Genomic DNA, 72089 nt, shown 5'->3' with positions numbered 1-72089 from the left:
GTGAGATCTTGGGGTATCCACTTTCCATCCAAGTAATTTACAATATCAGCAAACCAGGATGACTGAGTTATAACTGAGAAGATGTGTTCATCAGGAAATTCTTTCTTTATTTCTGTAAGCTCCAAAGGGGGTTTCTCTAATCTAGACAAATGATCAGCTACTTAATTTTTTGTTCCTTTTTTATCTTTAATTTCAAGGTCAAATTCCTGCAAAAGTAAAATCCATCTTAATAGTCTAGGCTGACCATCTTTCTTTGCAAAGAGGTATTTTAAAGTTGCATGGTCAGTTAAAACAATAACCTTGGCTCCTATTAAATAAGAACGAAACTTATCAAATGCAAATACTACTTCTAATAGTTCTTTGTCTATTGTTGCATATTTATGCTGAACCTTATTCAAAGTCCTACTAGCATAATAAGTAGGATGAAAAATCTTATCCTTTCTCTGGCCTAAAACAACACTTAGTGCTTTATCACTAGCATCACACATAATCTCAAAAGGTCATTCCAATAAGGGGAGACAACTATAGGAGCGGTTGATAATCTATTCTTGAGTGTTTCAAAAGCCTTTAAACCATCACTTGAAAATTCAAACTAACATCTTTTATTAGAAGGTTAGTCAGAGGTTTTGAGATTTCTGAAAAGTCTTTAAAGAACTATCTGTAAAAACCTGTATGTCCTAGAAAAATTCTAATACCTTTACCAATTATGAGAGGGGGAAATCCTGCTATAATATTAATTTTAGCCTTATCAACTTTTATCCCTTTAGCAGTGATTTTATGTCCTAAAATAATTCCTTCTATAACCATAAAATGACATTTCTCCCAATTAAGGATCAAGTTTGTCTCCATCTTCAAATGATTTTCCAAAAAGTGTAAAGTCATCCATAAAAATCTCTCGGAATTTTTTGGTCATGTCTAAAAAAATTGCTGACATACACCGCTGAAATGTGCCAGGTGCATTACACAAACTAAATGGCATTCTCTTATAGGAATATGTTCCATGAAGGCATGTGAAAGTGTCTTATCTTGATCTTCAAGTGTAATTGGTATTTGGTTATAACCAGAATATCCATCAAGAAAATAGTAAAAATCATATCCTGCTACCCTTTCTAACATTTGATCAATAAATGGTAAATGAAAATGATCTTTTCTGGTGGCATCATTAAGATGTGTGTAATCAATATAAACTCTCCATCCTGTGACCATTCTAGTAGGTATAATCTCATTATTTTTATTTTTTATAACTGTCATACCTCCCCTTTTTGGTACTACCTGAACAGGACTTACCCATGGACTATCAAAAATAGGAAAGATAATACCTGCCACCAGAAGTTTTATTATCTCCTTTTTTTACCACTTCTTACATCGCAGAATTTAATCTTCTATGTGGCTGGACTATTAGTTTGTAGCTATCCTCCATAAGAATTTTGTGTGTACAAATAGCCAGATTAATTCCTTTGATATCTGCCACCATCCATCCTATGGCTCCTTTGTGTGCTCATAGTACGTCAATCAATTTATGTTCCTGTATAGCAGTCAAAGAAGATGAAATAATCACTGGAAATAATTCAGGATCAAGATAGGCATATTTTAAATGGGAAGGGAGTACTTTGAGTTCAATTTTTTGTTGAACTCCTTCTGATTGCATTTCCTGATCCTTATAATTGTTTTCTCACTTCTAATGGATGGATCATCATCTTGTCGTGCATCAGAATTAAGCAAACATCTTTCCATGAAATCTAGAGTTAATTTTTCATCTTGAAATTCTTCTGCAAGATCTTCAATCATCTCAATTGAAAAGCATAAAGATAAAATCTCATCTTCTGGAAATCTTAACATTTTTGCATACAAAAAATAACCCTTTCTTCATCTACTCTCAAAATCAGTTGTCCTTGATAGACAACTATGATTGCTCTGCCCGTTGCAAGAAATGGTCTACCCAGAATTATTGGTTCATCAGGACATTCCTACATTTCAAGTACTATAAATCTACAGGAAAAATAAATTTATCTACTTTCTCAAGGACATTCTTAATTATTCCTTTAGGTTTTTTAGTACTATGATCTGCAAACTGAAGAGAAATACTTGTGTTATTTATTTCGCCAAGATTCAATTTTCTAAAAATAGAAAATGGCATTAAATTTATTGAAGCTCTAGAATCACACAGTGCTTTTTCAAAATATACTCCTCCCAAAGTTCATGGAATTGTGAAACTACCTAGATCAGTGAGCTTTTTTGGTAGCTTATTTTGAAGTACACTACCATAGAAGATTCTTACAGTTTTTTTTGCTTGACAAAATTTTCTTTAAAAACTTGGCGTATGAAGGCATCTGCAAAAGAGCATTAGTGAACGAAATATTTATATGAATTTTCTTTAAAATATCCAAAAATTTGGTAAATTGCTTGTCAAGCTTTTCTCTTTTCATATCTTGAGGATAAGGGATTGTCACATGGGTAGAAGTCATTTCTATACTATTTATCTCTTCAATTATTTTTTTTCTTTTAATGGTCTTGTGAGTATTTCAACATCTTTATCTTTACTTACCTGTTGCTTTGACATATCTTTTTCTTGAATATCTGCATAAGGTTCATCAATATTCTTATCTAACCGTAAAACGATGGCTTTAAGATGCTCTTTCGAATTTTTCTCTGTATTGCTTGGTAAGGAGTCTTGAATTTTTTCTGACACAAGAGTTACCAACTGACTTAGTTGAATTTCTAGATTTTTAAAAGTTGTCTTTTGACTCTCAAATTTTTCATCAGTATCTTTGATGTGTTTATACAATAAGTCATCGATATTTGGATGGGTTTGTTGATATGATTTGAAATTTGGTGTTCCCCAATTTCGGTTCTGAAATCTAGGTGGACCTTGTATTGATTGTTTTTTAAAGCTTTGAGGATTTTCAGCACCACTAGGATTGCTCCATTAAAATCCTGGATGTTTCTGTGCCAAGGGGCAACTAAAAGAGTATGGCTTATATCCGAGGACATTATCATGTTCATCCTTCTAATTTGTTACTTGACATTCATGGTTGAGATAATTTCCTCCACACATGTCACACGTCTCGACTTGAACTGACTAATGCGCATTCACCTGAAAAGATTCAAACTTTTGTGTCAAAGAAGCAATTTATTGTGTTAGTGTATTTAAAGCATCTTCTTGATTTATCGTAGCAGCCTTTTTAATGATTATGCGATCAGATGGCCATTGAATAGCATTTTCTGAGATTTCATTCATCATTTGCAGTGCTTTCTCTATGGTTTTACCTATGATGGAACCTCCTGCAGCTGCATCTATTATATTTCTAGAAGAAGGCTTTAGTCCATGATAAAAAATATATATATAATTCCATATGTTTAGGTATGCCATGATATGGACATTTTCTTAACATTGCTTTTAATCTTTCCCAAGCCTGATAAACTGATTCAGTTTTAGTCTACAAGAAATTAGAAATCTCTTGTCTTAACTTTGTGATTTTAGCTGGAAAAAAATATTTGGTTAAAAATTTTTGAATCATCTGATCCCATGTGGTAATAAACCCTTGAGGTAAGCTTCGCAACCAACTTTTGGCATCTCGTTTTAAAGAAAAAGGAAATAGACTTAACTTAATTGCATCAGGAGAGACTCCATTGTATTTAGCAATTTCAACTAATTATAAAAAATCAATCAAATGACTATGTGGATCTTTACTTGGATCACTAGAAAAAGTACATGATTGTTGAATTGTTTGAATTAATCCAGTCCTAGTTTTAAAATTTTTGGTTGCTATTGGGGGTTTTCGGACACTAGATTCACAGTTAAAGAGGTCTGGTCTAGCGTAATCCCTCAAAATTCTATTTGTAGGTCTAGGCACCACTTCATCAAACTGATCATCTAGAGCATATGGTAGAATTTCTGGTGGATTAATTTCATCATCCGATCGTTGTTCCAACCTGCTAAAGTTTTGAGAAGTTGATGTTTGTTTCTTCCTATGACAATGAATTGTTCTTTCAATTTCAGGATTATAACTGGCTAAATTTTTTATAGAGGAGCAGGTCATAAACTTCCTGAATCTTATAAAGTAAAGAAATAAGTTCAATAAATATGAATAAAGTAAGAGGAAAAAAAGATCAGCAACAATAATAATAAATAGAAAAGTAAGCTCTCAAAGTAGTATCAAAACACTTAATCTGAAGTAGATGTATGCCAATCCTCGTCAACGGCGCCAAAAATTTGATGAGACCAATATGTATAGGATTTTATTGCTCGTACTCTATCAAATTCTAGTTTAGTTTAAGATATCGCCCCACAGAGACTGAAAAATCTATGCTACAAACTTGTATTATTTTGACTACTATTTGAGAATCAAATTAATGAAAAGCGAGTAATTTCTTAAGTTTGAAAACAAAGTAGATAAAGAAATTGTGCTTAAAAGATTATCTTAGAGAAGAAGTTGGGGTTGTTGAATTCACTTGGTATGTTTATTATAATAAAATCATTATTTTAGTAATTTCTACAAAACTGTAGATTAGACTTGATTTATGTGTTTATGAGGAATAAAGACCCCTTGCGAATAATCTTTAAATCAAGAAACTTGAGACAATCTCTCCACGAGGATACAGATTGAAAGAAATAAGATAAAGACCTCTCAAATCAACAATCTTATTTGAGTCAAACCCTCCTCAAGGATACGAATAGAGACAAATAAGATAGAGATTATTTAAATCTAAGAAATAGTTTGAAATAATCCTTCCGTGAGGATAAAGATCAAAAGAAATAATTTCAAAGATTTGAAAAAACAAGTGACTAAAAATTATTATTACTTATATTTTATAAAATACTTATAGTATATTTAGTTTTATTCGTTGTGAGAAGCACAACTTAATATAACTATAACTATAATATAAAATATCAAGTAACGCTAATTTCTAGTACAAGTATTTCAACACGGAGTATTTAGTTTTTAAATAAAATCAAGTCTTGAAATAATTAAAATAAGATTTATATTATAATATTATACCAAATTTCTTCAATTCTCCCAACACAAAGAGATCACTTCATTATGTAATTAGAAAAATTAAAACTTAAATTTAAGAAACTAGATATATGTAATACCCCATACTTCTACTTATCTTGAAATCATCCCAAGTATATTCGAAACTTAAAGATGAATCCACTTTTATACACATGGAATTTTTAATATTTTCACTTTTTTCATGTGGGGAATTGAATTAGCTTTCCAACAATACAAATTTCGTCCAAATCCGGCATCGGGATAGAAAGTTATGGCCGTTTTACAGAAAACAGTCAAAACTGCCTAGGTGCGACGATGAGGGCCTACGGACCGTCGAGATAGCGATGGACCATCGATCTAGCGACGGACCATCGATCTAGCGATGGACCGTCGCCCAAACCATTACAGTAGAGGCAGTGAGACTACCTTCTGCCTAAGGGTGACGGCTCAAGCCGACGGACCGTCGAGCTAGCGATAGACCGTTGCCCAAGTCGTCGCAGCAGAGGCAGTGAACTCCTATTCTACCCAGGTACGATGGTCAGGACCAACGAACCATCGATTCACTGACGAACCATCGCACCCGTCGTCGCATAATTCGTTCAGCAATTTTAAGTTGTTTTTAAAAGGGCTTTTGGTCATTTAGCACCCATTTTAACCCCTAATAATATCAGACCAAAAGATCTAAGTTCATTATCCATCTACAATATCAAATTAGGGTTTTCTCTCAAAGATAATCCCCAAGAACAAGATCCAAATCATTCTTCAAGAAACTAAGAGATTCCAAGTTCTTCAAGTCCAAGAACTTCAAGAAACTCACAACCCAGGTATGTCATGTGTTGATTGATGGGTCCCTTTCACCCATGAAGCTCAAGAATCTCTTTAAAAAATCCAAGATTTGTGTATGTATGAATGTTCATGATTTAAATTAAATTGAAATTCATGTTCATGATGTTGTGGGGTTTTGATTCATGTTTTAAATTACATATTCCAATGATTGACCCTAGTATTTGATGATTTGCATAATAATCATGATAAACCCTTCAAACTTGAAAAATTATTCATGCAACTATGACAATTAGATGCATTGATGATGGTATAACCAAAGTATGCTCCTCGTGTGTTTGATTAAATGGCTATGTGAAGAAAAAGTGCCACACTAGTATGATAATATGAAATTCCCAATCATGTACAAGTTTATGCATGTCAAATGTTTGATGAAATGCCTTATTCAGTGAATTATGGATACAGGTGTAGCCCTTGTGGTGCTTTAGAACTTCTACTTCATGAAATATCCAACTTATTATATTGTGGATTGTGATGCCGGTCATGTAAACAAAGTCATGCTTTGTCAGTTTCATGCTATCAAACCCTGAGGGTACTTGTACCCGACAATTTAGTTGTGTTCCTAGAGCCAGTGTCATGTTTTCAAGATACTCACAGTCAAGCCATGTTCATAGAAATTCAGTCAGTCATGTGACTCAGGAAAACTCAGTAATATCAGTAGTATTCTGTCAGTCAACGGAACTCAGTTAATTCAGTTTAGTCCAGTTTAGTTAATCATTTTCAGTGTCTATTCAGATGGGAGTAGGAATTAGCACTAAGTGAACCCAAGGATGGGAACACACACTATCAGATGAGGGTGTGATTCTTAAAAGTCATCCTTGTGTTCCAGAACTATGTAGCCAGCATAGGTTGAGACATCAACACTGTTAGATGATGGTTGATGAGGTGTATAAGCACTGTCAGATGAAGGGCCCACTATTCTCTTTTGGGGATACTTTTAGATCAGGGTTACCCACAGCTTGTCCTTACCAGGGGTGCGGTATTAACACCCTTCTAATTAGAGTTACAGATTGGACCCCACCTCAGCTATATTGCTTTATTTGGGGCATATCGATTAGATGACTACTTCCCACAGTTTCAGTTATAGAATCAGGGTTATTAGATACAGTCATTTAGTCTCAGTAATAGAACTCAAATAGTTCTATAAAATTTAGAACTGTCAGATATAGTCAACTCAGAATATCACGGAACTCAGCTAGTTCCATCAGAACCTAGATTGTCAGATACGGCATCTCCATATTAGTTATTTTAGTTATATAGTTATCAGTATCTCATGTTATTAGTACTCAGACTCAGTAATCATGTTATCATAAACTTAGTTACAGTTACTATGCATTCATGCATGTATTATCATGTTCATGTTATCCAGTCAGTTAGTATAGTTCATGCATGTGAACCCTTGCATTCAACCTACCTCATATGCATACCAGTACATTCAAATGTACTGACATATTTGTGCTATGGTGTTTTATATATAGGTTCAGAAGCACGAGCTCCATAGCATCAGTAGCATTTCAGTCTCAGTAGTCGGAGTTAGCAGTGAGTCCTCATCCTTCGAGGACATGACCATTACTTCATTATCTTATTAATTAATTTATTTCAGTAGTTGGAGTTAGTTCGGGACATGTCCCATCAACTTCTTGTTCAGTCAGTTCAATTAGTTAGAGGCTTTTCAGACTAGCTTGTTCAGATAGTTATTTCAATTGTTTTGGGTATTTCATACCCTCTCCAGATGTTATGTTTTATCAGTTATGTTATAGTTTTGAACCTTGTAGACTTTCAACCTTTATTTCCATATTTATACAGTATATTATATAGTGTCCAGGTACAGATATCAGTCATGGGTTAGCTTGTGGTCCTTCAGGGTTATGAGCACCGTATAGTGTTCTGGGTATCAGATTTGGGGAGCTACAAACTTGGTATTCAAAGCCTAAGGTTCAATAGAGTCCTAGGAAGTCTGAAAGCCACATCTAGTAAAATTCTTGTACATGGATGTGTTGTGCGCCATATTTATGTGCAGGAGGCTATAAGATGTTTTAGGAATAGTTTCCCTTCTTTCAGTATTCATGTCATGCCAGTGAGTATAATCTCTAGTAAATCTCTTAGTCGGGTCTAATTCATTTCTCTCTTTCTTCTATAGAACATGCCTCCCAAAAGAAGAAATGGGAATCAGCCTGCCTCTCAGCCCGAAGAACCTTTGGGCGAACATGTATTTCATGAAAAGTTCAGAGCTGCATTCACTACTCTTGCTCAGTCAGTTTCTGCTCAAAATGAATGACTAGCTGTCGTTTCAGCCAACTCAGTGGCCAATTCAACTGCAGCCAGAATTAAGGATTTTGCCCGAATGAATCCTCCATCCTTTCTTGAGTCTAAGTCAGATGAGGACCCTCAGGAATTCATCGATCAGGTTCAGAAGGTTACAGACATCATAGAGGTTGCTTTTAGAAAGAGTGAAGAACTAGATACATATCAATTGCAGGATATTGCTCACACTTGGTTTAAATAGTAGAAGTCAGAATAGCTAGATGATGCAAGGCCTATTAAGTGGAAGGAGTTTGTCATCACATTCTTAGATAGGTTCTTTCCCCTAGAGCTGAGAGAAGCTAAGGTGTTGGAATTTATCAACCTCAGAAAGGGCAACATGACCGTAAAAATATATTCTCTTAAGTTTACTCAATTAGTCAGATATGTTCCTCATGTGGTTGCAGATAGTGTGACCAAGAAAAGTAAGTTTGTTTCTAGGGTGAATAGTTCTGTGGTCAACGAGTGTAGGTCTACGATGTTGAATATTGACATGACTTTAGCCATACTTATGACTCATTCTCAATGGATAGAGAAGCAAAAGATTAAGATGAGAGAGAAGCATAATAAGATAGCAAAGACAGGTAGTTTCAACCTTACTCAGCCCAAATTAGAAGGAGGAAACCATTCTCAGTTTCGTCCTAAGTCATCAATTATATCTTCTTCTTCAACTAGGGCTCCAGCTCTTAAGTTCAGGGATGGTAATAGAGATAGAGCACCAGCATCTAAGTCTCAGGGCAGTGTCAGCAATGCCCGACTAATCCCCTTTGTCAGACTTGTGGTAGGAACTATAAGGGTGCTTGCAGAGATGGTAGCGATATCTATTTCAGGTGTGGCAAGCCAGGCCACAGAGTCAGAGATTGTTCCCAGTCAGGCTATCAGGGTCAGTATAACCATTCCCCAGCTCAGTCCGATTGGCCAAATCAATAGGGTGTCACCTCTAGTGCTACTAGTGAGCAATGCCCAAATCGACTTTATGATCACCAGTCCCTACAAGATCAAGAAAATTCTCCTGATGTGGTTAATGGTACATTATAGATCTTTCATGTGCATGTTTACGCTTTACTAGATCCAGGAGCTTTTTTGTCTTTTGTTACTCCCTAAATAGCAGGTGATTTCAGAACCAGTCCTGAAATTCTAGAAGATCCCTTTTTAGTTTCTACCCCAGTGGGTAAAACCATCATAGCCCGGCTGGTATACAGGAACTGCCCGGTTATGATATTTTAGAAAGTCACTTCAGCAGACTTAGTTGAATTAGAGATGACTGATTTTGATGTCATTCTCGACATGGATTGGCTTCATTCTTGCTATGCCACAGTCGAATGCAGAAAAAGAATAGTCCAGTTCCAGTTTTTGAATGAACTTGTCCTAGAGAAGAGGGGTAGTACTTCAGCTTTTAGAGGTCAGCTTATTTCCTACCTTCGGGCACGAAAAATAATATCTAAGGGATGTGTCTATCATCTTGTTTGAGTTAAGGACACTAGTTCTGAAACTCCTAGTCTTGATTTAGTCCCAGTCGTAAATAAATATTCAGATATCTTTCCCAAAGATCTTCCAGTAATTCCTCCCAAAAAGGAAATAGACTTCGGCATTTATCTTTTTCCAGATACTTAGCCTATATCTATTCTGCCATACAGAATGGCACCAGCAGAACTCAGAGAATTGAAGGAGCTGTTGAAGGATCTCTTAGATAAGGGATTCATCAGGCCAGTGTGTCCCCGTGAGGTGCACCATTCTTATTCGTGTGCAAGAAATATGGTTCTCTCAGAATGTGTATAGACTACCATCAGCTCAATAAAGTTATGGTCAAGAACAAGTATCCTCTTCCCAGAATCGATGACTTCTTCAACCAACTTTAGGGTGCCAATTATTTCTCTAAGATAGACCTTAGATCAGGCTACTATCAGCTCAGAGTCAGAGAATGTGACATTCCAAAAATAGCTTTCCGTACTCGATATGGTCACTTTGAATTCTTAGTTTTGTCCTTTGGTCTTACCAATGCCCCAGCAGCTTTCATAGACTTAATGAACCGTGTGTTCAAGCAGTACTTGGACATATTCGTCATAGTCTTTATAGATGATATTCTATTTTATTCCTGCTGTGAGCGTGATCATGCAGACCATCTCAGAATCGTACTTCAGACTCCCAGAGATCATCAGTTGTTCGCCAAATTTTTTAAGTGCAAATTTTTCCTAAGGTTAGTAGTATTCCTTGGTCATACCATTTTTGGTGATGACATTAGAGTAGATCCTCAAAAGACCAAAGCAATAAGTAACTGGCCCAGACCTATCTCTCAATCAAATATCAGGAGTTTCTTGGGTTTGGCTAGCTATTACAGATAGTTTGTTGAGTAACTTTCTTCTATTGCATCCCCTATGTCTAGATTGACTCAGAAGAAAGTCAAGTTTCAGTGGTCAGATCCTTATGAGAAGAGTTTCAAGAGTTTAAGCCTCGACTCACCTCAGTTCCAGTCTTAGCTCTTCCAAATGGTTTAGATGGTTTTGTAGTGTATTGTGATGCATCCAGAGTAGGTTTGGGTTATGTTCTCATACATCCTGGTAAGGCCATAGCCTATGCCTTCAGATAGCTTAAACCCCATGAGAAGAATTATCCTACTCATGATCTTGAGTTAGCAGCCATAGTTTTTGCCTTAAAGATTTGGAGGAATTATCTCTACGAAGTTTATGTAGACATATTCACAAATCATAAGAGCCTTCACTATGTATTTTCTCAAAAAGATCTCAATCTTCATCAGAGAAGGTGGTTAGAGCTCTTGAAATATTATGATGTGAATGTCCTTTATCATTCGAGTAAGGCCAATGTAGTGGACGACGCTATCAGTAGACTGTTTATGGGTAGTTTTTCTCATGTTGAGGATAGTAAGAAAAAGTTAGCTCAAGAAATCCATCAGCTTTCCAGACTAGGCGTTTGCTTAGTCGATTCAGTGGAGGGTGACATATGGGTTCTAAGTAGTTCAGAATCATCTCTAGTTTTCGAGGTAAAAGAAAAGTAAGATAGAGATCCCAGCCTTTTCAAGTTAAAAGAGTTAGTCAAGGATAAAAAAGTAGAGGTTTTCTCCCAAGGAGGAGATGTTGTATTGCATTGTCAGGGTTGTCTGTGTGTTCCAGGTGTAGATGACTTAAGGTAGTGAATTCTTTTAGAAGTGCATGGTGCACAGTACTTTATTTATCCAGGGGCCACAAAGATGTACCACGACTTATGGGAAATCTATTGGTGGCGTGGGATGAAGAGAGATATTGCAGAGTTTGTGGCTAAGTGCTCTATATATCAGCAGGTTAAGATAGAGCATTAGAAGCCTACTAGGTCCATGCAGAAGTTCAGTATTCCTACTTAGAAGTGGGAAGAAGTAAACATTCACTTCCTGGTGGATTTGCCTCATACTTGTCACCAGTATGACTCAGTTTGGGTCATTGTAGATAGGATGACCAAATCAGCTCACTTCCTTCCGATCCATACCTCTTATTTAGCCGAGAATTATGCCAAACTCTACATTAGAGAGTTGGTCATATTGCACGGAGCTTCGTTATCCATTATCTCAGATAGAGGTACCCAGTTCACCTCTCATTTCTGGAAAGTGTTCCAAAGGGTCTGGGTACCCAATTTTATCTCAGTACCGCCTTTCATTCTCAGATAGATGGTCAAGCAGAAAGGACCATTCATACATTAGTAGATATGCTAAGGGCGTGTCCAATCGATTTCAAGGGTAGTTGGGATGACCACTTGCCTTTGATTGAGTTTGCATACAACAACAGCTATCATTCCAGTATTCGAATAGCTCCATTCAAAGCTTCCTATGGTAGGAGATGCAGATCTCTAATCGGTTGGTTCGAATTTAGTGAGGTCTCAGTTATAGGGCTTGACTTAGTATTGGATGCCTTAGAAAAAGTCCAATTGATCAGAGAAAGACTCCGGGCTGCTCAGAGCTGACAGAAGTCTTATGCAGATATGCATAGAAAATATCTCGAGTTTGAGATTGGTGACTATGTTTATCTAAATATCTCTCTCATAAAGGGAGAAAAGAGATTCAGCAAGAAGGGAAAGCTCAGTCCCCGATATGTCGATCCCTTCAAAATTCTCAGTCGCTTTGGCAAAGTAGCCTATAAGCTTGAATTGCCTTCAGATTTAGCCTCAGTTCATCCAGTCTTCCATATCTCTTTGGTCAAGAAGTGCATTGGTGACCCAGCAGTTGTAGTCCCTATTCAGATCATAGATGTTTAGAACAACCTCTCTTATGAAGAGATTCCAGTCGAAATTCTTGACTATCAGACTCGCAGACTGAGGAACAAAGAAGTTCCTTTAGTCAAAGTTCTTTGGCAAAATCAGTCCGTTGAGGGAGCTACTTGGGAAGCAGAAGCAGACATGCGGATCAAGTATCCTCACCTTTTCTTCGCAAACTCAAATCTAGCTCAAGGTAACTGTTCTCTTTAAGATTATTCAGTTTTATGTTCAGATTTCAGTTACAAACTTGGTATACAGTTCATGCTCAAAATTGTATTATAAACTTGGTGTTAAATATCATTGCATATTCAGTCAGGCATTAACGCACCAGTTCAATCATATAATCATGCATCAGATATGCATTTTCATTGTGAGAAACTTAGTTCGTCAAAACACTCAGTCATGCATTCATGAATCAGTTACACATGCATCAGATATGCATGTTCGATATGATATATTCAGTTATTAGTCATGTCAGTCATAAGATTATGTTCCAGTTGTTCATGTACGGTATGTACGTCAGTTTATCTTCTCCTCTCACACTTAGTCTCATTCGAGGACGAATGTTCTCAAGGGGGAGATATTGTAACACCCCATACTTCTACTTAGCTTGAAATCGTCCCAAGTATGTTAGAAACTTACTATGAAAGATGAATCCACTTTTATACAGGGGGGATTTATAAGAGTTTCACTTTTTTCATATAGGAATTTGAATTAGCTTTCCAACAATACCAAATTCATCCAAATCTAGTATCGGAGTAGAAAGTTATGGTCGTTTTACAAAAAGTAGTCAAAAGTGCCCAGATGTGATGATGAGGGACGATAGACCATCGAGCTAACGATGGACCGTTGCTCAAATTGTTGCAGCAGAGGTAGTGAGACCATTTTCTTCCTAAAGGCGATGGCTCAGGCCGACGGATCGTCGAGCTAGCGACGGACCATCGCCCAAGCCATCGTAGCAGAGGTAGTAAACCCCTATTCTGCCTAAGAGCGACGGTCAGGATCGACACACCATCGACCCAGCAACGGACCGTCGCACCCACCGTTGTATAGTTTGTTCAGCTATTTTAAGTCATTTTTAAAAGGTCTTTTCGATGTTTTACCACCCGTTTTAACCCCTAATAATATCAGACCAAGGCTCCTAAGTTTATTATCCATCTACAATATCAAATTAAGGTTTTCTCTCAAAGATAATCCCAAAGAACAAGATCCAAACCATTCTTCAAGAAACTAAGAGATTCCAAGTTCTTCAAGTCCAAGAACTTCAAGAAACTTACAACCCTAGTATGTCATGTGTTAATTCATGGGTCTCTTTTACCCATGAAGCACAAGAATATCTTTTCAAAAATCCAAGATTTGTGTATGTATGAATGTTCATGATTTAAATTGAATTGAAATTCATGTTCATGATACTGTGGGGTTTTGATTCATGTTTTAAATTACATATTCCAATGATTGACCCTAGTATGTGATGATTTGCATAATAATCATGATAAACTCTTCCAACTTGTAAAATTATTCATGCAACCATGATAATTAGATGCATTGATGATGGTATAACCAAAGTATGCTCCTCGTGTGTTTGATTAAATGCCTAAGTGAAGGAAAAGTGCCATACTAGTATGATAATATGAAATACCCAATCATGTACAAGTTTATGCATGTCAAATGTTTGATGAAATGTCTTAGTCAGTGAATTATGGATACATGTGTAGCCCTTGTGGTTCTTTACAACTTCTACTTCATAAAATCTCCAACTTATTGTATTATGGATTGTGATGTTGGTCATATATTCAAGAAAGCCATGTTTTGTCAGTTTCATGCTATCGAATCCTGGGCGTACTTGTACTCGATAATTTAGCTGTGTGCCTAGAGCTAGTGTCATGTTTTCAAGATACTCTCAGTAGAACCATGTTCATAGAAATTCAGTTAGTCATGTGACTCAGGAAACTTAGTAATCTTAATAGTACTCTGTTAGTCAACGGAACTCAGTTAATTCAGTTTAGTCCAGTTCAGTTAATCATGTTCAGTGTTTATTTAGATGGGAGTAGGAATTATCACTGAGTGAACCTAAGTATAGGAACACACACTGTCAAATAAGGGTGTGATTCTTAGAAGTCATCCTTGCATTCTAAAACTATGTAGCCAGCATAGTTGAGACATTAACACTGTCAGATGAGGGTTGATAAGGTAGATAAGCACTGTTAGATGAGGGCCCCATCATTTTCTTTTGGGGACACTTTCAGATGAGGGTTACCCACAGCTTGTCCTTACCAGTGGTGCGATATTGACATCATTCTAATTGGGGTTATAGATTGGACCCCACCTTAGCTATATTGCTTTATTTGGGACAGTCGGTTAGATGACTACTTTCCATAGTTTCAGTTACAGAATTAGGATTGTCAGATACAGTCATTCAATCTCAGTAATAGAACTTAGATAGTTCTACAGAATTTAGAACTGTCAGATACAGTCAACTCAGAACAGCACAAAACTCAGCTAGTTTTATTAGAACCTAGACTATCAGATATAGTCACTCTATATTAGTTATTTTAGTTATACAGTTATCAGTATCTCATGTTATCAGTACTCAGACTCAGTAATCATGTTATCACAAACTTAGTTACAGTTACTATGTATTCATGCATGTATTCTCACATTCATGTTATCCAGTAAGTTAGTATAGTTCATGCATGTGAACCCTTGCATTCAGCCTACCTCACATCCTTACCAGTACATTCAAACGTATTGACGCATTTATGCTATGGTATTTTATACCATAAGTTCAGAAGCACAAGCTCTAGAGTATCAGCAGCATTCTAGTCTCAGCAGTCAAAGTTAGCAGTGAGTCCTCATCCTTCGAGGACATGACCATTACTTTGTTATCTCATTAATTAACTTATTTCAGTAGTTGGAGTTAGTTGGGGACATGTCCCATCAACTCCTTGTTTAGACAGTTTAGTCAGTTAGAGGCTTTTCAGACTATCATGTTCAAATAGTTATTTCAGTTGTTTTGGGTATTTCACACCCCCTCCAGATGTTATATTTTATCAGTTATGTTACAGTTTTTAACTTTATGGCCTTTCAGCCTTTATTTTCACATTTATACAGTATATTATATAGTGTCCATATACAGATATTAGTCATGGGTTAGCTTGTGGTCCTTCGGGGTCATGATCACCGTATAGTGTTTCGGGTACCAAATTCGGGGCGTTACAATATATGAAAAAAACTTGAAGAAATATTTATCACAAGAGACCAATACTTTGTTTTTGCTAATAGTTGGATGCCTAATAATCAAAGAAATGCCTCTTTTTATAGGAAATCATAATATTGAACCAATGAATGCATTCTTTGAATAGGTGGTTGTGACGGTCAACTTATAACTCTTCTCAAAATGTTCACTTGTTTCATTCTTTCACTTGACGGGTGTGAGAAGCTTTTGAAGTGGTGGTTGTGACGGTCAACTTATAACTTCTTCTCAAAACCTTCACTTGTTTCATTCTTTCACTTGATGGGTGTGAGAAGCTTTTGAGATTACACCCGTGAAATTCTTTTATTTCTTCTTTTGTATTCTTCTTGTACTCTTTTTCCTGTAGAATTCATCAGAAAATATGCGAGGATTGAATATAATTATTCATATTTTATTTTAAAATATAATTTTTATATACTACATTATATGAACAATTTATATCTATCATCTCCATTTACACTCACATACTTAATATTTTCTTGGATGTCTTCTTCTTTCTCATCATCTCTTTTGTCATCTGTATATTTTATTCCTTGTTGCTGGAGAGAATTATGTTTTAATTCATTAATTGATCTCACACCTTGCTTATTTTTTGATGAACCTTCATTCTCTATTTTCACTTGCTTATCAATTACCTTCTTATTTGTTTGCTTTTCCTCTTCACTTTCCTCATCCATTGTTTTATCACCATTACTTTGATTGTCTTCCTTCTATTCTATCTCCTGAGTTCTTTGGGTGTCATCACTTGGCTTCTTCTTTATACAAACATTAACTCTTTTAGAAAATCACTTAATAGGTCCACCTTCACCTTAACCTTTGCATAACTTGATCTTGTTTTATTGCTTGTGGCCATATTAACTTAAAGAGGTTTACCAACCGCAACAACAATTGAAAAGATATTTTTTTCAAAAAAAGATCGGTGGTAATGCAGGTAGTGATATCCATATGACTGTTGTTGATGTTTCCTCTTCAGGATTGAATAGTGGATCCCATTTAAGTGTCCTCATTAGATAGTTCCAGTTCCTATGAGCAATACAGAAAATAGGTTTTGATAGGAGTTTCACATAATTTTTTGTCCTTTATGAGAACATATTTGTTACATAATGGACTTATGTTGACATCTTCTTTCAATTAATATTGTTTAGGAATGTTTTTCCTAAGTTCTTGAATATCTGACCATCCATATAAAATTTTTTCAACAATTGCATATTCTAGATCATCATTTACTATTATTTGTGTTTTCTTCTCTTCCTCCTAGACAACTCTAGGTTCTCCTTGCAAATATGTTATGGGTTTAATAGGTAAAGATGTCCGCGTGGATACAGTGGGTTGAAGGGTTGCGACATAAGTCATCTCCCTACCACTATTTATTGTAGAAAGTGTGTTAGTGGGTTGAGCAACCTCGGTGGAGGCTCCCAACGACCAAAGTGGCCATTCCAATGTTCAAGATCGGTGAAAATAGGGTTTTGTTATGGGTACCCTTTCCTTCTACTACTTAGTAGATAGAAAATTTATCGTTTTAAACTTGATTTGACTAATAATTAAAGAAAAAATCTTGATAGAGCACCCACAATAAGAAATTTTGCTTTTAAAAATAGCTTAATTACTATATATTTTTGTTTGACTGTATTAATTTATTTTATTGTTCTTGAATTAATATTTCATATTAATTGTCGAGTAATCTGATTCTTATTTTGAGAGCAAAAAGTTCAAAAGTTATATAATGAGAACGATTCAACATATCTGTTATATCAAGTTATATATTTTTTTCAAAAGTCAATACTATATATTAATTAAAATGTACTTTAATATTAAGATTAATTGTGTATCATTTAAAAAGAGACATTTTATATTAACTAAAAAATATTTCAAATCATTTATTTAAGAAACTGCTCATGAATTAAGGTATAAAGAGAAATAAAGTAAGTTAAATAAACTTTAAGAAAGAATAAGCGGAGAGATTTTGTATATATTTGAAAAAGTGGTTTCGACATGGTAGTTTTTGCCATTTTTGATAAAACTAAAGGGATACTTGGTCATTGCATATTATATGACATGTGTTTTGCAATTAGAATAACTCAAAATTGCATGGTACTGACTACTATCCTACGAAACTGACATAACCATCCTTTCATTCCATTTAAATTATTGTTTATTATTTACTCTCCTGTTCAATTTATTAGTTGGTCAGTTAATTTCATTTATTAATTTAATCAATTGGCTACATACTATTCATTTTCTCCATTTTTTTATTTGTCACCTTTTGGTCTTTAAATCTAAATTAAATTAGATTGAATTAATTTAATATCTTAAATTAAATTATAAGTGTTTGAAAACTATATAGAAAAAATAGTATAAGTTACTATGTTTGTCATATTAATACGATGAAAAATAGCAACCATAAGATATTACTGTTCTAATATATAGAAATTCTATTGAGCTTTGCTTTTGTAATATGATCCTTCCATCGAACTTAATATGATTTTGTACTAAATAAGTAGTATTTAAAATAAAATTAATCTTAAACTTTATATGTAGAATGTACCAAAATGTTATTTAATTTTGTGATTTTCAAAAATGTCAAATAGGAGTTGCAATTAAAGAATGACCAAAAAGAAAAGGAAACATTCTTTTTATAATGAACTAAAAAGGAAAGTAATTTAAACAAATTAAAATAGATGGAGTAATAAACTTACCTTTTCAATTCTTGATATATCTGTTTTTCACAATTTATGGTATATACTTATATAACCAGTAAAGTAATATCCAATTTAGTTTCAAGGTTTTGCAAATAAAGTTGTATAGTATTTGATTAAGCATACCACTCCTAAGTTATTGGTTTTGTAATTAAAATTTTAAGCGTTAATTATTTGTTGGCTTGTGATCATTTTAATCACCTCAAACATATTACTCCTATAAGTTTATAGGTTTTGTAATTAAAACTTCGAAAAAGGTATAGATATACCTCTAAACTTTAATAAATGGTACATATATGTCCTTCGTTATTGGATACAAATATACCCCCCCCCCCCCCCGATAATGATTGGGTACATATATACCCCTCTCACTAATGGCATGCCACGTGGCATAATCCTACCCATTAATCAATTTTTATTTAACTTATCCCCAAATATCAAACCATCCTAATTTAACCCACTACTCGACTTATAACTTGACCCTATTTTAAGAAAAAATTCAAGAGACGCGTCCTGTTACTCAACGCAACAAACAAACACGTCTTTCCCACTCTCTCAGTTTCTCACTCTCTCACTAACGAAAACCTTATCAGAATTTGTGCAATTCATGCTTTACCTCACGGCATGATTGAGAATCAAATAGAGATTTATGTATGTTTCTTCTTCATCTATATTTGTCATTTAATGATTTTCTTGTATTGATTTGTTGTTGTTTAAATTCGAAGTTTTAAAGAATAATTTTTGGCTCCAATTTAAAGGGTTAGTTGTTCTTGCTCTTGTTGATTTTGTGGTTGTACGTTTATTTATCATTGATTTTAGGCTTTTGACTTTTGTTTTTCTAGGGTTTTAGTGATTATTTATTGTTGATTTTAGGGTTTCCTCAGGATTTGCTTTGTTATGGATTTTTAGGGATCTGTTTGTAGTGTCACCATCGTTATCTATTTCTTTATATTCTATTTGTGGAATTCCAAGTAATTACAAAATGCTTAAAGTATTGTTAGAAATTTGTTCCTATTATTAAACATATATTTTTATTGGGTTATTTTCTATGGTATGAGCACAACTTTTTAATGTTTATTATTTATCTTTTGTTTTAATGTCTTTAGTCATCCCTAAATTACCTATTGACTCTGTCAACAAGGTAATATCTCTCTCTCTCTCTCTCTCTCTCTCTATATATATATATATATATATATATATATATATATATATAGTTTATTATATAATTGTGGTGGTAGCATCAACTAATTTTATGAAACATTTGTTATCTTTCATCAACACATTACACATATATCGAGTAACTAAATTCACCAATATTTTAATAGGTAAAAAGTTATCAACTAACATTTTTACTTTGAATGGTATTTGAACGTGAAAATTCACGGTTCTTAATCTACTCTTTTTATCAATGTGTCACACACCCTTGGATGCCCATGTCAATAAGTTATTATTAAAATACAAGTTTAAATAGAAATGCATATTGTTAATCTTGCCAAATTCTTGGATGAAATTTGGGATCCACTTTGTATTCATCCTCATTTTCAATCATCTTTCACTATTATTTTGTAATTTTTAAAAATTTTATTAGGACCATCTTTTGTACTCTTGATTCTAAAAAAAGTGGTGTATATATATATATATATATATATATATATATATATAAAAGATAGATGTAAAAAATTGTGTTTTTTGTCTTTCATTGTTACTTGAGGAAAAATCAAGATTGGTACTAACAAAGTTTATAAAATATGAGTTTTTCACTAAATTTTTATTCTTGTTAGGTTATCAAGTCATCAAAATTTGTTCTCCTCTTATATGATAGGCAATTCACTGCAATTTGATACCAAAACATGTAAGAAGCAACTTCGTTATTGTTGATTATTTTCATCTATCATTTTTGTGATTTTGTGAGTCTCAACAATTTTGTGGTATATATATATATAAAAACTAGTGTGTCTCTATAGCATTGCAGCAAATTCTTGATTTATCTTAGTTTAGTTAAAAGAAAAAACTTTTTGTTGAATTCATTATTGGTTTTTTTGATTTTTTATTTTTCTTTCATCTTACTTAAGTCAATGAAAACTTTGTCAAATCTCTGGTTCTATGAGGAGCTTGTAAAGTTCTTGGCTTTATGGCTAAGAAGAGGCAGAAATGCTATTAGTTTCATGAATTTGCCAATGATAAAAAGTGATGTAAAGCCAAAACTAGAGAATGTTATGGAGAGGAAGAGAAGATTTCCTTACTGTATTTGCCTAATTTGAATTAGAATGTATTTTTGAGAGGCTTACACCAGATAGTCTATGCAGTATGCTTGCAATTTGTAATGCTTTGAAAGAAAAATGCACAAGTGATCATTTATGGGAGAAACATATGAAGCAAAGTAGTTCTGTTTTGGTTGTTTTGTTGTTGTTATATTTATAGTGGTTTGCTACTTAATAATGTAAGTTAAGCAGTCTGTTTTTACTATTTTGGGTCTGTTATATTTATAAAGATTTGTTGCTTAATAATGTAAGTTAGTAGGTCTAATTTTGGTCTGTTTTCAGCCTGCTTTGGCTATTTTAGATGTGTTATATTTATAATGGTTTGTTACTTAATAATATAAGCTAAATAGGTTTGTTTGATTTTGTTTTGGATATTTTACATTTATAATAATTTGTTACTTAATAATGTAAGTTAAGTAGATCTGCGTTTGGTCTATTTTTAATCTGTTTTGACTTTTTTGAATATGTTATATTTTTAATGGTTTGTAACTTTATAATGCAAGTTAAGTAGGTCTTTTTGGATTTGTTTTGACTATTTTGGAGTTGTTATATTTAGAATTGTATGTTAATAATGTAAATTAAGTGGGTCTATTTTTGCTGTTTTGGGTCTATAGTAATTTGTTACTTAATCATATTTTATTCTTTATAGATGATTAAAATGGTAAATGTTACCATATTCTTTAATTATGGTAGTGATTGGGTTAAGTATCCAAAAATACTTTATGAGAAGAGAAAGGTTCACTATTGGAATAGGTATGATTCTGATCTCCTATCTTTTGTTGACTTAGTGAATGAGTACACAAGTAGTGTTTTGTACGTATCGAACAAATTATTGTACTTGGACCTTGTGCTAAATATTTTAAAATACAAGAAGATGAAGGAATTAGGATATTGTTATCTTTTTTATCTGAGGGTTACCATTTCATTCACTTATTTGCTACTAATGTCTGTGAGTTAATTGGTTATGTACTTGACACTGCCTTGCATAGTAGTTTATTTTTATTTGTACTAATCGTTGGTGAAGCAGGAACAAATTGCAGTGATAATGAAATAGTGTTTAGTTGTTCAGAGTAGACACTGATGAATTAGAGAATTTACTTAGAAAAAAAGAACTATAACAGATAGTTTGCAAGATTATAAGGAGGCTGCCAAGGGTATGGCCTTCAAGGACATACCAAAAGCAATACAATTTTACAAATTCTATGCTTTGTCTAAGAAAGTAGAACTTATTTTGGTGAAAAATGATAGAAAAAGATTGAGATATAAATGTAGTACTGAAGCTTTTGCATTTAATTATTAATTTATGAGAATAACACCACGCCTATAGTGAGTGTCAAAACACTAATAGATTATGTTGAGCCCCATTTGATTGCATATGACAACAACGTGATTGACTACACAACCATAGCACATTATTTCAAGAAAAAGACTCAAAGTAACCCAAAATATAGTGTCAAGGATATGAAGGTTGACTTATATAGAGTGTTTGACTTAAATGTAAGTAAAGCAAAATGCAAGAGATAAAAATTGAAGATTCTGCAAAGAAGTTTTATAGATTCTTACAATACATTAGAGAGGTATGCAACTGAATTGAGGAGTTGTAATTCAAGATCCGATTTTGTGATTCAATTGTCTAAGGAGGCAGTAGAAAATGGTAGGAGAAAATTTCTTAAGATGAACATATGCTTCAAGGCATTGAAGATGGGGTTTAAGGTTGGTTTAAGGCCACTTATTAGATTAGATGGTACATTTCTTAAAGAAAAAGCTAAGGGACAATTAATAGTTGTTATTGGTCAGGATAATATGAATTGTTTCTATCCTATAGCATGGGTTGTGGTAGACAAGGAGACCAAAAGGACTTGGACTTGGTTCATGCAATATTTGCAGCATTCACTTGAACTTCAAAATGGTGAAGGAATAACATTTATATCAAACATGCAAAAGATAAATATTATTTTCTAATATCATTGATTTATTTAATTTATATATTGGTTATGATTTTACATAATATGTAATTTTCATGTGATGTTTAGGAACTAATTAATACAGAAAGAAATATGCTGTCTAAAGCACATCATAGATATTATTTAAGGCATATTGAGGCAAATTAGTATAGGAGATAGGGTAAAGGTGAGTTAAAAAAGATTTTATGGTGGGCTGCATGGTCCTCTTTTTTATAGAAGTTTGAAGATCAACTTGAAGAGATTAAATAGTTGGGGAAGAAAAGTTGGAAAAGATTTACTAAATAGGTATCCTCTCAAAATATGGTGCCGCACTTATCTAGATACAATGTGCAAAAATCAGGCAGTGGACAATAATTTCACAGAGTTCTTCATTGGATGGATACTTGAAGCAAGATATATGCCTATAATTGGAATGTTAGAAGAAATTAGGATCAAGGTAATGACAAGGTTGGCAGAAAATGAGGCCTTTGTGATGAAGTGAAAAGATGGTCAGTTTAGTTCCAAAAGTGAATATTATATAATGAGTTTTTAAAGATATCTCAAGTTTGTAGGGTGAGCAGCAATGGAGACAATGTCTATGAGGTCATAGAAGGTAAAGATAGACACATTGTCAATTTTATAGAAAAAAAGTGCACTTATAAGACATGGGACCTTACTGGAATTTCATGTCCATATATAATTAAGGCCATGGAGAGCAAAAAAAAAAAATGAAGCCTAATACTAAAATTAATAAAAATTACAACAAGGAGGCAACTTTGCAAGTTTACAAATACAAATTATAGCTTATTAGGGAGAACTCTTTTGAATGATTGACCATTCACAAGCCATGGAACCAGCAGAAATGGTCAAGTTTGTAGGCAGACCTAAGACTCAGGGGGATAGACAAAAATAAGAGTCACTTAAGAGGCAAGGAGAATTAAAATAATCAAGAAATATAAAGTAATGACATGAGCATTTGTGGACGGAGAAATCATAATTCAAGAGGTTGTGGAAAGGTAATTTAATTAGACTTTATATTTAACGCACTTTTATTTAATTAGACTTTATAATTATTATGTTTTTTGTTATGACGAAGCAGGGAAACCAAGTTGTTGCTACGTAGAAACAACCTGTTGAGGGAAGGAAGAGGTAACAAATTGATGAAGAGCAACCTGATGAAGAAGACAAACTTAATATCCCTCCACCCGCTTGAGGAAGATGATGAAGACCCTTTTCTAATGCCTAGAACAGAACCTAAAGAAGCTCGTCTATAAAGACTACAAAGATGACAAATATCACAACAACCAACTGAGAGTAGAGTTATAAGCTTCAGAGGTGATAGATATGGTGTTAGTAAACCAAATAACCTTCCAATATCACTAAATGGATTCACTTAGAAGGGGAAAAGTGCAGTTACAACCAATCGGTTACTGCACAAAGGGCTGAATATTAAGGACAAAAAGAGGATAGTCTATTTTAGGTCTAATTTTGTGACAGTTTTGGGTCTATCTCGATACTTTTTTGGTTGTTTTGGGCCTGTCTTAATGATATTTTTTGTTGCAAGGACATGTTATGGTTATGATTTTTGGGTTTGTCTTAATGACTATTTTGAACATGTTATGGTTATTAACACTGGACATGTTATGGTTATTAATGTTAACTATGGTACTGAATTATTTGTGTATCGATATGGCATTGTTAGGGACTGATGGTATTGATACATGTACTGATGGTTCTTATGGTTTTGTATATTTATTATAGTGTTGATACATATACTATTGTGTACTGATCGTTTTGTGTATTTGTTAAGGTGTTGTAATGCTCCTCCACGACATGGTTAGGCTATCCCTTTTTAATAAAGAATTGGGAATTCATATAACCAACTCCAACTTAATTAGGACTGAGGCATAGTTGGTTGTTCTTGTTTTAATTCTTAAGACATCAATAGAATTGATTGTTTTTGTTCTTGTTTTCATTTTAGTATGTCTCATTTAGTTATGCGTGCACAAAAAAATTACACAAGAAAAAAAATCCTTAAAATAATATAGTTTGCTAAGTTGGACTTTCAATTTCTAGTACTATTTGACTAATTTGTTACTGATATCTAACATGCTAAATTATAACTTTTTGATCCTTATGCAACCTGCTAATAGGTTGAATAATAATAAGTTACATTAATTTTATGCCTCTATGGCCTATAAATGGTGATTTAACAAGGTTGCTTTCGACAGTTAAGAAAATCAGTAAATGCTGGCAATTTAGCTTACTATTTTGACTTGAACTTTGATGCAATTTCTTATCTAGATCTAAATTTGACTAGTTCTTAGCATGACTCGTGTTTGTTATTAGTTACTGAACTATGAGTAACAGTTAAAATAAGTATTGTATTTAAACAAACAATACAATACAATATGTATTGGATATGGATATTAGAAACTACAAATATTATCACTTTTTGATGAATCTTTCTGATCTAAATACCACTGGAGCTATAGACTGAAATACCCTGGGTTTCTGGCCATTAGAAAATTTCCTAAATTTCTAATTTCTGGACAGGATACGACTAGGGAAAATGACTCATACAATGGAATACAATTAGTATGGGTTAATCATATGCTGACTAGTATTGGTTAATGGGTTGAATTTGGTTTATAGAATAGGTACGATTTGGATGGTATGATTTGTATCAATGGATGCATGTCATTTGGTTTGGATCTTTTCTTCACTTAATCTTAGACTTGGAAACTTAAGTTGGATCTGAGTACGAGTGGCTCACCATGAGCCATAAGCGAGGGTATGAGTCATACCATGGACTCGTATGGTGGGAAATGTTTAATCCTCTTTAGAATCTATTTTGCTAGGGGTACAGATCATGGGTACCTTTCATATACATGGATATGACATGGTTTGGGATAATTTAACCTTGGCCAGTGTTGGGTCTAAGGGAGATGACCTTGGGTACGAGTGGTGGGTACCGCTCTTATGAAGGGTACGACTGGTATGGATAGTCGTATCCCTCTGTCAGAATTTTGGTGTAGTTTAAGTGAAGGCAATTTGGATATTTCTCCACTTAACCTAATAAGGCCCCATGACTTTTAACTCAATTGAGAGGCTATTCGTCCTACTATCCTATTCTTTAATTGTTAGAAAACACTCTCTAATCCTCTCTAAAGTTCTTGGATAAAAGAAGCTAGGGTTTCATCTTAAGGATTAATTTGGGGCTTGTGTTGGTGATTTCTCTCGATCATCTTCTTGGTTTAAGGCATGTTCTGTTCCCTCATTATTAGTTCCAACTAAAGGCATGGTTTTATACAATGTTTTCATGGTTTGATTATTGTATGATTTTTGGTTTTCAAATATAATTTGGGGGTTTTAGTTATAAATGGTTGGTTATAGTTTTCCTATATTTTAATTATGATTTTATATGCTTTAATGGTGATTTTGGATAATTGGTTTCATGGGAATGGGTATTTGGTATTTGGCTTTGGTTTTGGAAATATTATGCCCCCAATGTGTTTGATAAAATGTGTATGATAATATTTTCACTGTATTGTTGGATTTTAATAGAACTTATGCATGGTTTAAACTTGATAATGGAACCCTAAATGGTTTGGAATAGTCAAAGTGGAATTGTTTTAGGTTTAACAATCATTCTTGTGGGGTATAATGGAATCCCCCAAGTAATCATAATAATGGAAAACTTGTGGGGTACCTGGGACTCCCACAAGTTAATTAGATAATGTGATCTATGGGTACATGGGAATCTCTTATCTCAAAAAGGTTTGGCTAAGGACAATACTTGCAAGTTATAGTCGGTATGACGATACCACTATGTATAGTCTCTGTTAATAACAATGGTTTGGATGGTTGGAAATGGTTTTAATTGTAGAATAAAAGCGGGGTGTGATAACTAACCATGAAGGTGAGAGTCTAATGGATGAACATTGGAAACTCATGTTTGTCGAAATGAGGGGTAGGTCATGGCGTCCTTATATGATACTATAAGGTACACGGGAATCCTCTAAGTACACTATACATATGTATCATAGAGGGTGAAGGGCACTTGGGAATCCCTTACTCTTATAGTATCTCCGGTTCATATGGCTACACGCATCGGGGCCCGTTCAGGGGGTTACACTGGACCCATATAGCCCATGGGTGGTTAAGGATGGTTAAGCTACACATACCCAGGTTAATGGTTGTACCATCCATATGCATAGAAACCATACATATATATATATGTATGTATGTATAATTTGTATGCATATGGATGGTTTACTTGGTTTTGTTAAATGACATTATTTTATCCTTATCCTTAGTTCATGCTAGTGTTCACCCGCTAACCCGTCGGGCGGCTGTATCCCTACGCGATGCAGAAATAGGTCGTTATACTCCTCCTACTTAGCGATCGGACTTCGGGTCAGCTATTGGATGGAAGTGATGAGCTTCCATCTTTCTGGAAGGCTTCATTTCATGGATGTTATCTCATACTTTGGTTTATTGATGGATATTGGTTTTGGCTATGGTTGGGGGCATGTCCCAACCGAATTTCGGTATTCTTTTGGTTAGAGGCTTTTGTGAAACTACAATAGGTTGGTTTAGGCAAGATCGGTATTGGTGTCAGCCTTCGTATTGGCATTGGTATTGGGGCTGATACCAGAGGACTAGATTTCTCACTATTCCATCCTCTTTTATTTTGGGATTATATAATTATTATGGAACTCATATAGTTATGGTTTGGATTATGGTTTGGTTGGTATTGGTTATCGGTTGGGTATCGAATGATTGAACTCGTTTGAGTGGTCATGGATATAGACCTATCCAGAGTCTTTGATTATGCAATAACACTATCTTGCAATATGTTCGGAATTTATCCGACTCAAGATATGCGTAGGTCGATTGGATTGGGTAACAAGGGTGGTCTTCAGTCCTGCTTGGACTTGGAATGCCTATTACAACAAGGCCCTAGTTCGGGTTGTGTCACAGACAAATTGCCGAAGTTCGTCGTTAGAACCACAAGCAAGAGTAACAGAGGCATGGCTATGATGAGTCCCAGGGACAACACAAGTAATCAAACAGTTGAGAGAATTTGAATGAGTAACGCTACTCCCAAGCTTATCTTATGCCTCAACTTGGTTGGGATGCCCTTTACATCAGAGGTAGAGAAACTCACCTTAGACTCCTTAGGGAGACTTACTACTGGTTAATTTCGAGCTACAAAGTAGATATTTGGCGAGTATATGAGATTTTGAGTTTTTCGATTACAAGCAACAACACTAGTAGAATGGCACTGTGTAGAAACTTTATTGGTACTCCTATCCTATGTTGCTCGGACTCTTTAAAAATGTCAACGAGTGTGTGTCAAATTCTCTAAAAATAGTGTATTTTTGGAAAATTTGACACGGGTGCAGCATCGAAAGTAAAGAGTCCACGCAACTCAACTTCTATCCAATTGATGAAACAATCTAACCAATCATAGAAGATTTTCCAACATCTTCATTTTCGAACATTGTTAAAAGAAGATCAAGAACAATGCAGTTCCTAGATGCCGCTAGTGATAAGTAACTCCAAACAAAGAGTTTGTTACCACATATAATCCATGTCAAGGAAAATTCCTTATCTATTCCACCAAAGATGGGCTCATTACCTTAACAAAAATATATGTGCAGTCTCAAAATCAATCACTTAAGAAGATAACACTTCATTGTAAAGCATGCATTCAAAGCACTGGAATATTAGAGCTTATAACTCTATCTTAATTATGAAAAAGTGGGCACAACAAAGAATAGCTACAATAATAAAGCTCAACTCACTATCAAGTTTGGACAACAAGTCACACAATCAGTAAGTTTACAAAAACTTTATTATTTTCTGAGACTATTTTTATACTGTAACAAACTGAGCAATAAATCAAATAAGCCCTTTTTAGTTTAAGAAGAATAAAGATTAAAATAGGAATTGTACTAGGAGGTGCGAAAATGAGAGCAAGTTACAAATCTCACTACTCTCGTCACATTAAAATTCATGTCATCACGCAAGGACTGAGAAGCTTAGTAACCAGTATGTATTAGGAAAAAAAAAAGACAAAGTTGAGCTCCACATGGTCATAAGTTCTCCTAGATAAAATTGATCTAATCGTATCATTTCATAGCCAAAGTAGCATATATTAAACATCATAAATTGAACATGCATATCCTTCAAATTACACCAACTACAAAAGCTCGACAAGGCAACAACACCATCAATAACAATAGAGAAGGCAACAACAAAAACATAATATTGAAACATTAAATAAAATAATATTTAAAAATTTCACATTTTCATTGTACTTTAAACAAGTACAATGAAGTTCTTGAAGTGAAATAACGCGCAATTTGAACACAAAAATAAGTACTCACTGAATTACTAATAGAATCACAATTAATGTCGGACATGTTTTAACCTAACTTATGGAATAAAAAAGGAAAACAAAAATTTTGAAGATGGAGAAAGCTTAGAAATTAAATGAGAAGGCTTTGAAGGTTTCAACTGAATAAAAATGGAGCTGAAATAGGACTTTTAAACAGCAAGAACACTTATAATTGAACCCAGACATGATTTTCTAGAACTTTGAATTCAAACAACAACAAACCAAGACAAGAAAACAATTGAAAGGTGTAGATGCAGAAGAAACACCCATAGATCTCAACTTAATTCTCTATAACGCCGCGAGGAATTAAAAGCACAAATTGAAGATACTTTTGCTAGGTTTCTTTGTGAAAGAGTAGGGGAGACACGTTTGTTTGCTGCGTTGAGTAACAAGACACGTCTCTTGAATTTTCTCTTGAAATTGGGTCAAGTTATGGGTCGGACAGTGGTTTAAATTAGGGTGGTTTGATATCTGGGGATAAATTAAATAAAAATTGATTAATGGGTAGGATTATGCCATATGGCACGTCGTTAGTGAGAGGGGTATATATGTACTCAATCATTAACGACGGGGATATATTTGTACTAAAAATATTACGAAGGGCATATATGTACCATTTATCAAAGTTTAAGGATATATCTATACCTTTTTCGTTAAAACTTTAAGCGTTAATTAGGTGTTGTCTTGTAGTTACTTTAATCACCTCAAACCCAAAATAAAAATCTTAATGTTCTATTTTTTATAGTTAATATATATATTTTACTCATTTATTCAATGGGTTCAATATTTTCTCGATTTATTTTTCTAAAACTATGAATCTACTGAATCTATGATTTTAATTAAAGAAACCTAATAATTGATGTTATTTTGATTTCTAAAAATTCACTAACATTCTTAAAATCAACTAAAAGATTGAAAATATTTTTTATACTACTTATCGTATTCCTAAATAATCAAGAATTTAAAATTTATTTAAACATCAATTAACAATGCACATATTTGTACAAAGAAAAATAATATATATTCATGATGTTGATGTTGGACCTGTGGTGGTGACACGAGTCATTTTCGCTAGCTGCAAATAAAAGAGAAAAAAAGGGGGAAAGAGAGAACTGGGGCTAGGCTCGCTTATAATATAAAGTTATTAGTAAAAGGAGGAAAGGGGAAAAAAGAGGATATTGAGGAATAAAAATGTGCGTCTTCCTAGTTTCGAACTCAGGTCCACCAAGCCCCGAGAGCCTTCACCAGCAAACATGAACCGTAGAACCTGCGTGTCTCTTGATTAGGAATTCCATTTAACCAGTTTTAAAGAATTAAGAGGACCTGACCTATTTGTATTTCATCCTGCCTGCTTCAACGCTGTAAAGAAGAGTTAAAGAGTGCTACTAGGGTTTAACGAATTGCGGAGGCAAAAATGGGAGGGAAAGGGAAGAAGAGAAGAGAGAAGAATTACAGAGCAGCTCATGGAGGCACTACTAAACTTCCTCCCCCACCCACCACTACTTCCATAGATGCTATTCCCACGAAGCTTCGTCAAATTATGGGGTTTTCAGGTACATATAATCTATGTTGCTCGGACTCTTCAAAAATATCAACGGTTGCGTGCCAGATCCGACATGAGTGCGGCATTGAAAGTGAAGAGTCCGAACAACTTAGCATGCAATGCATTGTCTCGTTAATTTCTTGAAATACTTGTATTTGGTGGAAAGTAATATATATTTCTCAGTTTTCCGTGTTTTTTCTGAAGTGGGTTTTTGTTGTTTTTGTATTTTAGGGGATGGGAAAGTTTCATTGAATAATGCAGACAGGAAGAAAGGAGATGGTGGTGGCAGTGCTAATGGGAAGGTAAAGTATGGATATGGAAACTTGGGTCGTCGTATTACTTATCTCCTTGAAGATCAATTTTATAGTTTAATCTACTAATTTGGGTCGTCGTTAACACGCTTTGAAAGCTCAGAACTGTTACGTGACCGGTTTTGTTAGATATATAATTAGCTGAGTATGCAGTCAATCTTTAAAACACCAAGTTCAATCAAGTCCAAGTTAAGTCTAGGTTGGATTCCTAGCAGCTTGTTTGACTCTCTTGCTCTCATAGTTATTCTATGTTCAAGACCTGTCTTCCTCTATAATTTAGAGAGTGTTAGACCGATTTTGCAGCCCCCCTAATGCAGGAAAAGTTGGGTTTCTGCTTAGCAATTACATGGGTCGGAATAGCATAATCTTATTTGCTTAGGTCCTTTTTGAGAAAAATAAAATCTTTATATATATCTGGAATAATTAACTGGTGGTCTTATATTTATTCAAGGTTCCAACTTTCCTATATGTCTGATTGGGGGGTTTTTCTCTTATAACATCCATTTTGGTTTCAATTCAATTTGTTACATTAATAGGATAATTAACTTTATCAAAACTAATTCAGTTTCAACTTGTCTAGATATAAATAAATACAAGTATACTTGAAGTGTCTCAAGGATTTTCTGTTAGTCTCCAGTTTAATCAAACCATGATACAATTTGTTGCACCTTGTCAATGCCAACGATCTTTTCACTTTACTTTGTTTCAATTATGGTCTTTGACTCTCTGTCTTTATAGATCTGCATATTTCCTCTCTTGTCTCGAGTAACTTTCATCTTTTCGTGAATCATTGGGCAAAGAAACTCTTGAGTTATCTCTCCTTCACTTCCGTTTGTTCTCCTAACAACTCCATTTTTTTTGTAATTTTTGTTCTCGTGTTTTCTCCCTTTTGTGTGAATGTGTTCTGTGTTTTATATTTGGTGTTCAAACTTTGGACTTATATGTGTCCCTGAACAGAAACTAAGTTCAGAAGATCAAGTTCAAGCTAAAAATGTGGGTCACAAGAGGAAAGATGGCATGCACAGTTTGAGTGGTGTTGGAGCAGCAGAAGGTAATGCACATCAGAAGAGAAATAAAAATAGAAAAAGGAAAGAAGTGAAGGATCTTCGGTTTGACACGACTGAGCTGGGCATTACTAGTTCAAAGAGAAAGGAGCGAAAGAAACAGTAAGAACTAATGCCTCAGTTAAAAAAATTATCTTTATTATATCAGAGGTGAGAGCTGAAGTAGAGGCAGAGCCGTTGTTTTCTGTCATCTTAAATATTGATGCTACATATCTTGTTTAGGAGAACAACTAAACAAACTATATTTCATGAGGGAAACGGGGAATCCATTTAACGCAGGTATTCCAGGGAGTCAAATCCGTGAAATTATAGTTATGGAGCTTTAAGTTCTTAGGAGTGCTCCTAGACAAGAAGCCATTAACTAATACAACAACAACAACAAACCCAGTGAATTCCCACCAAGTGGGGTCTGGGGAGGGTAAAATGTACGCGCAGTCCATACCGCTACTTCCTAAAAAGACCCCCGGCTCTAGATAAAGAATAGGTAACGAGGTCATAGTAATATCTGAAGTAGAATGGATGGCATAACCGAAATAAGAAATGAGAAATAATACAAATAGAGCTAAGAGAGCCATGATAATAAGACTAATGCGAAAGTAAAAAAAAAGTATATAAGAAATAAGAAAAGGCCACCCCCTCGTAATTGCATACACTAATGGCTCCTACCAGTCGGCACAGTCGTAGGCTTACTAAGAAAGCTACACCAGAGCTCCCTAACTACTAGCTACAACCCACACACGCATTAACCTTCTACCCTAATCCGCGACCTCCACACCTTCCTATCTAGAGTCATGTCTTCAGAAAGCTGTAACAGCCCCATGTCGTGCCTAATCACTTCTCTCCAGTATTTCTTTGGCCTACCTTTACTCCTCCTGAAACCATCCAAAGCTAGCCTCTCATACCTACGAACTGGGACATCCGTGCCCCTCCTAATCACATGCCCAAACCATCTCAGATCTCAGATCTGGTTGTGATAACACAATATTTTTTTTTTTTTTTTTTTCTGAAAACATGAGGCTTGTGCAATAACTGCACTAATAAGATCTCAAAGTTTTTGTAAAATCAAAAAAGAGAGGAGATTTTGGGGAATGAATTTCATTATTATTCCGCCAAGCATGTTTGATTCAAATGATGATTACAGGTTCAACAAAAGGTAAATAAAGGATACCTACTCCTAAATACATAATTACCGAAATTCTAGATGCATTCATATTTACAAGGCACGAAATCTTGTCATATTTACAACTTTCAAACATTAGCATTCTTAATGCTGCTCCTCAAATTGGTGTACATATTATGTGCTCTCTTGCTGCAAATATACTCAATTCTAGAGCTACAGAGTGATTTGTAAGAGCATCTTATATGTGACTAATAACGTTGACAAAGCATATTAACTGCACCCTCTTTAAATTTCTTTTATCAAATGAAGTGACAATCTACTTTTGCATCTTCTGTTCTTTCATTAAAAACTGGATTTGAAGCAAACTGTATTGGGCACGATGGTTTATCTCTCTCTCTCTCGGGAAACGTGTGACCTTTCATGCCCCTCCCACCGTTATGGTCGTCCGGCAGTTCCGGTCTCATTATGATAATTTTTCTTCTCTTTTCTCTCCTAAATTCCATTTTGCTGCTCCCTACTTTTGTTTCTTTCTTTTCTCAGTCTTTCCTTGTGATTTCTAAATCCATCAATCCTCTCTTATCTTGTCCTACTCTGTGTCTCTGTACCTTGTTTAACTTTACGACATTCATTTAACTTGCCTTCTCCACAACGACGAGAGGTTGATGTGGTGTAGTTTAACAGGGTACTATGGGTAGAGGTGTGGTACTTCTGGCAGGGAACCAAACTTTTGAAGTGCGGGAGGTAAGTGAATTCTAGTACGAAGTGGTGGAAAGGTGAAAAAAAATCTTTTCAGCAGGGTATCTTTTGACAGATTTAACATCTTGGGTGTACTGTGAGACTGTCTTCGGAAGAAAGAGGAGGTATCAGAATTTAGAAAAATAAAAGTCAGTCGTATTCCTATCATATTTATCAAAATTTCAATAGAAGGGGGAAATATATTAGAATGGAGGCATTAAGGGACATAGCCAGTCTATGGTCATCATTCCTGAAATTGGAGATGATATTGGTTGAACAGATTAAAGGAGAGACTAGTATTCACTTATTTTATCTGTCGGAACTTTGACTGTTTGACATACTCATTGGCAATTGATGCCTTCAAAAGTATTGGAAGATTTTATCCAACTTGGATTTTGAAACATCTTGTTGCAATCTCTCAAAATGAGGCCAACAGCCAAGTGTGGGAAGCCATTAACTAATAATGTATGTTATCCTATCAAAGAATGGCTAAGATCATTGTGCATTAAGGTGTTTAATTTTTTGAGGTTGGGTGGTGTTCTGTGACTAGTTTGACTCAAATCAAATTCAGTGTTAATTTAGCGACTAACCTTTGAGTACCATTACCTGTTTTCTTTAGTTTAATAGATTATTTGCTTGTTTCTCCTTTATTTCTGACGATTACTAAGAAGCAGCTGAGGTTTTTTTTGTCCATATCACTTTGTACTTTCCATAACACTTAACAATTAGTTGATCATTGTTCTACGGTCTGAGTTTGTGTGCATAATGTATTCCTTTCAATATCGATTGAGCACCATGAGGTGTCAGCTTCAATTCCCAACAGAGATTAGGTGATTTCTTCCCATCTGTTCTAGTCTTGGTAGACAGTATTACCTGATACCTATTGTTGGTGGGAGGTGGTAGATATCCCGTGGAATTAGTCGAGATGCGTGCAAGTTGGCCTGGACACCATGGTTATCGAAAGGAATGTATTCCTTTCATTATCATATCATATATAAACAATTTTGAAATTTGGGTACTGTTGTTTGTAAGCAAATGAAAAAGGATTCACCCAAATTAACCTTCATTTTTGCTGAAGCAAATGTAGTAAGTTTTTCACATATATACGCATTTTGTGATTACTTGTTTCGTTTATTATTAGCATAATACATATATGTGCCGTTTAACTTGGATTTAGGTTGCATTTGTGTCCTCCAACTTTAGGTGTGCACAAGTAGACACTTAAACTTGTCTCAGGAATTGCATTGTCTACAGCTTGTTTGCCTAATGGTTATCTGGATGTATGCAGGCGTTTGGCCGAAATGAAAAAGAAACACAAAAAGGCCAATACTGATGAAAACATGGATTTTCCTGGCCGTGAAGAAATCAAATTTGGTGAAGTCGTTGAAGCTCCACCTAAGCTTGTTGCAGTTCCAAAGGTACATCTGAATGGTTTTATATTGTATTATACACACTTGCATTGACATCTGAATTTTGCCTATGCTTGCTGTATTGACCTTGTATATACTGATATTCATATGGTAAAATGTACTTGTGTTCTCATTATGAAGGCATTCAAGAATAATGCACTTGATGCTTCAAAAGAAAGACTTCGATTGCAAGCAGTTGAGGCCTATAGGCAGCGGAAAGGATGGACATCAAGACTGGGGATTCAGATTTCCCCACCAGTCACAGAGTCTCCATTGGTATAGTAGTTACCCCAGTGACAGCTAGCTGGATGAGTTACAGACCTGATGCCCTGCAAAAGATCTACACTCTGCACCATATAATGTCCGAAGTAGAAGTGAGGAAATACCTGTCACAGGAAAAGTCAAAAGAAAAAAATAAGGGAGAAGTGGAGAGTATCGATTTAATTATACAGTATATGGGTCTTTCTTGTAGTTTATTAGCATCAATGTCGCCGGAGGAATGTACATGGATGTATTATAGATGCTAATTCACTTTATTCAGGTTAGCACTGCATTACCTATATTGTCAACCGGGCTGTGTTTATTTTCATCATCTTTTGTATCTTTATATGAGTTCCTTTTGCTGAATCCAAGCATGCGTGTTGGTTATTAAGGGCTAGTTTTGCTGCTCAGTAATCCTTTTTCAGATGCGTATTGCTTAGTGGTGAACAAGAAGTAAAAAATAGAAGTCCTTTAGTTTTAGTCTCTTCTCTGTATGTTGGTATGGAGAAGCCATTCTACATTGAAAACCCATTTTAATTTGGATATGACTCCATTCCTGGGTTTTCTGTCTTGGCTCATACAGCAGAGTTAGCTATGGTATTCTTCCCTGAGGTGGGGTTGATCCGTTGGAGCTAGGTGATGAGGGGTTGCAGGTAAGGATGTAAGATCATGAAACGCAAAAAAGAGAACAGAGTACAAAAGCAGCCAGAGTTAAATTTGTGTAAAATGAATGGGGGCCATAGGGGTCTTATTAGTTTCTGAGAAGACATAGTAGACGAGGTTTTGAAATAAATTTGTCAAAGATTGAAAGGAGGAATTAGTGTGGAAACCAAAGGGTTGGCCTTCATTGACTGTATTATGAAGCAGCCATGAATGCCTACGGAAGAATACTGGCTAAGTGCTCAAGTTTCCTCATTGACTGTATTTGCCTTGAAAGTATAGTTCAAATACTTTCGTGAGAGGATTTTATCGAGAATGTGAGAACAACAAATATTTTTGGTTTTAACCTTGCGATATAGAAGGAACATAAAAAGACCCTATAGAAATATTTCAAATTTAGAATGAATTCCCATGTCAAAACTGACATAAAATTGCAGTTGTGGCAGGTTAATGTTGTAGAGGCTGGGCGCTGACATAAAATTGCAATAGTGGCAGGTTAATGTTGTAGAGGCCGGGTGCTGAAGGAAGCCCCTTACGTAAGATTCTTTTAAAGTAGGTAAGGTATCATCCTTCAAATGGACGTTTGAAAGTTATTCTGCATTATGAATTGGAACTGATTCCTTAAGTAGTTCACCGGACAGGACAAGGATTGTAATTGTGTTGTCAAGTGAATGCATGGAACCAATGATTAATTGAAAAGGGCTTCTTGTTACAATAAAGCTTTTGCTACGTGCGGAGTCTGGGGAAGAGTCGAACCATAAGGGTCTAGTGTACACAACATTACTTTGCATTTTCTGTTGAAGGTTATTTCCATGGTATGAACCTATGCCTCCTGTCACATGACAACACATGATAATAATTTTACCAGTTACTCTAAGGCTTCCCTTCCTTTAGAAGCTTTAAAAAAAATTAAGAAAATTATTGCTATTAGTCTCATTTAAGAGCATTGAAAAATATATGAAAAAGCTAGAAAAAAATAAATGACAAAGCAATAAATATATATCCGAACTATGATAAATGGTACGTCTATACCCTCCGTCATACTTTTCGTCTTTTCAGTAATTCTTTCAATTATACTATTATTATATTTATAATATTAAATATAACTATAATAAATATATGAAAAAATAAATAAAGACTACTAAATATATGAGAAAACTCCTATTTATAAGTCCTATTTCTACTAGAACTTAATAATTTCCGGGCAACAGTATGAGGTCGGTCAAGTTTCTCTTTAAGAAGTTTATCAAAAATTATGTTTATGGACATTGTGATCGGCAAAAGAAGCAAAAATATTTTTTTCAAAAAAGTCAAAGCGTTTTTTTTAACTATATGTAATCTTTCCTTTTTTTTTTAAATATGTAAAAGTGTTATTATTTTATACTTTTAAATCAATTAAAATACTATCCTATATAATTATTTACTTATTTAAATGAAGCAAACTCTTAATATTTAATGCACTTCTAAATCAGTTAAATACTACCTTATATAATTCTATTTAAGTGACTTTTTTGTGAACACAAATTTAGATTTCAATAATATAATATGCACATTTTTTTCTTTTTTATTTGGATCTGATTCAACTTATTTTTCTCCCTTTTTCATTCGACGTGGTCTATTTTTGTTTTTCTTTTAGTTAATAATGATAGGATGATTTGTTTATGTCAATTGTTATAATTATGTAATTTGAATAGACTAAAAATTAGCAATTGGTTCTCATATTTTATGTGTTTTTTCCTTTTAGCTGAAATTTTTATCAAAAAAAGAAAAGAATCATTTGATGTTGCCAAGGAATGAAGTGGATTAGATGATGATAATCAATTATTATATGTCATAAAAATCAAAGATTATGTTTCTAATTATAATTCGTAGGAATTGTATGTGACACTCAATTTTTTTCTTTTGGTAAGAAGGAGTAGTTATATTCATATATATAAATAAAAAGTTGGAGTTCAGTCTGTCTCTAATACACAAAAAGATGGGCGTAGCCCAAACGTCTACGAATTTGATATTGTCCTACAATGATTCCTTTCTTTCTGATGGTCCCATACTGTAAGGGCTACTGGGGGGATGGGGTGACAAAAACTTTACAATTCTCTAGAAACTCATGATTTGAGCCTTCCTTTGCTAGCGCGTCCACGACCTGATTTTATTCTCTATAACAATGTTGGAGGGGTGCGCCTAGTTTTCTTAGCATCAACCTACAATCATGAAAGTAAGGATTAAAAAGTGGGTTTCCATTCTTAAGCATATGGATCACAATTTTCAAGTCAATGTTTATAATTATAAGATGAAGGTTATGGTACAAGACAAACTGCAGGCCTTTCCTCAGAGTTAAAAGCTTCATAAAATTTTTACTAGCATGTAGAAAACTTTGTGAGAAGCTCAAAGTTCAGTCACCATTAGATTTTTGAATGACGCCTCCTATGCCACCCTTGCTAGGATTACCTAGGCTAGACCCATTGGTGTTAAGCTTGTAGAAGTTTCTTGGAGGGAGAATCCAGTGGAATTGAATAATATTAGTCAACTTAAGGATTTGATGAGGTTGTATATGGAAAAATTAGGTTGCTTCTGAGTAGGCAGTTTCAAAAGATGGAGGAACACTTTTGTAATTAAAGACCTTGGAGTTCCTACTCTTCCAAATGTTCCAAAGCTAAAAGGTTGAAAGGTTTTCCAATCAAGAATAGTATCATGATTAGAGTTTTTAAGCAGTTTCCAGGTGATATTCCATTGAGAAGGATGAAACATTTAAAGAGAGATAGAATTATTTTCTTTATAGCTTCGAATAAGGTCTTGCCAGAAGGCAATAGCGTGGACACATTGGAAGAAGAGGTGTTGAATATCTTCTAGGTAATGCTGATAAATGTGGCAATAAGAGAGAATGTTTATCCCTGTGTAGGCTAGAGTATAGTTAGTGGGAAGGTTGTCATGGTGAAGGATCCAGAGAAAGAACTTGAGTTTTGTTGGGAACATGCAGTTTCCAAATCCAACCTAGGTCAAAATAATTGTAATTTAAAGGTTGCTTATAAGAAGAGATGTGATGATAAGTAGTTTTGTAAGAGAAAGCTCCATTAGTTGTTGGGAGCCAGAGGGGAGTGTCAGAGTTATTTTGGCTATTTGGCAGGAAAGAATTTTTCATGCCAAATTTGATAGAGTTGGGAATTTCATAAGGTAGAGAGTCAAAATTCCAATCTCTATTTTTCCAAATGGAAGAGAGCTGCATCGAGGGGTAGGGATGGGTGAGGGGTCCTTGAATAATTGAGCAAAGGGGTGGGTGGTGTGGGACCTATCTGTCTTTCCAAATGTTAATTTTTTACCTATTATGGGCAGACCAGTGGACCAAATCCTGACAATAATTCCAAGCTCTATGAGCATTTCTCCATGTTCTAAGTTGGGAATGAATATGCCTGCTAGTATGATAAGGTTGCTTTTGGGTGAGAACTTTAGCCCATAGGAGGAGGGATTTGAATGTAGTCTCCAGGCTAGGCTACAGAGTAGGGTGTCATTCTTAATGCGGTCTTTTTGCATTCCTAAACCACCAAGGTGTTTGGGTTGAGTGATGGTATCCCAACTGACCATATGTATTTTCCTTTTGGAGTCAATAGTGCCTCAGATGAAATTCCTCTAGACCCTATCTATAAGATTTTGAATTTTCCTAGGCAAAAGGATATACTGCATGACATGGTTGGGAATGCTACTTAGGATGGCCTTGTCTAGAGTGGTCCTACCTACCATGTTAAGGCATTTGGCCTTCTAACCAGCAAACTTTGTGTTCAAATTATCAAGGATGAATTGGAAATCACTTAGTTTGGGAGGGCCATGAAAGATAGGAAAACCAAAGTGCTTTCTAAAAGTATTACTGGACTTAATTCCAAGAATGGAAGAGAGGCGATCTTTTGTAATGGGTGAAAATTGCAGTAGAAGATCACTTTGGGTTTGATGAGATTTATTCTTTGGACAGCATGAAGGCTAAAGTTGTTAAGAGTTTTGACAATAGTGTTGCAATTAAGAGTGTCAGCTTTGGCAAAACGAGTAAGATCATCTACAAAGAAGAAGTTGGAAAGTTTAGGACCTCTATGATTTATTTGGATGGGAATTCATTGAAGGGTGTCCACTTCATGGTTTATCCTTCTAGAAAGAAGTTCCATGCAAAGAATACAGATGTAAGGGGATAAGGGATCCCCTTATCTTATTCCCCTGGAAAGCTCAAAGCTAGAAATATAGCCTTCATTGACCAGGATAAAAATTGTAGGAGAGGAGATGTAGGACATGATAAGTTTGGAGAGCCCAGGAGAAAAGTTGAAATAGGTCAGGGCTTGTCTAATAAAAAACCATTCCAATCTATCAAAGGTTTTTTCAAGATCAATTTTCAGAGCATGTTAGGGTTTTTCCCTTTCATTCTTCTGAAATGATCAATATATTCTTGGAAAATTATAGCATTATCAGAAGCTCTTCTTTTGGAGAGGAAACTAGCTTGAGATTGACCAATTAAGGACTGAAGGATAGGTTTAATCCTATTTATAATGATTTTGGTAATGATCTTGTATTGGGTATTACAAAGTCCTATTGGTCTGAAGTTCTTGAGAGAAGTGACATTCCTATATTTAGGGATAAGACAAAGGTAGGTAGCATTAACCTTTGTATCAATGATACCACTAGTGAAGGTACTTGTACAATAGTCAAGGAGAAGAGGGGCAAAAATGTCCTAAAATTTTTAATACATGAAAAGGTGCATTCCATCAGGGCCTGGGTCCTTTAATGGTTTGAAGAAAAAGACAATAACTTTAATTTCAGCAAGGTTAGGGGTAGAATCAAGAAAAGGGTGTGAAGAGGAAGGGATAGAGCCAGAGAAAGAAGGATTTTGCTGACATTTCAGATTGGTACTGAGCTGATCAGTAGTGAACAGAGAAGTGTAGCAAGATATGATGGTGTTCTTGATGTCAGCTTGATCATGGACCCAAGTTCCATAGTCCTGAAGGGAGTTGATTCTGTTTCTCCCCCTCTTGCTCAGAATGGAGGAGTGGAAAAATCTATTTTTCCTATCTTCTTCCATAAGCCAGTTAATTCTAGATTCAAGCATCTAGAAATCTTGCTCATTCTAGAGGATACACTAAACTCTTTAGTGAGATCTTGTTCAAGATTATAAAGGAATGAACTGGTGGGGTGATTTGGGGAGCTGTGGATACCAGCCAACCTAGCTAAGATGTGCTTTTTCTTATGAAAGATATTACCAAAGATAGGTCTAATCCAGTATTTAGCAATTACTTCAAAGTTAGTGGTGGCTCCAGTAAGATTGGAGCTTTCAGGAAAGGATTGGGAAACCAGGTTGGGGAAATCAGTATGGTTTCACCCTATGGACTCTACTCTAAAAGTCTTGGGGATTTTTTGGGTAGGTCTGATAAGTTTAAAAGAAGAGTGAAGTAGTCGGAATGGATTCTAGAAAGGTGAAGGACAGAGGCTTCAGGGAAAAGGTGGGTCCAAGGGTTGTTGGAAGAAAATCTATCCAGTCTTTCTAAAATAAGGTTTTGTCTGTGTTAATATATCATGTTAGACCAAGTAAACTTACTACCTCTAAAACCAAAGTCTATAAGTTTTCAATGATTAATGCAATCCCCCCAAAAAAGAAGACCTAGTGGGGTGAAAACTGTTTTCCCCAATTTTTTCAGAGGCTTTTAAATGATCATTAAAATCCCTACCTACTAACCAACAATCACTATCAAGGGTATGTAGAGAGTCAGCTAAGCGCATAAGTTGATCCTACAAGATCTTCCTAAGGGAACAAGAGTTACTTGCATAAATAACACTTGGAATCCAACAAGAAGGAGGAAGGGAACTCACCTTAATTGTAATATTGATAGCCTGGGAAAAAATTAAGATTTCTTTGATGGCAATGATTTCATCCTTCCAGTAGATAACAATGCCTCCAGAAGCACCAGTAGCAGAAGACTGTATGAGGCAAGGAAATCCTAACTCATCAACTAGACCCTTAAGGTCGACCATTCTAGTCTTTAAAAGGGCAAAGATTGAGGGTTGGTGGGTATCAACTAAAGACTTGTAATGCCTCATAAACTCAGTATTGTTGTCCCCTCTAGCATTCCATATCAGGCAATTCTGCTTCATTTTCTTTGGTTGTTGGGTATTCTCCTGAACTATAGCTTTTCTTTTCCCTGAGGGATCCAAGGAACTGGGTTGGTCCCTATTTTTCCTCTTTCTAGAGAGTTGGGAGATTTTTTTTAAGGATTCCTTATCGTAAGGTTTGGCAAACCTAAACTTAGTTCTAGTCTTGAAATGTCCTGTGGAAGAGGACAATGACTATCTCTTGAGTTAGACCCTCGAAGACTAGATTTAAAAGCCTTTCCAAAGTGAGAACATCTGTTCTGGGGATCCTTAACTAAAGAAGGAGTGATTCCATCTCCCTGTTTCTCACCCTCAGTGCTTCTAAGGTCTTTTCTCTTTTGAGGACTTTGATATTCTGAGGGGTGTATGAGAGTGTTAGACTCAAAGGGTTTGGTTTAGAGGGGAGAGGTTTTCCCCCTTGAGTCTTACAAAATGAGGTCCCATTGTTAGGAGAAGTAGGTTGTGGGGTGGAAAAAAAGGGATACTTGAGATGGTTAGGTTCATCATTTTTGTTATAGTCGTAGGATTTAGTTCCCCCTGGAACTCCAAATTGAAAATATGCATTAGTGTTTCTATCCAAGCATTTGGACCAAACTGTTGTAGGCCCTAATTGAGGCATTCCATTGCTAATAGAGCTAAGTAGTTCGGATCTTGGATGAGAATTTTCATCTGTCTCCCTTCCCATTAAAGGTGTAGAGAGGCAAATTGGGTGGAGAGACAAACCTCCAACCATGAAGTTGGAGTGTAAATTGGAGAGAGAGGGGTTGTGATCATAGTGATCATGTTTGGAGAGGGAGAAAAGTTTATTTTGGTGTGAGGAGTTTTCTTGCATGGTATGCAATTGAGAGTTAATAACAGTAAGCTGAGGGGAAATGTGGATGGACTCAACTTTGGACAATGCAGTAGCATTAAATGCTTTGTGTGCATTTGAGCTATTGTCCACCAAAACCCCCTGGGAAGTGGAAAGCATTTTCGCCGGCGTATGGGGGTAAATTCGAAGTTGCAGGGGTTCAATCATTATATGAGATGAGTGGGCCCTGCTGAGAGATCTTTTTTTATTTATTTCTGAGCATATGTTAGAAGAAAAACTGTGTAAATTAATAGAGGGGTTAAAAGTATTTGGAGGAGGGGAATTGGATCTTGGGTCGGGTGTTATATCTGGGCCTAATGAGAGACTGGGCCAAAGGTTGACACCCATATTAGAAAAGTTGGGCTCAATATTGTTAGTAAGACTTGCAGTACTAAGGAGAGGCCCTTTATTATTATTAAGGGGAATTGCGGGGGTTTTAACATACAAATGGGAGGTGGGCTGGATCTAGGAAACCTTTTGGGGACCAATACCTTGGTTGACCCGAAATGGCCCATTCATTTACTACTGCCCTAAAAGGGAAAACATACCGCTAGCCATGGACTGAGAAGCCCTAGAGGTGGGAAAAGTGTTAGGGAACTTACCTGGTGCCGCGACTATCTCATTTTTACCTCTGTTAGGGGTTACCAGACATCTGTGGTTTTTCTTTTGAGGGAATGTGATAGCCTTCTATTCATGATATGATTCCTCAGCCATCGTGGTGGTAGGCTATGTCGAGGAATATTTTGAAAGTTGACCTTGAAGTTTCTCCGGGCAAGATTGAGCTGTGTGCCCCAGACAACCACAAAGTTTACATAAAATCTTTTCTCCTTCGTAGAGAAGGATCTTCTTGTGATTTCCCACAGTGATTGAGGTTTTAACTGGTTTACCTAAGTCAATATGGACACAAATTCGAGCATATCGACCTCGAACAGATACAGAGGTGCATGCATCAACTTTTAGCAGCTTTCTAATTTTCCTTCCTATCCTTTTAAGATCCCTAGATCGTAGAATTCTATAGGTAATTGGGATAAGCATACCCAGATTGCTATTGAATCTATTTTAGAAGTGCTGGGGACGAAGTTTGGTTACCACCGCCTTACATAGACAAAGCTTCCTACAACGAACCATGGCCCCTTCTATAGTACTGTATCTTGGCTATCCCGACTTTTGAATTTAGCGGTGAAGAACCCATGCCCTAGATCGATTAGGCAGAGTGGTTCGTTTAATTTCCATAAGGTTTCCAAATTTGATTTTAGGAATTGGTGAGTGATAGTCCCACCAAGAACTTCGAGAATTACAGAGAATTCCTAGGGTTCGTAGATTCTATTCTTCTCTTCCACAAGTAGTTTAATCAGATCCTCCTCGAGATCATCAGGTGTATCATCAGTGGCGGTGCATTCCATAGGTTAGTTTGGAGGGTAGTAGAAAAAGAAAGACTGAAAGAGGAAAGACGGTGGAATAAGGAAAGTTTTGGTAAAGGAAAGTATAATGATTTTAGAGAGGGATGAAGCTTTCTCTGTCTACCCCATTCAAAAGAACATTTTGAAATTTTGACACTCAATTGATGATATGTATGTCCTTATTTACTTTGGACCTAAAGTTCTTACTTCTTCTTCTTCCTCCATGAATTACGGACAAAAGAATAAAAAATATTTTTTTAAGAAAGGCAAAGAAAAGACTACCATTATTATATCGAAAGAATCCACACTTACAAATTGATCATTTTTGTTTTTGCGAATTTCGTAACTCTATTTTCTATACTTTTCATTGTCATCTGTATGTTCTAAGTAGTTGTCGGACTTAAGTTTGATTTATGTTCAATATGATAACATACTTTATGATTGACATTTAAATTATTTGTGATACTTAGTTAAAATTATATTTATTTTAATTTTTAAAATTATTTAATACAACATTCAAGTTAGTCCTTATTGATTTAAGTAATAACATAATTGGACTTCATAAGTAATAAATCTATATCTATCTATACTATTTTAAAAGTGTGAAGGACCTTAGAAATATTGTTTGAACTTTTGGCCCTTTATTAAAAGTCGCTACTTTAGAAAAAATCATCTTTTCACAATTTTCCTAATATTTAATACTTGAAAATTAATTAAATATTTACAATAAAACCTTTTCTTATTAGAAATCATCAAAATTAATGACAACTAATACCTTTTTAATTAGTTTAAGAATTCTTCAACTTTAACTGATTTTTAGAAGATTTGAAAAATCTAGAAATAAATATGAAAGCATTAGAATAAGAAAAATATAAGAAGTACCAATTTTTTTCAAAAAGTTTAAGCAAGTAATCAAACATTTTCTAAAGATGTAACTATAAGAATAAGAAAAGATTTCAAATATAGAAAAAATAACAAAAATAACTGAAGTATAATTATCATTCAAATTAATGCGTCTCTCTTCGCCTCTAACAATAAGGAAAAGAAGTACTGCATGACATACACAAAAGTGATGATTCATTAGCCACTTAAAACTTCTGGTGATAAAAATATATATGTGCTTATAGTAAAATATATGTTATTTTCTTAAAGTGTGAAGGATATTTGAGAAGTGATTTGAAATTTTTGCATTTTATTATAAATCTTCGCAATAGACAAAATTCTCTAGTTTTAAATAATCAAAAGTTACACGTGCGAGGCAAGTACGGCTAGACTAGTTAATTGCAAAGGGTAGCTTGTTACAATAAAGCTTCCGCTATGTGCGGAGTCTGGGGAAGATTCGATCCATAAGGGTCCATTATACATAACATTACTTTGTATTTTTTGCCGGAGTTTATTTCCATGGCTTGAATTGTAATACCAATACTTTTCCTAGCTTGAAATTTTTTCCTAAGAATGTTAGAAACTTTCTTTGAAAGATGAATCCACTTTTATATGTGTGGTATTTTTAAGATTTTCACTTTTTGTCATGTGATAAATTTCATAAGCTTTCCATTGATACCAAATTCGCCCAAATCCGACACCCGGGTGAAGAGTTAGTCTTTTTAGTGAGACAGTGTATCACCTGAGTCTTTAGCGCATCGTGGAGATAGCTCAAATAGAAATTATCAATTTCTAGTATTGCTCCACGATAGTGGTGCAATACGCCAAACTTCCAGGTCGTAGACAAGGTGGCAACGTGATAGCTCCGCGTTGTGCCACAGTGCAATTTCCCATTTGTCACTTTTAGTGACTTGGATCGATAGTGGCGCGTCGCGCCAAGGATGGAAATTGGAAAATTTTCTCAGAAATTAAATGTGTCCTGGGGTTAAAAGGGTCAGTTTCCCACCCTATATAAGCCTTATAACACGAGATTTGGCCATAATTCAGCAACTTATACCCAATTACTCTAAAAAACTCTCAAGAAACAAGCCCTAGGGTTTTCATAGAAGGTTTAATTCCAAGGAAATTCACCGTCAAATTTCAAGAATCTCTCCATCAATCTTCATAGAATCACAAGCTATGGTATGCATAGTGTTCATTCATAGACTCATTTCATCCATGAAGCCCAAGAATCTCTTTTATAAGTTTAAGTGTATGGATTCCTTTATGAATTTCATGTTGGGTTTATTTTGTTTATGTTGAGAATGATTAATTGAATTCAATTCCATGTTGGGTAATCAATTTTATGTGGAATTGATTTGTGTAGATGTATATTCATGTGAACCTATGAATAAACCCTAAATGATGAAATTAGAGATGAATCATGATGATTAATTGTTGTATAATATTGTCTACATATGCTATGCCTAACATGTGTTTGATTAAATGCCTAGATGAAGGAACAATGCCCAACTAGTATGATATCATGAAATCCCTATGTATGTACAAGCTTATGCATATCACATATTTGATGAAGTGCTTCAATATATGAAATATTAATTGTGTTGTTGGTCATGTGTTCAAGTTAGCCATGCTATGTCAGTTTCTTCTCATCGAGTCCTGGGGGTACTTGTACCCAAACATTTAGCTGTGTGCCTAGAGCCATGTCATGTTTTCACGATCTCCTCAGTCAAGCTATAATCCATAGAACTCAGTCAGTCATGTGACTCAGGAAATCTCAAAAATCTCAGTAATCTCAGTGATCTCAGTACTTATAATCTCAGTAACCTCAGTATTCCCAGTTAATCTCAGTAACTTCAATATTATTAGTCAGTCCTCAAAACTCAGTACATTTCGTCAGTTAACGAAACTCAGTAAATTCAGTTTAGCTCCACTAGTCAATACCACTAGTATCAGTTTAGTTCAGTTAATCAGTTCAGTGTCTTTCAGATGGGAGTAGGATTCAGCACCGAACGAGCCTAGGGATGGGGATTCACCCGCTAGATAGGACTGAAATCCCTAAAAAACAATCCCTAAGTTCCAGAACTATATAGCCAGCGTAGGTATGAGATGTCACCCGTTAGATAGGACTGACATACTTAGGGATCACCCACTAGTACATTTAAATATAGAAGACTGATCCTAGGGGTCACCTGCTAGATTAGGACTGACTCCACAACAGTTGTGTTCACCAGGGCGCGGTACTGACACCCTTCAGCTGGGGTTACTGGTTGGACGCTAGTTAGCTTAGTATGGGGCATGTCGGTTAGATGAATACATCCCACAGTTTCAGTTACAGAATTAGGAATGTCATATATAGTCAATTCAGCTCAGTAGAATAGATTTAGGGCTATCAGATACAGTCACTCCTTATCATTATAAATAGACTTCGGGATCACCCATCAGATAGGGATGATCTCAACTATGGTCAATCAGTAATGGTATCATCAGATTTAGAGATCACCTGCTAGATAGGACTAATCTTAGATTCAGTTACTCAGATACAGTACGAAACTTAGCTAGTTCCATCAGATTTAGGACTTTCATATACAGTCACTCATGTTATTAGTTATAGCAGTTATTAGAATTCATGTTATCAGTATTCATCTTCAGGACTGTTAGACACAGTCAACCAGACCAGTTCTTCATAATTAAAACTTTCAGAAGTAGTTATTCATGTATCGATAACATAGTATCAGTCCCTTTGATATCAGTAGTTCCATGTTATTAGTATACTCAGTCGTCAGAACTTAGCATTCAGTCCTATCACGATGTTAGTTACAGTTATGTATGCATGCATGTATTCTCACGTTCATGTTAGTCAGTCAGTTAGTATTGTTCATGCATATGAACCTATTGCATTCAACCTACCTCACTTGTATACCAGTACATTCAAAGTACTGACGCATTTGTGCTATGGTGTCTTATACCAAAAGCTTAGAAGTACAAGCTCCAGAGAACCAGTAGCATCCCAGTTCAATGATCAGAGTTAGTAGTGATTCCTCATCCTTCGAGGACATGATAATCACATTACTATTTCATTTTTCAATTTATTTCAATAGTCGGAGTTAGTTGGGGACATGTCCCATCAACTCCTTATTCGAATAGTTTAGAGGTTTTCAGACTATAACATGTTAGACAGTTATTTCAGATTTGCTTTGGTATTGTTATACTATTTTTAGACATTGTTTATCAGATGTTCATTCAGTTTTGAACCTTATGACCATTCAGTTCATGTTTCCGCATTTTATGGTATATTATGCAGTATACAGGTGCAAATATCAGTCATGGGTTAGCTTGTGGTCCTTTGGGGTTATGGGCACCGTGTAGCATTCCAGGTACCAGATTCGGGGTATTACATAAACTCATGACCTCCTATTATTTTCCAACACATGACAATAACTTACCAGTTACTCCAAGGCTTCCCTTTCTTTAGTAGCTTACAAAAATTATGAGAATTATTGCTATTAGTCTCGTTTAAGAGCATTGTAAAATATATGAAAAAGATACAAAAATTAAATGAAAAAGCGATAAATGTATCTTCGAACTATGATAAATAGTATGTATATGTCTCGTACTTTGGGTATACATATGTCCATACCTTTAAAAAAATATACAAATATTTCCCTCACACTAACGGTGGGGGGCATGTGTACCCAAAGTATGTCGAAGGGTATATACGTATCATTTATCATAATTCAGGGATATAGTTATCCCTTTTCTATTTTAATTCTTTCATCCCAAATAATTAACCCAAATTCACTACCCAACCCAATAAATTCATCGAACTAGACTTTAAACCAACTTGACCCGATCTTCATTTTTTGTTTCAAACCCAATACTTCCTCAATTTTTCTCTTAAATGTGAATTGCAATCAAATTGTAGTGATTGATCGTTGCTGCTAGTTGATGTTTACTGATTGAAGTGAGTGGATATTAGGCCAGAGGTGACCGAAGCTAGGGGTGAAACATTGGTTCACTGGTGAGGTGTTTTTGGGTTGATGGAAAAAGCGACTATGTGGTGTTGATCGATGTTGGGTAGTATTTTCCCGATGGAATTTCTTTAGAAATTTGAATGCGAGGGGCTCAATTGATTTGGTGTTGTTTTTAGGTATTATGGTTAATGATTTTTTTTTTAAAATGGTAGTAGTGAATGTTACTGTATTTTGCGTGTATATCAATATAGGGATGGAAAAATGTGTTTGTTAGATAGTCGTCTTTTGGATTGTTGTTGCGATCGGACCGGTTAGTTGGTTTATTGGGTTGGTGGGTTTGGGTTAATTATTTGAGATAAAAAAATTAAAATAGAAAAGGAATAAATATACCCCAAACTATGATAAATGGTACGTATATACCCTCTATCATACTTTGAGTACACATATGCCCCAACCCTTAATATGACAGACATATACATACCATTTCATTAACAATAGAGGCATATATGTACACAAAATATGCCGAAAGGTATATACATACCATTTATCATAATTCGAAGGTATATTTGTCCCTTTTTCAAAAAATAAATAAACTGAAGTTATAAATTATCATTTCCAAGAAACCTGTTATGTACTTTTATAAAGTAATGAAATTCTACACTTCCTTTTCTTCCCCTAGAACAGAAGAATATTATGGAATGAAAGAGACAAGAAATAAAATTAAACAGAAACTGAATGAACACACTTGATTTATTCTTTTCCTTAATTCAAATAAAAGAGTACATCTCTATTTATAAGAAACTAAATAAAATAAATAAGAAAAATATGATATTTTTCTTATAGCTATAAGACTAAATATTCTTAAATTAATAAACTCTAAACTTAAAAGGAAATAAATATTGTTAAATATTCTTAGACTAAAAAAGGAAAAATAAAAATATTCTATCATTAATGAAAATCACAAAATAGAAGGAAGATAAATCTCAACATTCCCTCTCAAACTCAAGTTGGTATATCCAACTAGAGTTTGAACACTTAATTATTCTTGAAAAAAATATATTTTTTCTTAATTTTGTTGCAGCAATCTAATAAACTTGGTCTTTATCATCTTCATGTTCTTCTTCCACAAGTAGGTTTTTTGAATTATCTTCAGTGTCTTTGAACTTGCATACTTTTGTGACATGACCTTTTTGTTTGCAACTTCCACATGATGCATCGGCTCTCCACCAGCAAAATTTTTCTGAGTGTATTTTCTTTTTGCAATATTTGAAAAGTGGATAATCAAATTTTCTTTTTTGATGGTTCACATAAAAAATACCTTCAACAACTTTGTCTTCCCTGTAAGCTCTTCTTTGCTCTTGTGCTTGAAGAGTGCTTATTAATTCAGCAAGAAAGATGGCAGAAAGATCTTTAGACTCTTACAAAGCAGAGATTTTAGACTCAAATCTCGTAGGAATAGTCACCAAAATTTTTTCAATAATTCTATTGTCTTTAAAATCTTTGCCAAGCAAAATGATTCTATTGACAATTAAAGAAATTCTGTCAGAATACTTAGTAATTGTCTCACCTTCTTGCATCCTAAGAGATTCAAAATCTCTTTTCAATTCAGTTGATTTTGTTTGCCTCATTCACTTCCTTGGTACTCTTTTTTAAGTTTTTCCCAAGCTTTTTTTATTGTTTACATGCAATGATTTTGAAAAAGATTGAATCAACAACTTAATTTTAAATTATAATTTTTTTCTTTATGTTTTTTTAATTTTTCTTCTGAGTGAAGTTTGATTTCGGCAGTAGAAGGATTTGCAGTACGTGGTTGTATGGGTTTGTATTCCTTTACAACTTCCCACAATCATAAGCTTCAAGATAAGATTTCATTTTAACTGCCCAAATTTGATAATTTTCACCTGTGAAGGTTTATGGGGCATTGAAAAAGCGAGTATTGCTTGTCATGATTTGAAAAATAAGGTTTAAAATAATATGGATTAAAAATGATTAAAAATAGCCCTACGTTAAAAATAAAATAAAGGTTAAAAATAGTCCTACATTAAGAATAAATGTAAGGATTAAAAGTAGGTTGAAAATAGGTATGGGTTAAAAAATGATTGACAGTTTTGCTTCAATAAATTCACAGATCCGTAAGGATCGATGAAGGCTCTGATACAACTATTTTGGAATGAAAGAGACAAGTAATAAAATTAAACAAAAATCGAATGAAAGCATTTGATTGATTCTTTTCCTTGATTCAAATAGAAGAGTACATCTCTATTTATAAGAAACTAAATAAAATAACTAAGGAAAATATCATATTTTCCTTATTGCTATAAGATTATATATTCTTTAATTAATAAACTCTAGACTTAAAAGAAAATAAATAATGTAAAATATTCTTAGACTAAAAAAGAAAAAATAAAAATATTCTACCATTAATGAAAATCACAAAATAGAAGGAAGGTAAATCTCAACAAAGAACTTCAACGAAGATCAACAAAGTTTTAAAAATCACTCAATAATTTACTTAGATTGATGATTTATATCTTCATTGAAGTATCTTGATACATACTTCCTATTTCTTTCAGGGTATATTCATTTTTATTTAATATGTTTTCATTATATGTGATATCTTTGTTCATATATTATTAAGTAGGTTTGGTTCGACATTTTTATAATTATTTGAATGAAACTAAAAATATACTCTGATTATTTAGTACATTGTAGGGACATTTGCATAAATAATATAAATATATAACCTTAATTACCAATTATAACATATTTTTATTCTTACAATTCATAGCCTAACCTTTTTTTAACCAAAAATAGCTAAATACATTTTTAAATACAATTTAACAATATTAATAATAAAAAATAAACAACAATTTTAATATATTTTAAATTTAATATATTATACGTATTACAAACATATTTCAATATATGTGGCGAATGTATATATAACTAAAATAATTTTAATACAAATATAGTATGAGTATTATACATGAATTTCAATCATTTAGTTAATATTTAAATTAGTTTGCGTCATTAGAAATGTAATATATTTGTCATGAAGTAACAACTTTCAAATTCAAATTGTATTACAATAATCCTTTACGACTAATAAAATTTTAATTCAAATCAACAATGCCGCAACCACCCAACTCCGGCCAAAGATGCTCCGCCACCACCGACCATCACCTCATTTTTTTCATTTTTTGATGAGAGCTCTGTCACCACCATCAAACTTCGATGGAGCTCCACCACCATCAGCGAGAGCTCCATCACCATCACCAAACTCCGATTAGACCTCCATCACCCGACCTTCATTTATTTAAACAGAAAATTACCATTGAAATTAACTCCCTCAGATGGATTAGTCAGCAAACAACTCATGTATTCTCTGGAAAATTCACGTCACCAGAGAAACCAACAGCTTTACTACTCACTCTGTTTCTCCTCCTTTATTAAACAACTCCATTAAAATGTAACACCCTAAAAATTTTGGGCATTTTATTTTTGGCCTTCCCATTCTTGAAATATTGATTTTTGACTTAAATTATGTTCAGAGATAAAAGAATAACCTGAAAGAGTTTGAAATTTTTGGATTGGGTTCGAGGTAGTTTTTGGTCACGGAGACAGTGAGCCACCGCAATATCCCCGTATCACGAAGGATAATCTTCGTGATATGGTTTGTTCTATGTAGGTTAGCCTCCGCGATAGGTTCTGTATCATGGAGGCTGGACCCCTGCGATTTGGTCCATGTCACAGACCTATGTTATTTTATGGCTGTTTTGTTTAATTAAAAAAGGAAGAGGGGTAGTAAGGTCATTGGACCTATAAATGGTTTCTAATCACTATACGGACATATTTCTATCAATTTTTAATATACGAAGGTTATTCTTATTACTCTCAACTATCCTCTCTCAAAATCTCCTTTTCAACTCAAGGCTAGGGTTCAAGGAAGTGATCATCAAGGGTCCTAAGAGTGTGGTTTTCTTTGAATTTCTTGGCAATTAAGACAAGTATCTCTTTTCCTATACTTGTATTTTATTAATGGCATGAAGTTGGTTATTATTCACGATTTTAATAATGGATTTTGAACTATAGGTTCAGGGTTGTGAATGTGATTGATTTAAATATTTTTCCATGGTTTATTATACAACAATTATGCTTTATTTATGATTTTTAACATTATGGGATACATGAGAATGGTAATTAAACTAAGGGTCATGGTTAATGTCCAATTTGACGATTTTGTCTTAATATATGGTGTTAGAAATTGTGTGCCCTCAACCTGTTTGTGACAATGGATATGATTTGGTCTCATAGTTTGACTATTCTTGGAATCCTTGTATTTTATAAATGGTTAACGTAACATAAATTGGTTTGGTTTCATTTTTAAATGGTTTTGAAAAGGCCTTGGTGTCCATAGTTTTGGTTTAACTGGAAACTTTGGAATCAAATTTGGTATGACGATACTAAAACACCCCAAACTTTGACCCTTAGAAAAATTTCCTAAGTTGAGTACTCTGGACAAGGTACGACTTGAATGTACAAGTCGTATGCTAGGGTATGGCTATGGACCTCTCTCTCGTATGGTAGGCAGTGTGTTTGGGGTTAGCTTTTGTCCAAGATATGACAAAGCATCATACTAGTCGTATGGTAGGATAAGTCGTATGATTCTTATTGATTAGCCTAGTTGAATCTGTTTAAGGTATAATTTCAAGGGTACTTCTTGTACCTTAGGGTATGAGTTTGGCATGTGTTGTCGTATGATGATCAGTTTGAAGGTCTATGGTGAGGTCTAGGGTACGAGTTAGGGTACCACTCATATCCTACGGTACGGCTAAGGGGGAGTGGTCGTACCCTCCTGCGTAGGTTTTTAACTTTTAAGATGAGGGCATTTCAAACATTTTCCACCCTAAAACCCTTATATCCCCATGTTATATAACACCTGGTGGATTCACATAACTTATGTGGAAAGATAGAAACACACCAAAAACACTTTCTGACTCTCTCTTAAAATTGAGTCTAGGGTTTCTACAAGTGTTCTTCATAGAGATCACGAGTCAAGTTTCCTTCTATGAATCTTTTTGTATAAGGCATGTACTCCTCCCTCATTGTTATTTCTAGTTAAAGTCATGTTTTAATGTGTTTTAAACACTGATTATGAATCATAAATGGTGGTTAAAAACCAATGTTGAGGGTTTTTGATACATATTGTTGAGTATTATTTACTTTTGATTTAAATTATGTTTTCACATGTTTTTGGTGGTGGTTTGCATATGTAGGTGCTTATTGGTTGTGGTTTAACAAATAGGTCATAGGTAACCCTAAACTTGATGGTTTATGCTTTATTTTTGGTCTTGGTAAAAGTATTTCCTCAACATGTTTGATAAAATACCTGTGAGAATGTTTTTAGTTATATTGTTGAACTTTCATTAAAGCTTTGCATGGTTTACTATGGTAATGGAACCTAAGTTGGTTTGCATTGGTTTAAAGGGTTTTGGATGGTTTAAAATGGTTTTGAATGGGATGAACGGTTTTGAATAGTTTAAATGTTTTGGAATAGTGAAATGGTAAAGCCTTGGTGTCAAAAAGTTGTTTTGAATGAAAACCATGTAGGGTCACGAGAATCCCCTAAGTGAATGAAATAATGAAACTGGTTTGAATGATGAATGTCTTGTGGGGTACATGGGAATCGTCCAAGCAAACCTTGTTAATAAAATGCTTGTGGGGTACACATTAATCCCCTTAGTAAGCCTAATAATGATGTACTTGCGGGGTACATGGGAATCCCCCAAGTAAACTTAATAATGTATCCCATGGGGTACATGGGAATCCCCTATGGTTAGCTAAGGACATTGCTTGCAAGCTATAGTCGGTATGAAGATACCACTACTTATAGCCTTAGTTAATTACAAATGGAATTAGTAGTTTTATTGTATGGTAATGGTTTTAATTGGGAAATGTTGACAGTTTGTGATAGCTAACCGTGAAGGTGTGAGTCCAATGGACGAACACTAGAAACTTATATTTGCCGACATGAGGATTGGTCATATTGACCACATACTTGAGGGGTACATGAGAATTTCTTAATACTTATATATATGTATCATAGAGAGAGAAGGGTACACAGGAATCCCCTACTTCTATGGTATCTCCGGTTCATGCGAATACATCGGGGGCTCATCCAGGGGGTTACACTAGACCCATATAGCCTGTGGGTGGTTCTAGGATCGTTAAGCTATACATACCTAGGATAATGGTTTTAAAGGCATGCTAAACTCGGTTCCATTTCCCGGCGTGGATTATATATATATATGTATGGTTGAGAATGCATATGATTTGGTTTACTTATTTTTAAAGGTTAACATTATTTTATCCTTATCCTGAGTTTATGCTAGCGTTCACCTGCTAACCCATATTCGGGCTTTGTATTCCCATGCGATACAGAAGACGGTCATACTACTCATCCAAATCATTGATCGAATTTGGGGACAGTCAGTATGGGATAAAAGTGGTGAGATTCCATAGTTTAAAAGGTATCCATTTTATGTCATGGATTACCTTACATACTTTTGTCTTTTCATAGACTTTGGTTTTTGGCTATGGTCGGGGCATGTCCTGATTAGATACTTTTGGTTTGGTTTATAGACTTTGTATGGCCAACTATGGACTTGGGTATAGAATGGTTATGATATATATATATATGTATATGTGTGAGTATGTGTGTTGGATTATCCTTTTTGGTTTGGTTGGTTGGTTGTTGGGTGGATTGACTTGGTTAGGTTGGTCTCGAATATAGACTTATCCCATAGTCATTATATCTTCTAATTTGGTATCTTATTTTATGTTCAAAATTTATCCGACTCAGGGTATATGTTGGTTAGTTGGATTGGGTATTGAGGGTGGTCTCCAATCCTAGTTGGACTTGAGATGACCATTACTACAAAGTCTCAGTTTGGGTCGTGTCAATTTGGTATCAGAGCTAGGTTTCAGTGTCACGGGGTGTCCATAAAGCTGTGTCGATTAGTCTCTTGATTATGGGTATGTTGTGCACCACACTTATAATCAGGAGGCTACGGGGCATTTAAGAATGTTTCTGTAATACCTAGTAAGGTCTTAGGCTCGATTTAGCTCTTCGTTGCATGTTTAAGGGATACAAGGCTTGAAAATTTCACTAAGTATTAAGGGCTTAGTCATTCTAAAGACCTCTAAACTTTGAAGATTTTATTTTTGGCCTTTTCAACCTCTAGACGTTGAATTTTGAGTTGAAACATGTTCAAGGTTGTTAAAGGTATATCTCAGGGAAGTTTTGGATTTTTTGGACGAGCGTAGGGGTGTGTTTGGAAAATAAAACCACTAGACCTATCGAGATAGGCCCACGACACCCTGTCTAGTTTGTCGGGATAGAGCCCGCGGTGCTCGTTCTAGTCCCCCAGACTGGAGCCCATGGCGCGGGGCTTACCCTACCAGTCTAGATCTCGCGCTATACCATACCTATTTGACCAGCCCTTTGGCCTTTAAGCTAAGGGTATTTGGTGATTTTCCCTCATCCAATTTCGTCCATAACATGAATTGGGGCTTCTAAATGGGCATTAATAGCCTCTTTCACTCAAGTTGATCCCAAGAAAATCCTTCTTCTTCCCCAAGAACAAATTTAAGCTCCATTCTCAAGAAATCAAGGGTTCAAGCTTCCCATCTAAGAAATCTTCAAGAATTCAGTTGTTAAGGTATGTGGGATGTTCATCCATGGGTCCTTTTCAGCCATGGAGCCTAAAAGCCCTCTTTTGGTTTACTTTATGAATTTATACATGTTCAAGATTAAATAAATCCATGAATCTCTTATTAATTCAATGTCAAGTTATGGTTACAAGTGTTTTCAAATAGAATGAGTCATATCATGTTTTATGTTGAAATTCCCATGTCATGCTTAACTGTTTTCAAAATAAATCCCCAAATTATGAATTCAGCCATGTTATCATGCTGTTTCTTCATGTTTAATACATTCCCATGTTCAAGCTTGTGATTCTTACATGTTTGATGAAATGTCCATGCTTTGGGTCTTTGAACCATGATTGTATACTACAGTATTTCTAGTTAGATATCGTATTTTTATAATCATTTAGTACTGGTGGGTTATGAACATATGATACCTTTGTGTTTTACATGATTTCAAATTTTCAACTAATAATTTAGTGAAACCATAAGTCTTGTTAGTTACACAGATATTTATGATCATGATGAGCACTATCAGTTATCAGAAATAATGGTCAGTTAAACTTAATTCAGTTCAGTACTAGTGTTAGTTCAGTTGGGAGTAGGATTTAGCAACAAGCAAACCAAGGGATAGGGGCTCACCTACCAGTAGAAAGTGTGATCTTTAGTAGCAGTCCCTAATTTCCAAAACTACGTAGCTAGTGTAGGTTTAAGATATATTCTTGCTAGTTGAGGGTTAAAACATATCTCATGAGAGCACCTACTAGTAGAGGGTGACTCCTTAGTCCTTTGGGACACAACATTGTATCTACATAGCCAGTGTTAGTACCCGTGGCACAGTACTGACACCCTTCCAATCGAGGTTGCATGTTGGACCCCAATTAGCTCTGATTGGGGCATGTCGGTTAAATGATACCTCCCATAGTCTCTATACAGTAATCAGTGTATTTAAGTTCAGGTTTGCTTGACTAAGTGTACAAATTTTCAGTTATACAACTTTCAGTCTTTCAGATTATAAATTATCTTAGAAACATATTTATGCTTGGTCTTACATTCTTAAATATTACATGTTATTCATTTATGCTCAGTTATTTCATGCATATCAACCAGTCCTCATCTCATATACTAGTACATTCAAAGTACTGACTGCATATTTTTCTTTGCGCTATGTTGTCTTATAATATAAGTTTGAACACACTGTTTCCCGACTGCTTTTAGACAGTTCAACATTACTCAGTAGCAATAGTGGTGAGTCCTCATCCATCGAGGACATAATTTGCTATTTTAGTTACTTCTGTGCTTTCTTATGTTTAGTAAGTTGGAGTTAGTTGGGGATCTATCCATCAACTCCTCATGATGTTTAGAGTCTTTCAAATAATTAGTTAGATAGTCAGTTAATTATTTAAGTGTTATCAATTGTTATTAGATATTTTGACATATTTTGATTCGCATTTCAGTATTTGATTTTATAGTATCTTATCGGCTTAACTTCTGCACATGTGATGTATTACTATTTTGTTAAGTGCTGAAAGTAGGTACCAACTCATGGGTTAGCTTATGCTGGCTTGTGGCTGTAAGTATGTTGTTGTGACTAGGGGGTAGCCTCGGGTCATGATAAAACTTGGTATCATAGCCTAATGTTTTAAAGTATCCCAGAAAGTCTGAAAGCATTAGTGACTAGAGTCTTATGCATGGGTGTGAAGCGCTCCATGCTTATGGAAAAGAATCTATAAAATACTTTTAGGAAAGTTTCCTTTCTTTCAGTGTTCATGTTGTGTGAAAGAGGATGAGCTCTATTTAAACCCTCTTTCTAACTCATCCTTCATTCCATTTATAGATAATGCCTCCTAGAAGAAATGATTGAAGAAGGAATGGGGATTATCCCATACCAGCGCCTCTTCAGAAAGATCCCCTGAATGAGCATGTTTCTCACGCTGAATTCAGTGCCTCTTTTACAACCCTGGAACATTCAGTATCTTCTTAGAACAACCATAAAAATATTGCCCCAGCCAATCCAGTGGCAAATATGATCACAATTAGGATTCAATGTTTTACCCGAATGAATCCCCCTTTGTTTTTGGGATCCGATTCTGAGAAGGATCTGCAAGAGTTTCTGGATATTTATAGAAGGTAACTGATATCATGGGCATCAGCTCGAGTGAGAGTGCAAATTTTGATGCATATCAGTTGTAGGATATAGCTCACACTTGGTTTAAGTTGTGGAAGGAGGACCGAGGTGTAGAGGAAGGGCCTATTGTGTGGGAGATATTTTCTATTACTTTCTTAGATAGGTTCTTTCCATTAGAGTTGAGGTAAGATGAGGTACAGGAGTTCATCAATTTGAAGTTAGGTAGTATGAGTGTGAAGGATTAATCGCTTAAGTTCACTCAGTTAGCGAGGTATGCTCCTACTATGGTGGCAGACAATAGGTCTAGAATGAGTAAGTGTGTATCTGGTGTATCTAATAGTATGGTCAAGGAGTGTAGTATTTCCATGTTGAATAAGGAGACTTATGGTTCATGCTTCGTAGATCGAGGAAGAGAAACATAAGGAAAAGGGAAGAGAGAACAAGAGGTCCAGAATAGGTAGTTTTAACTTTTCTTATCCAAGGTCAGAATATGGTAACCGTTCTAAGTCCCGTCAGAAATTTTCATCCCCAACTGCATCTTCAGCTAGTGTGCTAGTGCCTAAGTTCAGGCAAGACAGTTGGGATAGAGCTCTAGGATCTAAGCCCCTGGGTAGTGTGAACAGTTGTCGTACTAATCTGCTTTGCAGGAAATATGGTAGGAATTATCAGGGTGAGTGTAAGGTTAGTTGTGATGTGTGTTTTTGTCGTGGCAAGCTAGGCCACAGGGTCAAGAATTGACCGAGGGCTGGTCAGCAGAATTAGTCCCATTGTTCTTCAGCTCCAGCAGGTCACCTGACTCAGCAGGGTGCTACTTCCAGTGCCACCAGTGGGCAATGCCAGAATAGGTTATATACTCTCAAGTCTTGATATGGTCAGGAAAGTACTCCTAATGTGGTTATAGTTTTCCATCTTCATGTTTATGCATTGTTAGTTCTCAGAGCTTCACTTTCTGTTGTAACTCCTTATATAGCCATCAAATTTAGTGTCAGTCCCGAAACATTAGTAGAACCTTTCTCAGTGTCTACCCAGTGGATAAATTTATTATAGCTAGATGGGTATAGAGAAATTGCCCGATCACAATGTCTTAGAAAGTTACCTCAGTTGATCTTGTGGATTTAGATATGACTGATTTAGATGTTATTCTCGACATGGATTGGCTCTACTCATGTTGTGCTTAAGTTGATTGTAAAAATAGGGTCGTTCAATTTTATTTTACCAATGAACCCATCATTGAGTAGAGGGGTAGTACTTCTGTGCTTAGGGGTCAGACTATTTCATATCTTAAAGTAATAAAGATGATATATAGAGAGTGTGTTTACCATCTTGTTTGAGTCAAAGACTATAGTTCTGTGAATCCAAGTCTCGAATTTTTTTCAGTAGTAAGGGAATCTCCAGATGTGTTCCCTAAAGATCTTCCCGGAGTTCCCCTTGAAAAAGAAATTGACTTTGGAATAGATATCCTTCTAAATACCCAACCTATCTCTATACCACCTTATCTAATGGCTCCAGCTGAGCTTAAGAAGATGAAAGAACAATTAAAAGATCTCTTAGATAAGGGTTTTATCAAACCAGTATTTCTCCATGGGGCGCTCCAGTCTTGTTCATGCGTAAGCAAGACGGTTCTCTTAGAATGTGTATCGACCACTGTCAGTTGAACAAAGTCACAATCAAGAATAAGTATCCACTCCCCAGAATTAATGACTTGTTTGACCAACTTTAGGGTGCTAGTTATTTCTCTAAGATAGACCTCATATTTAACTATCATCAGCTTAGAGTTAGAGAATGTGATATTTTGAAGACAACTTTTAGATATCGGTACGGTCAGGTCAAATTCCTGGTTATGTCTTTTGGACTAACAAATGCCCCTGCAGCTTTCATGGACTTGATGAACAGGGTGTTTAAATAGTACTTGGATATGTTCGTCATAGTCTTCATTGATGATGTCCTTCTCTATTCTCATAGTGAGAATGATCATGTAGACCATCTAAGAATTATGTTGCAGAACTTTAGAGCTCATCATTTGTTTTCTAAATTTAGTAGTGTGAATTTTGGCTGAGATCATTAGCTTTTCTTAGCCGTATTATTTCTGGTGATGACATTAGAGTTGACCCTCAAAAGATTAAAGCAGTGAGAAACTGGCCTAGACTCATTTCTCCATCAGACATCAAGAGTTTCTTGGGTTGGCTAGCTACTACAAATGGTGTGTTTAAGGGTTTTTTTCTATGTCATCCCCCATGTCTCAATTGACTCAAAAGAAAGTCACATTGGTCAGATTCTTGCAAAAATAGTTTTTGGGAGTTGAAGACTTGACTCACTTCTGCTCCAGTCTTGACTTTACCAGATGGTTCAGTTGGGTTTGAAGTTTACTGTGATGCTTCCAGAGTTGGTCTCGGTTGTGTTTTGATGCAGAGAGGTAAGGTCATAGACTATGCCTCTGGACAACTTAAATCCCATGAAAAGAATTATCCTACCCATGATTTTTAGTTGACAACTATTGTTTTTGCCTTGAAAATTTGGAGACATTATCTTTATGGGGTTTATGTTGATGTGTTCATTGATCATAAGAGTTTACAGTACGTGTTCACATAGAAAGATCTGAATCTTCATCAGGGAAGGTAGCTTTAGTTGTTAAAAGACTATGATATGAGTGTGTTGTATCATCCGGGCAAGACCAATACAGTGACAGATGCCCTTAGTAGATTTTTTATGGGTAGTGTTGCTCATGTTGAGGTAGATAAGAATAAGTTAGTCAGTAAGGTTCATTAACTTTATAGATTAGGTGTTCGGTTGGTTGATTTAGCTGAGGGTAATATATGGGTTTAGAATGGTTTAGAATCTTCATTATTTGCTGAAGTGAAAGAAAAGTAAGACCGAGATCCTAGTTTGGTTAAGTTGATGGAGGAAGTTAGAGATCAGAAGGTAGAAGTTTCCTTCCAAGAGGGAGATAGTGTGCTTTGTTGTTAGGGTAGATTATGTGTTTCGTGTGTTGATGGTTTAAGGCAGCGAATTTTAGTAGAAGCGCATGGTGTACGGTATTCTATTCACCCAGGAGCCACTAAGATATACTATAATTTGTGGGAAATCTAATGGTGGAGTGGTATGAATAAGGATATTGCAAGGTTCATGGCTAAGTGTCCAAATTGTCAACAGGTCAAAATTGAGCACCAAAGGCCTAGTGGTACGTTACAGGAGTTTAGCATCCCAACTTGTAAGTGGGAAGTGGTGAACATGGATTTTGTAATAGGGTTGCCTCGTACACAAGATTAGATATGCGTTATTATCAATAAAATGACCAAATCAGCTTATTTCGTACCAGTTCATACTTCATACCCAGCTGAGGATTATGCCAGGCTTTATATTAGGGAGTTGGTTAAGTTGTACGGGATTCCGTTATCCATCATATCTGGTAGAGGTGCTCAATTTACCTCTAACTTTTGGAAGGCTTTTCAGAAGGGTCTGGTACCCAAGTTTATCTCAATACAGTTTTTTATTCTCAGGCAGATGGTCAGGCAGACAAGACTATTCAGACATTAGAGGACATATTGAGGGCATGTGTTATTTACTTTAAAGGTACTTGGGATGATCACTTACCTTTGATTGAGTTTTCTTACAACAACAGTTTTTACTCTAGTATTCAGATGGCTCCATTTGAAACTCTCTATAAAAGGAGATGTAGATCTCCTATTAGTTAGTTTAAAGAAGGTAAAGGTGCATTGATAGGGCCAAATTCAGTGTTTGAGGCAATGGAGAAAGTTCAGTAAATTTGAGAGAGGCTGAAGACAACCCAAATCCATCAGAAATCTTATGCAGATGTGAGGAGAATAGATCTTAAGTTTGAGTTTGGTGATTGGGTTTATTTGAAGATTTCTCCTGTGAAAGGAGTTAAGATATTTAGAAAGAAGGGGAAACTCTGTCCTCGCTATATTGTACCATATAGAATATTAAGTCATTTTGGGAAAGTAGCTTACTAGCTAGAGTTACCTGCCGATTTAGTGTTAGTGTATCCAATATTTCATGTTTCTTTATTAAAGAAATGTAGCAGTGATTCAGCTGTAGTTTTCTTTTAGAAGATATGGACGTTAAGGATAGGCTTTCCTATAAACAAGTCCCGGTTGAGATCCTTGATTATTAGATACGTAGGCTAAGGAATAAAGAAGTTCCCTTAGTTAAAGTTCTTTGGAAGAATCAGTTTGTTGAGGGAGCTACTTGGGAAGCAGAAGCAATATGCAAACCAAGTCCCCTCATCTTTTCTCTGCAAACCCAGATTTAACTTAAGGTAACGATCTTCCTTAGATTAACTCTTTTTCGTTCTCAGTTTAAGCTATGGAACTAATCTCATGTCATTACGTACATTCACGAAATCTGTTTAGTTCATGTATCATATTTCAAACTCAATTATGTAATCATGTTTCAAGTCATACATATTCATTATATAATCTCAATTTTGTCTGTAGTGTTAGTCTAACCAGTCTTATTCGAGGATGAATATTTCCAAGGGGGAGATATTATAATACCCCATAAGGTCTTAGGTTCGATTCAGCTCTTACTTTCATGTTTGAGGGATCTAAGGCTTGAAAATTTCACTAAGTGTTGAGGACTTAGTCATTCTCAAGACCCCTAAACTTTGATAATTTTATTTTTGGCCTTCTCAACCTCGAGACATTGATTTTTGAGTTGAAACATATTTGGAGTTGATAAAGGTATGTCTCGAGAAAGTTTTAAAATTTTTGGACGAGCGTAGGGGTGTGTTTGGAAAATGAAACCAGTAGAGCAACTGGGATAGGCTCGCTGTACCCAGTCTAGTTTGCTAGGATAGAGCTCGAGACACCCGATCTAGTCCCCTAGAATAGAGCTCACAGATTATGCTTACCCCGCCGGTCTGGAGCCCACGGCATGCCCATGCACATTCGACTAGCCCTTTGGCTTTTAAGCTAAGGGGCATTTGGGTCATTTTCCCTCATTCTATTTCATCCATACCATGAATTGGGGTTTCCAAAAGGGCATTAATTATCTCTTTCACTCAAATTGCTCCCGAGAAAACCCACCTTCTTCCCCAAGAACAAATTCAAGCTTCATTCTCAAGAAATCAAGGTTCAAGCTTCCCATCCAAGAAATCTTCAAGAATTCAGTTGTTAAGGTATGTGGAATGTTCATCTGTGGGTCCTTTTCACCGATGGAGCACAAGAATCCTCTTTTGATTTAATTTATAAGTTTATACATGTTCAAGGTAAAATATATCCATGAATCTCGGGTTAATTCAACGTCAAGTTATGGTTCCAAGTGTTTTCAAGTTGAATAAGTCATATCATGTTTTAAGTGTTGAAATTCCAATGTCATGTTCAATTGATTTCAGAATAAATCCCCAAATTATTAATTTAGCCATGTAATCGTGTTGTTTCTTCATGTTTAAGACATGTCCATGTTCAAACTTATGATTCTTACATGTTTGATGAAATGTCCATGCTTTGGGTCTTTGAACCATAATTGTATATGGCAGTATTTCCAGTTTGATATTATATTTTTATAATCAGTGCTAGTGGTTTATGAACACCCAATACCTATATGTTTTACATGATTTCGTATTTTTAAGTAATAATTTAGTGAAACCATGAGTCTTGTTATTTACTCATATATTTATGATCATAATGAGCACTATTAGTTATAAAAAACAATGTTCAGTTAAACATAGTTTAGTTCAGTACTAGTGTTAGTTTAGTTGGGAGTAGGATTTAGGATTGAGCAAACCCAAAGATGGGGGCTCACCTGCCAGTAAAGGGTGTGTGTAATGACCCGAAATATCATCCCGAGATGCCACACGGTTCCCAAGGCTACACGTAACCTCAAACTAACCCTTTAAGCCAAAACACTACCCTTGGGTTACAATACAACAACATACATGCTACGCTAAGGATATATATATATATAAGTATATATCATATCATATCGCACATGGCACGGAATATCGTTAGACTGTACATATATGGAATGTCTATACACAAACCAACCCAACAATACACTAGTCTGACATAGTCCCTATATAGCAAAATCAACGAGCCATTGGGACAAACCCCCAACTGACTCAACAGACCAAAGGGATCACAAAACAACAGCACTAAAACTAGCAACTTGGTCCTCGAACCATGAGTACTCACCACTGAAGGAACGTAGATGTGGCACTCGAATATCACTATCGTAGCTGCGGCTGAGTACCTGAACCTACATCATGGTTAGAATGTATCCCATAGAGAAATATATGGGTCAGCACAAGATACGTACTGAGTATATGGGGGCGCATGCAAAATATAAATAATATCATAAATTTTGTAAAAATGTACATACGGACCACAATGACACACCTGGCTTGAGTGACATTGAATCATGCAACTCATAACATCTTAGATAGGAAATGTAAGAGAAAAACCTCATAAATCATTATAGATCATCATAGGCAACTTGACTTACCACATCAAAACTCGGAGTGACTCGGTATTTCAATAAACATGACTCTTATGGACAGGGGAGTTTCCTATAACCGAAAACCCCACGTAAGCTACGTGGAATACCAAAGTTTGAAACACCCGTTGGAGGGAGCGTTATACTCTTTGCCAGGGAGTACGACCTTAAAACTGCAATAATCATAATCGGGCTCTTTGGCCAATAATATCATCATCAAACAACCCTACTGTGGCACATAGGTTTGGGAAAATACCAAATTTCCCTCTCGGTTCTAAGTACTACTCTCCGACAAGCTCAGAACGCGTCAGGAAATCCACCACAACATCACAAGGGTCTATCATAAAGACCAAATCAAATATCTTTCTCATTTATCAAATCATATCAATTTGTGGATTCCTAACTCAACACATTTTAGCTCAAAACATTTTAATCTTCCTCAACATCAACAAGGTATCAAAGAATTGAACCATAATCGACTCGACATTTGGACAAGGATATGAAGACTCCATACATAATATTTTCAACAATTTAACTCATCAAAACCATCCGGAAAATACCAAGACTCATTGCAACTTTAATATCAATATTTCTCAATTTTCCATCCAACTCTCATTTAAAGGTACATGAGACATCAACCCATAGTAGGGATATATAATTTCCAATATCAATTATAAATTCATAATAAGGAAATAGTGGAATGATAGTATAAATCAAGGCTTAACAAATTAAAATATAATACTCTCATAATCAAATACTTTTTGGTCATAATTCCATCTCAACATCATACATATATCGGATGACATAATCCCATAGCTCATGGACAATAATATAAGATATAAAACCATATTTCCAATTCATGATAAAACATGTAAAATCTCATGTCAATGTAATTCAACAAAAATACCGGGCACAAGATCGAAAGGATAATCTTGTTCAAAGCCCCACATATCTAAAAATGGAAGATGAATATGAAATTCCAACTCCAGAACTTTATTCAAGAAAATAAAGGGTGCTTCTTGAAGCCCTTAACATGATCAACTCGAATCCCAAATCAATTTGAAATTTCTATGATTCAATCAAGAGACATAGAAGGATGAAATTTGTAGTAGGGTTGGGGTTTGAGCCTTAGGAAATTTTGGAGAAAAATGAGCTATTGAATGCTCTTAATGGACTTAAATCCATGGTTTACCCAGATAGATTGGAGTGGGAATGACCAAAATATTCTTAAAAATCAAATAATGTCAAATCTGTCCTTTGGTGGATTGTTTTGATAGGCTGAAGTAGATCGACCGTAACATTTTGCTCCGATGGCCAAATTGGATGAAACCAATTTCATTGGAAAGAGGACTTTCAAAGATTTCTGTTGATATATAGTAGTTCATCCACATCATTATGTACAAGGAGTTATGATCATTTAAGTTGACCCTAAAATTCGCCTGGCCTCAGTATATTTTTTCCTGCACATTTATTGTTTACCACTATTCACAGTTAGATCGGAATGATCATAACTCATTGCTCGAGTGTCCGTTTTGGATGATCCATATATCGTTGGAAAGATTATTCGATTCTCTATGCGATGACTGGTCGTATATCCAGAAATTCCATACAAAAAAATTATTAATCATGATAAAGAATAGAATTCAACATATTTTCATTCGAGATCTTAACGGAAATTTTTTTTGGGGCATCACATCATCTCCCCCTTGGAAACATTCGTCGTCGAATGTTGATAGGTAGGTCAAGAATACTATGAAAATGAGTATATAGAGAAAAATCATCTTGCCCAAGCATATATCCATTCTAGATTTTTTTGGATATCGTAGATAACACACAAGCCAAGATAAACATAGCAACAAGGATTAAATCAAAAGAGAACGATACCTTTGACATGCTCAGGATTCGTAGAAAAGAGGTGGGGATATTTGGCACGCATATCCGCTTCGGCTTCCAAAGTAGTACTCTCCACGGATTGATTTTGCCAAAGCACTTTAACCAAAGGAACTTCCTTGTTTCTTAGCCTACGAACTTGAAAGTCAAAAACCTCAACCGGAATCTCTTCATATGAAAGACTAACTTGAATACCCGAGCTTTCGAAAGGATCAATCACAACAGAATCACCAATAGACTTCTTAAACATAGAAACATGGAAAATCGGATGGACGTTAGATAACTCCGCGGGCAATTCAACCTTATACGCTACCTTTCCAATGCGATCCACAATCTTATAGGGACCAATGTAATGGGGACTTAGTTTCCTTTTCTTCCCAAATATCTTCACCCCTTTCATGGGTGAAACTTTCAAGTACACTAAATCACCAACATCAAATTCAAGGTCTTTCCTCCTTATATTTGCATATGATTTTTGACGACTTTGGGCGGTTTTCAACCTTTCCTGAATTAACTTAACCTTCTCCATGGCCTCAACACCGCATCCGGTCCATTCGCGGTAGCCTCACCAACTTCAAACTAACCAATGGGTGATCTAAACCTTCTACCATACAAAGCTTCAAATGGGGCCATTCCAATAGTAGCATGAAAACTATTATTGTATGCAAAATCAATTAATGCTAAGTGCTCATCCCAACTACCTTTACAATCAAGCACACAAGCCCTCAACATATCTTCTAAAGTCTGAATGGTCCGCTCGTCCTGACCATCTGTTTGTGGATGGAAAGCAGAAATTAAACGAATTTGGGTACCAAGACCCTTCTGGAAAGATTTCCAAAATTGAGAGGTAAACTAAGTACCTCGGTCAGAAATAATAGCCAAAGTGATTCCATGAAGTCTGACTAGTTCCCGAATATATATTCTAGCATAATCTTCAGCTGTATATGATGAATGCACAGGCAAAGAATGAGCTAATTTCATCATCCGATCTACGACAACCCAAATTGAATCACGATGGCGACGAGATGGAGGCAAACCAAATATGAAGTCCATATTCACTTTTTCCCACTTCCAAATAGGAATGCTAAACTCTTGCATCACGCTACTGGGCCTTTGATGCTCTATTTTAACCTGTTGACACGTGGAACACTTCACCATAAATTCTTTTATGTTCCTCTTCATACCGTTCCACCAATAGATTTCCCGCAAATCATGGTTCATCTTGGTAGCACCAGGATGGATGGTGTATCGCGTACCATGCGCTTTCGCCATAATTCTCTGCTTTAAGTTATCAACATCAAGAACACATAATATTTCTCGGAGTCTCAAAACTCCATCTCCCCCTTAGAAGAAAACCTCTACCTTTTGTTCTTTAACTGACTCTTTTAACCTGACCAAGGTAGAATCCCTGTCTTGCTTCTCCTTCACTTTTGAAACTAAAGAGGATTCGGAACCGCTTTCCACTCTTATACTACCCTTAGCATCACCAAACAACCTAACCCCCAATCTAGCCAAATGATATACTTCACGGGCTAACTCCTTCTTACCAATCTCCACATATGCTATGCTACCCATGGACTTCCGACTAAGGGCATCTGCTACTACATTGGCCTTGCCCGAATGATATAGCACGCTCATATCATAATCTTTCAATAGTTCTAACCATCATCTCTGCCTAAGATTCAACTCCTTTTGGGTGAATACATACTGCAAGCTCTTACGGTCCGTGAAGACGTCGACATGGACACTATACAAATAATGTCTCCAGATTTTCAAAGCAAAAACCATGGCATCTAATTCAAGGTCATGGGTAGGATAATTCTTTTCATGAGGCTTTAGCTGCGTGGAAGCATAAGCTATAACCTTGCCCTTTTGCATCAATACACAACCCAAGTTGACCCTAGATGCATCACAATACACCACAAAACCATCAGCACCATCAAGAAAAGTCAAGACAAGGGCTAAAGTGAGTCGAGACTTCAACTCCTGAAAACTCTTCTCACAAGATTCGGACCACAGGAACTTCACTTTCTTTTGGGTCAAATGGGTCATAGGAGATGCAATGGATGAAAACCCTTCAAAAAAATGATGATAATAACCAGCTAGAACCAAGAAACTTCGGATATAAGAAGGAGAAATAGGTCTAGGCCAACTCTTTAGAGCCTCTATCTTTTGAGGATCAACTCTAATACCTTCAGAAGAAACAACATGACCCAAGAAGGCTACAGAGTTCAGCCAGAACTCACACTTACAGAACTTAGCATACAACCGATGAGTTTGAAGAGTTTCCAACACAATTCGGAGATGATTGCATGATCACGCTCACTTCGGGAGTAAATAAGAATATCATCAAGGAACACTACTACAAATAAATCCAGATATGGCTGAAATACACGATTCGTAAGATCCATGAAAGCCACTGGAGCATTAGTTAACCTGAAAGATATCACTAGAAATTCAAAATGACTGTAACGGGTTCAAAAAGCTATCTTGGGGATATCACATTCCCTAACCTTAAGTTGGTGATAATCGGATCTGAGGTCTATCTTCAAAAAGTAGCTCGCACCTTGTAATTGATTAAATAAATCATCAATTTGAGGAAGCAGATATTTATTCTTGATAGTAACCCTATTAAGCTACCGGTAATCAATACACATCCACAAAGAACCATTTTTCTTATGCACAAACAGGATAGGTATACCCTACGGGGACACACTAGGTCTGATAAATCTTTTGTCTGAAAGATCTTTCAATTGCTCCTTTAACTCTTTAAGTTCCACGGGAGCCATGCGATACAGAGAAATAGAAATAGGCTGAGTATCAGGAAGAAGGTCAATCCTGAACTCTATCTCTCTATCAAGAGGTACTCCAGGGAGATCTTCCAAAAAGATATCAAGAAACTTATTAACAATATTAATTAACTGAATGGTCCGGGTTTCAGACTTAGTGTCTTTAACCCAAACCAAATGGTGGATGCAACCCTTGAAAATCAACTTTCTATCTTTGAGATTGGATATGAAACGACCCTTAGGAATCACAGAACTCCCAAACCATTCGAGGATAGGTTCATCAGGAAACTAAAACTTGACCACACGGGCACAATAATTAATAGACGCATAGCATGAGTAAAGATAATCTATACCCATAATGATATCAAAGTCAACCATATCTAGCTCAATCAAATCAACATATATAACCCGATGAAAGACAGTAATGGGACATTTCTTATACACTCGCTTAGAAATGACAGACTTTCCTACCAAAGTAAAAATCAAAATAGACTCAACAATTAGTTCAGGATCCATTTCAAAATTTGCAGCAACCAAAGGTGTCACATAAGAAAAACTCAAATCGGGGTCCATCAATACGTAGACTTCAAAATAGAAAACACGGAGCATACCAATGATAACATCGGGAGAGTCCTCCTACTCGTGACAAGGTGGTATAGCATAGAAATGATTCTGGCATTGATCGCCAGTAGTACTAGATGAAGCACCCTGAGAAGGAACTGGACAAGCTGCGGAAGGTGGGGCACTAGTAGCCTGACTCTGGGGACGGGCATCATGACTCTGCTGTCTGGCATACGGGCAGTCTCTAAGTATGTGGCCCAACTTTTCACAACCGAAACAGCCCCACTGCCCCATATAACACTCCTCAAAATGGTCTTCACCACACTTAGCACATGAAGGAGGATGAGGCGGATTGCTTACACTGTCTTGAGACCTGGAAGGTACTGACCTATTCCCGAGTTCCTGCCTGCCTTGATATATAGGAGCACTAGCTGAGGAAGGCGCAGGTATAAATGTACATCTCTGAAGCTGAGGTCGACTCCCTCCAGAGAATCTAGTCTGACCAGACCACTGTTGCTCCATCTGACTCTCTTAATCCCTCTTACTCTTTGTCTTTTCTTTATCTTGTCTGACTCAATCTGTTGGGCATGAATCATTAACCTAGGAAGATCAATCTCCCTATTGATCATAGAAGATCTACAGTCTTTCACCATATAACTTGACACCCCAGTTAGAAACTTGCTTATACTAGTCCTTGAGTCAGCCATCATATTAGGAGCGTACTTTAATAGATGATTAAACTTAAGACTATACTCCTTAACCGATATGGAGCCTTGTCTCAAATTCATAAACTCCTCTATCTTAGCTTCCCGTAACTTAAGAGCAAAGAATCTATCCAAGAAAGCATCTTGGATAATTGCCAAGTCACTGGAGCGGTATCTTCCTCTCTACCCTTATTTCACATCTGTACCCAGTCATAGGTAATATCCTTTAACCAATAAGAAGTCAGCTCCATACTTTATTCTTCGGTCATGTGCATAATCTGTGTAATTTTCTTCATTTCATCAACATACATCTGTGGGTCCTCACCTGCTCTTGACCCATGAAACTCTGGTGGATTCATCCACATAAAGTCATAAATTCGTGCTGCTGCCAAATTATTTTCCTGTGGAGGTAGAGCGTTGGCCTAAGTATTGGTGGTAACTACCTGGGATAGTGTCTTAAAAGCTACCTGAAATTCAGCATAGGATACTATCTCATATAACGGATATTTTAGCGAGCTCGACGTGGAGGCATTTTCTATCATAAGAACGCACGAATTAACAGCAGAAGGAAACAGTTGTAAGCATGATAGAC

At 35.5% G+C, this 72089-nt stretch overlaps 2 protein-coding genes and 1 non-coding gene across 6 annotated transcripts; 2 read left to right on the top strand and 1 right to left on the bottom strand.

Annotated features, from left to right (window-relative positions):
- The first annotated feature begins 3363 nt into the window (after positions 1-3363).
- LOC124886213 lies at positions 3364-3470 on the top strand. Its single transcript, XR_007043299.1, has one exon. It is a non-coding gene; the product is annotated as a small nucleolar RNA R71 (small nucleolar RNA).
- A 26528-nt stretch (positions 3471-29998) lies between these two features.
- On the top strand, positions 29999-35753 carry LOC107852977. The gene is made up of 5 exons (XM_016698011.2): positions 29999-30492; positions 30714-30784; positions 31751-31959; positions 35001-35130; positions 35263-35753. The coding sequence occupies exons 1-5, from the start codon at positions 30354-30356 to the stop codon at positions 35401-35403; spliced, it is 690 nt and encodes a 229-aa protein (XP_016553497.1). The 5' UTR covers positions 29999-30353; the 3' UTR covers positions 35404-35753.
- A 969-nt stretch (positions 35754-36722) lies between these two features.
- LOC107852967 lies at positions 36723-44669 on the bottom strand. Of its 4 annotated transcripts, none has more exons than XR_001669618.2 (2): positions 39360-41871; positions 36723-38243 (listed from the first exon to the last, which is right to left on the bottom strand). XR_001669618.2 is itself a non-coding variant. In XM_016697998.2 (2 exons), exon 1 carries the CDS (start codon positions 43355-43357, stop codon positions 42434-42436), a length of 924 nt encoding a protein of 307 aa, XP_016553484.2. In that variant the 5' UTR covers positions 43358-44669; the 3' UTR covers positions 36723-38243; positions 41881-42433. The 4 variants fall into 4 exon arrangements, 1 of the variants encoding a protein (XP_016553484.2); XR_007042972.1 differs by having other exon boundaries at positions 40115-41871; XR_001669619.2 differs by lacking the exon at positions 39360-41871 and adding an exon at positions 38443-39353.
- Positions 44670-72089: the final 27420 nt, after the last annotated feature.

The sequence above is a fragment of the Capsicum annuum genome, chromosome 7 (genome assembly GCF_002878395.1).
Source record: "Capsicum annuum cultivar UCD-10X-F1 chromosome 7, UCD10Xv1.1, whole genome shotgun sequence".
Taxonomy (NCBI): domain Eukaryota; kingdom Viridiplantae; phylum Streptophyta; class Magnoliopsida; order Solanales; family Solanaceae; genus Capsicum; species Capsicum annuum.
This window is presented reverse-complemented; position numbering and strand designations above follow the sequence as displayed.

Excerpts from the sequence above, each read along its gene's own strand:
- LOC107852977 (XM_016698011.2), top strand. The coding sequence starts at position 30,354 with ATGGGAGGGAAAGGGAAGAAGAGAAGAGAGAAGAATTACAGAGCAGCT. Across the intron at positions 30,493-30,713 it reads TCAAATTATGGGGTTTTCAG|GGGATGGGAAAGTTTCATTG; the intron begins GTACATATAATC and ends TTTGTATTTTAG. Across the intron at positions 30,785-31,750 it reads GTGGCAGTGCTAATGGGAAG|AAACTAAGTTCAGAAGATCA; the intron begins GTAAAGTATGGA and ends GTCCCTGAACAG.
- LOC107852967 (XM_016697998.2), bottom strand. The coding sequence starts at position 43,357 with ATGGGTGTCAACCTTTGGCCCAGTCTCTCATTAGGCCCAGATATAACA.